The 60,948-nt window shown below is 37.9% G+C and overlaps 1 protein-coding gene and 3 long non-coding RNA genes across 4 annotated transcripts; all 4 read left to right on the top strand.

The window, feature by feature from the left end:
• The first annotated feature begins 686 nt into the window (after positions 1–686).
• Positions 687–1,716, top strand: LOC124167785. The gene is made up of 3 exons (XR_006866762.1): positions 687–743; positions 1,163–1,225; positions 1,622–1,716. It is a non-coding gene; the product is annotated as an uncharacterized LOC124167785 (long non-coding RNA).
• Positions 1,717–22,867: 21,151 nt separating this feature from the next.
• LOC124168546 lies at positions 22,868–24,332 on the top strand. Its single transcript, XR_006866970.1, has 3 exons — positions 22,868–22,943; positions 23,367–23,429; positions 23,786–24,332. It is a non-coding gene; the product is annotated as an uncharacterized LOC124168546 (long non-coding RNA).
• Positions 24,333–27,175: 2,843 nt separating this feature from the next.
• On the top strand, positions 27,176–29,582 carry LOC124167625. The gene is made up of 6 exons (XM_046545605.1): positions 27,176–27,381; positions 27,712–27,768; positions 27,875–27,923; positions 28,410–28,510; positions 28,931–28,979; positions 29,393–29,582. The coding sequence occupies exons 1-6, from the start codon at positions 27,366–27,368 to the stop codon at positions 29,580–29,582; spliced, it is 462 nt and encodes a 153-aa protein (XP_046401561.1). The 5' UTR covers positions 27,176–27,365.
• Positions 29,583–37,717: 8,135 nt separating this feature from the next.
• LOC124167885 lies at positions 37,718–38,821 on the top strand. Its single transcript, XR_006866783.1, has 4 exons — positions 37,718–37,751; positions 37,858–37,906; positions 38,237–38,337; positions 38,761–38,821. It is a non-coding gene; the product is annotated as an uncharacterized LOC124167885 (long non-coding RNA).
• The last annotated feature ends 22,127 nt before the right edge of the window (positions 38,822–60,948 follow it).

Below are 60,948 nucleotides of genomic sequence, written 5' to 3'. Positions count from 1 at the left end.
GCGTAAGTAAAGCTTCTTGATAAAATTCATTAACAAAAGCCTCTTTAGAAAATCACCCACAACACCAAATCCTAAAATAGCTAATGAGCGAAACTATCTTTTTCACAGGCGAACGAAAGGAACAACCCATAGCAGTGCCTAGAAATGTTGATAAAAAGTAAGTGCATCGTTTACTTTACATCGTCGAGCAATTACCTATGTAATATTTTTTAAATAAACCCTCTTCGATGAAAGCTTCCGCGAAGTGGTGTAGAAGGCGTAGAAATGTTTCCGGGTTTTCCTCCGCATCGATTCATATTCATGACGGCTTTTAGGCCGGTGTTGCTTTTGGCAACCACAGGTTGGAAGTGAATTAAACTTCAAACCTGAAGCGGCACGTGGATGAATCGAAGCTTAGGGCGACCTTGAAACCTTGCTTAGTGTACTGAATAAAGGCTTATAGCAAGAGTTCGTAAAAATAGAACTGAATAATTCGACAAAAAACAATATTACCAAAAGAATATCTTCTTTACCTCAGTAGTAATATTAAAGCATTAAATCAATACGGAAGTTCTATGCTTGAGCATGAAATGCCAAAGTATATTATGTAATTCTTTTTGACGATTCCTAATTCCCGTCTTTTACTATTTTTCACCTGAATAGGGCACATCAAAGTTCAAGTTGGAGACTGATGGCCTGGATGCGATCGGCATTCTGTTTTCTCCACAGAAGAGAGCCTGAAGTGATAGAAGTGAAGCCAGCAGGTAAAGCCTTATTCAACGTTCAAAACTTTGAAAATACGTCCTGTAGGATACCCCTTTCATAATGTTTCTTTTAAATATAACGTTTATTCTTTCTTGGTTCTGAGATTTTCCATTTAGTTGTCAAACGTATTTGATATTTTCAATTTTCTCTACGCAACGCATTATGGTCCGCTCACTTGATTATACCTGTTCTCGTATATTAGATGTTTTTGCATTATTATTAGTGACTCTTCTTACAGAAATATGTTTTGCTATTTAGACGTAATACGTGCATTAAAAAAATATGATTATGATGAAAATTCGTATTTCAAAAATTAATTGGTTATCGAGTAGTGTGAGTTTTATTGTACACTTGTACCATCTGATTCATCAGAGAGATAACATTGAAGCTTATCCACGATATCTTTCTTTATTCACAGTGCCTCTCCGCTCCATTCTGAAGCACAGTGCAAGTAGTTTTGGGACATGGCCGGAAATTTCACGTAATTATTCTTTCTCATTATACGTAAGATAATTACTGATTTTATTCATGCTAATCAATAATTGTTAAGTTTAAATATTAGAAATTTTTTTCATAAATCCGTCCGTCATCACTACTCATCCATTGAATGAATCTAGAATTCCAATTCCCAACTTGCTGACAGTTACAGTTAGAAGTTTTATGCAATTTATCAGAGAATTATCTCCCTCTCATACCTAAAAAAATGTATTCTTGCAATTTCAGGAGATTTTCTCATACATATTTTCACGTTCATGCAACATAAATCTAAAATTCAAATATTTCCAACTTATTTTCATTAACATTGTGAAGTTGAATGCAAATTATTCCAGAGATATCTCCCACTCAATACTTAAAATTTATATTTTTGCATTTTCAGGGGACGTCATACCGATTGGCAAGGAAACATCTGTATAGAGTTCAGCCGAGCCCTTCGTGTGACGAAGCTGAATGACAACTATATTACAGAGCAGACGTCTTGGGATCGTCTACAGAGCTGAATGACAACTGTACCTCTGATATGACACCATCGGAATTCATCTATGAAGGAGATACCTCAACATGTTAAATTGAATCTTTGCAGAGGATCGTGATACGAATTTAACATTTGCATACGTTTGAATGAGTGGAGATGTGTAATTTTGTAAATTATATGTTCACATTTTAAATTTTTCATAGCTTGACAGCGAAGAGACTGCTGTGCTTAAATTGATAGTTGGAGATGTATATAATGGTCTTAAACATTAGTTCAAGCTCTTTAGAGAGTTCAAATTCATTGTGATTCATTTAATTTTTTTGTCAAAAATGTTACTGTTGTCTAACATCAGAACACGCATTTAAAATGCGGAGATACGTGTATGAGTGGACATGTGCAAATTTGTAACTTTTATGTACATGTTTTAATTCTTCGTAACTTGACAGCGGAGAGACAGCTGTGCTCAAATTCATTAAATACTGAACATTTAGTCTCTTTGGAGAGTTAAAATTCAATTCATTGTGTTTTATTTAATTTCTTTTTGTAATAGAAGTTACGGTTTTCGAGGGCATTTTAAACACACAGGTATTTTAAAAGTCAAGAAAAATATTTAAGAGCCCTAAATTTGTTCTAAAACTATTCGCGTTAGAATGGCGTATTCATTCCGATTAATACAGCTGTACCAGTGAGAAAATATTATTTTTTCCATATCGCCTATCACGCTTGGGATACGCGATATGCTGAAATAGACACATTTTAACATTATGGCGGGAAAAAACCTGGAAAAATTGCGATGAGGGACTGAATTGTGGGCGAGGGTAAGGTTAAAGATGGCTGTTAAGTGGGTACAGATATTACTGCAAAACCAAAAAAGAAAAGAGTTAGTAAATACGAAAGACCTTTCAACTCGCACTTCTCCCGTAAATACTGTACTTACTAAACCATATATGGATAATGCATGGATGGCTGTGTGACGATTCAATTTGGCGCTAACATTCCCATGCGAGCTAAACAAAAGTGAGAGGTCACATCCATGATTTTTTCGCCGGCATTGTAATTCATTTTCCCCCAGCACATTAAAATGATTTTGTTCATAACGTCAACATGTGCCACTGCATTGTCTCAGTCATCGAGGTGAACCCGCGTCCAGTTTTCACTGTTCACAATCCTTGCCCTCGTTTCGGAGGTGATGCAGCGCACCATCTTCCGGTATCACTTGTCGCAAATGTATAATCAGTTGATCGCTTTGTGTGCCCTTAGGGTGGAGCGCTGCACCGCCTCCGAAACGTCGGCCAGGTATGGCAGTTGTGACATCTCGACGTAGCTTCACTCTGAAGCCGAGATAGAGCAGTGATTAGTTTTTACCGCGGCAGCTTACTTTTAAAGTGAACATGTGTATTTTATTCTTACCGTCTGACAGTTATACTGACCGCAGTGAGTTTTTTCATCCGACAAACCTCTTTAATTAACTGTAAATTCTGGGTATATCATATCAGCGTTTGCCACGGTCGTTGCAGACTGCACCACCACAGAAAACTAGGAGCGGGGAAAGTCGAAATCACTACTAGGATTATTCTTACTTCTAGCCAAGACGGGCCTGCCGAAAACGCTTTCTTCGGCCAGAATGGATATCAATTGACTCAAAGTATCCCTAATTAACGAAGAGAAGCTTCTAGGAGAAATTAAACTTCAATTCTTCTCATTTAAATATGTAGAAATTTTCTACGAATCGTAATAGAGTTGGAAATAAACATTTTTTTTTTTTCTTAGAAACAACATTGGGTTGTAATGGGTTTAAATGGCTTGCTGCCTTTTAATACAATGAAGCCTTAGAATCTAAAATTCTGAGGATACATATTACAACGCCACCGTATTTACACTACACCAATATTTGACTCAGTAAATAACCACTGTTTTGAAATAAAGATACCTGGTAAATAAAAAAATGTAGCATCTATAGCAAATATGTCGATCTGAATAATTACAAAAATTTGTTCCAAGAAATGAGAGATCCGAGTTTTAGGTTACCCAAGTTGGCACTTCGCTCGAAAATACAGCCCCATAAACACTAGTACTGTGTTTGAGAATATCATTAATTTTATACGAGAGACCTTTATAGAAAGGCTGAATATTAAGGGCCAACATATTATTCTAATGAACTAAAGTTGCAGAAATCTAGGCAACGTCACATCCTGTTTTCTCTAATGACACTTACAGAAAAGTATGCGTCGAGGTTGATTTATCGTTTCTATTACCGTGAGTGAGTTTAATTCTACCGCATACAAATATAAACTATTTGCTTAATTTATGTTTCTGCATGCTTCAAAAAGGTATTTTTGACAATCGGTAGCAACATGAAGTGCGGGTTTACTTCAAGAGCCTCTTATTATTAGAATTGCAGGATGTTACCTTACAGCTACGGTGGGCGAAAATGGGTGGAATGCGTTTCTAAATCAATCATATCATCAAAAATAATACTTAATTAAACAAGGACAATTATTCGGTGATTAGTTTCCTAAGTCACTTTGCGATATTATGATAATCTAGTCCAAACTCGTGGGTATATCATTTCAGCACTGATTTTAGATATTCATTTGCGCGGCTCGCTCAGACTCATTGTTGTCGTTGTCATGGGTGCACTTACATCGAAAGAGTTAGCTCTTGATCGAGAGAATTGACGCGTTTGAGAATTACTGCGAGGATTTTTTAGTGAAATCTTGTGATTTTGAGGTGCAATCAGATATACTGCTTAGTCTGCTTGAAGACTAACCCCTGTTTCACTGAATTCTCAAGAAAGAAACAAGGATACGCCGCTGAAAACGCTGCGAACTGAGACTTGGATGTCTTCCTGAGTTTTAACGGGATATCTTCCCGGGAAGCACTGGGACTTCTTACATCTGAGGCAGGGATATCTTCCTATCTGAGAACGCCGAGAATATTATCCTCTTTGGTGTAACTGATTGTGAGACAGCAGATATCTGCTTGCGTTTTCCCATCAACATTCTCCAGGAAACTACTGGGATATCTTCATTTGGAGACGATTTGCGAATATCCCAGGGTATATTTGAGTGAAATTAAGCGATTTTAAGGTGCAATCAGATATAATTCCAAGTCTACTTGAAGACTCACGCCTTCTTCACTGAAGTTTCAAGGCCGAGACCGGGATTTGCCGCTGAAAACGCTGTGACTTGAGACTTGGCTGCATTCCTGAGTTTTACAGGGATATCTCCCCGGGTAGGATTTGAATAGCCTCCAAATAAAGGCTGGAATATCTTCCTGGCTGTGATAGGGATATCTTCCTGAGTACGTCTACCATATCATCACCAGTGTGACAGATTGTGTGACAGCAGATATCTGCTTGAGTGTGGCCTAAAAATTCTCCAGGAAACTACCGTGATATATTCATCCGAGGACGATGGGAAAGATTTTATGTAAGTAGAATAAATTTTCATACGAAGAAAATACTTTGAACATAAACGATACTAGCGGACATCATATTGATGCGTTAAGAGTGAAAAATAAAATAAATGCTTGTGATTTAAACTCAAAACGTGGGTCAAGCGAATGTATTAAGTAAGTCGAAATAAAATAAAGGCACTACAAATTGAGCATAAAACTTGCTTCCACATCCTTAATAGAAATTATCAGAGACAAATCATTAGAGAGTTCATTAGATTTTTAGTTTTTGGTAACGTCAAAGTGAAAAGAAATGGATTTAATATTCGCGCATTCTAATCATAAACTTCTTTTTCTGTTTTCAGTTTCCATAGACGACTTGGAGGAAGTGGGTCCTTACCGGTACCACGTAAACATTTGGCGTAAGTTAAGCTTCTTGATACCATTCAATAACAAAAGCCTCTTTAGAAACTCACCCACAACACCAACTCCTAAACTAGCTAATGAGCGAAACTCTCTTTTTCACAGGCGAACGAAAGGAACAACCCGAAGCGGTGCCTAGAAATCTTGATAAAAAGTAAGTGCATCATTTACTTCACATCGTCGAAGCAATTATCCATGTAATATTTTTTAAATAAACCCTTGTCGATGAAAGCTTACGCGAAGTGGTGTTCTAGTCGGAGAAAGGTTTCCGGGTTTTCCTCCGCATCGATTCATCTTCATGACGACTGCTAGGCCGGTGTTGCTTTTTGCGACCACAGGTTGGAAGTGAATTAAACTTCAAACCTGAAGCGGCACGTGGATGAATCGAAACTTAGGGCTACCTTGAAACCTTGCTGAGTGTACTGAATAAAGGCTTATAGTAAGACTTCGTAAAAATCGAACTAAATATTTCGACAAAAACAATATTACCAAAAGAATGTCTTCTTTACCTTTGTAGTAATATTAAAGCATTAAATCAATACGGAAGGCCTACACTTGAGCATGAAATGCCTAAGTATATAATGTAATTCTTTTCGACGATTCCTAATTCCCGTCTTTTACTATTTTTCGCCTGAATAGGGCACATCTAAGTGAGAGTTGGAGACTGATGGCCTGGATGCGATCGGCATTCTGTTTTCTCCACAGAAGAGAACCTGAAGTGATAGAAGTGAAGCCAGCAGGTAAAGCCTTATTCAATGTTCAAAACTTTGAAAATACGTCCTGTAGGATACCCCTTTCATAATGTTTCTTTTAAATATGACGTTTATTCTTTCTTGGTTCTGAGATTTTCCATTTAGTTGCCAAACGTATTTGATCATTTTCAATTTTCTCTACGCAATGCATTTTGGTCCGCTCACTTGATTATACCTGTTCTCGTATATTAGATGTTTTTCCATTATTATTAGTGACTCTCCTTACAGAAATATGCTTTGCTATTTAGTCGTAATACGTGCATTAAAAAAATATGTTTATGATGAAAATTCGCATTTCAAATTTTAATTGGTTATCGAGTAGTGTGAGTTTTATTGTATACTTGTACCTTCTGATTCATCAGAGAGATAACATTGAAGCTTATCCACGATACCTTTCTTTATTCACAGTGCCTCTCCGCTCCATTCTGAAGCACAGTGCAAGTAGTTTTGCGACATGGCCGAAAATTTCACGTAATTATTCTTTCTCATTATACGTAAGATAAATACTGATATTATTCATGCATATCTATAATTACTAAGTATAAATATTAGAAAATTTTCTCATAAATACCTACATATCATCCATTGAATGAATCTAGCATTCGAATTCCCAAATTACTGCCAGTTATAGTCAGAATTTTTATGCAATTTAACGGAGAATCACCTCCCTCTCATCACTAAAAAATATATTTTTGCAACTTCAGGGGATTTTCTCGTACATAGTTTCACGTTCTTACAACATAAGTCTAGAATTTAAATTCCCAACTTATTGTCATTAACATTGTAAAGTTTTATGCAAGTTATCCCATAGATATCTCTCAGTCAATACTTAAAATTTATATTTTTGCAATTTCAGGGGACGTCATAGCGATTGGCAAGGAAACACCTATATAGAGTTCAGCTGAGGCCTTCGTGTAACGCAGCTGAATGACAACTATACTACGGATGAGACGCCCTGGGAATCGTCTACAATGCTGAATGGCAACTGTACCTATGATATGACACCCTCGGAATTCATCTATGAAGGAGATACCTCAACATGTTAAATTGAATCCTTGCAGAGGATCGTGATACGAATTTAACATTTGCATACGTTTGAATGAGTGGAGATGTGTAATTTTGTAAATTATATGTTACATTTTAAATGTTTCATAGCTTGACAGCGAAGAGACTGCTGTGCTTAAATTGATAGCTGGAGATTTATATCTCAAACATTAGTTCTAACTCTTAAAAGAGTTCAAATTCATTGTGATTCATTTAATTTTTTGTAAAAAATATTATTGTTGTGTGACATTAGAACACGCATTTAAAATGCGGAGACGCGTTTATGAGTGTACATGTATAAATTTGTAACTTTTATGTACAATTTTTAATTCTTGGTAACTTGATAGCGGAGAGATATCTGTGTTGAAATTGATTAAATAGTGAACATTTAGTCTCTTTGGAGAGTTAAAATTCAATTCATTCTGTTTTATTTAATTTCTTTTTGTTAAAGAAGTTACGGTTTTCGAGGGTATTTTAAACACACAGGTATTTTAAAAGTCGAGAAAAATATTTAAGAGCCCTAAATTTATTCTAAAACTATTCTCGTTAGAATGCCGTATTCATTCCGATTAATACAACTGTACCAGTGAGAAAATATTATTTTTTCCATATCGCCTATCACGTTTCGGATACGCCATAAGCTGATATAGAAACATTTTAACATTATGGCGGGGAAAACCTGGAAAAATTGCGATGAGGGACTGAACAGTGGGCGAGGGTAAGGTTAAAGATGGCTGTTACGTGGGTACAGATATTACTGCAAAACCAAAAAAGAAAAGAGTCAGTAAATACGAAAGACCTTTCAACTCGCACTTCTCCCGTAAATACTGTACTTACTAAACCATATATGGATAATGCATGGATGGCTGTGTGACGATTCAATTTGGCGCTAACATGCCCATGCGAGCTAAACAAAAGTGAGAAGTCACACCCATGATTTTTTCGCCGGCATTGTAATTCATTTTCCCCCAGCAATACTGAAATGATTTTGTTCATAACGTCAACATGTGCCGCTGCATTATCTCAGTCATCGAGGTGAACCCGCGTCCAGTTTTCACTGTTCACAATCCTTGCCCTCGTTTCGGAGGCGATGCAGCGCACCATCTTCCGGTATCACTTGTCGCAAATGTATAATCAGTTGATCGCTATGTGTGCCCTTAGGGTGGAGCGCTGCACCGCCTCCGAAACGTCGGCCAGGTATGGCAGTCGTGACATCTCGACGCAGCTTCACTCTGACGCCGAGATAGTGCAGTGATTAGCTTTTACCGCAGCAGCCTAACTTTTAAAGTGAACATGTGTATTTTATTCTTACCGTTTGACAGTTATACTGACCGTAGTGAGTTTTTTCATTCGACAAATCTCTTTAATTAACTGTAAATTCTTGGTATATCATATCAGCGTTTGCCACGGTCGTTGCAGACTGCACCACCACAGAAAACTAGGAGCGGGGAAAGTCGAAATCACTACTAGGATTATTCTTACTTCTAGCCAAGACGGGCCTGCCGAAAACGCTTTCTTCGGCCAGAATGGATATCAATTGACTCAAAGTATCCCTTATTAACGAAGAGAAGCTTCTAGGAGAAATTAAACTTCAATTCTTCTCATTTAAATATGTAGAAATTTTCTACGAATCATAATAGAGTTGGAAATAAACATTTTTTTTTTCTTAGAAACAACATTGGGTTGTAATGGGTTTAAATGGCTTGCTACCTTCTAATACAATGAAGCCTTAGAATCTAAAATTCTGAGGATACATATTACAACGCCACCGTATTTACACTACACCAATATTTGACTCAGTAAATAACCACTGTTTTGAAATAAAGATACCTGGTAAATAAAAAAATGTAGCATCTATAGCAAATATGTCGATCTGAATAATTACAAAAATTTGTTCCAAGAAATGAGAGATCCGAGTTTTAGGTTACCCAAGTTGGCACTTCGCTCGAAAATACACCCCCATAAACACTAGTACTGTGTTTGAGAATATCATTAATTTTATACGACAGACTTTTACAGAAAGGCTGAATGTTAAAGGCCAACATATTATTCTAATGAACTAAAGTTGCAGAAATCTAGGCAACGTCACATCCTGATTTCTCTAATGACACTTACACAAAAGTATGCGTCCAGGTTGATTTATCGTTTCTATTTCCGTGAGTGCGTTTAATTCTACCGCATACAAATATAAACTTTTTCCAAAATTTAAGTTTCTGCATGCTTCAAAACGTATTTTTGACTATCGACAGCAACATGAAGTGCGGGTTTACTTCAAGAACCTCTTATTCTCAGGATTGCAGGACGTAACCTTAGAGCTACGGTGGGCGAAAATGGGTGGAATGCGTTTCTAAATCAATCATATCATTAAAAATAATACTTAATTAAACAAGGACAATTATTCGGTGATTATTTTCCTAAGTCACTTTACGATAATATGATAATCTAGTCCAAACTCGTGGGTATATCATTTCAGCACTGATTTTAGATATTCATTTGCGCGGCTCGCTCAGACTCATTGTTGTCGTTGTCATGGGTGCACTTACATCGAAAGAGTTAGCTCTTGATCGAGAGAATTGACGCGTTTGAGAATTACTGCGAGGATTTTTTAGTGAAATCTTGTGATATTGAGGTGCAATCAGATATACTGCTAAGTCTGTTTGAAGACTTACCCCTGTTTCACTGAATTCTCAAGAAAGAAACAAGGATACGCCGTTGAAAACGCTGCGAACTGAGACTTGGATGTCTTCCTGAGTTTTAACGGGATATCTTCCCGGGAAGCACTGGGACTTCTTACATCTGAGGCAGGGATATCTTCCTATCTGAGAACGCCGAGAATATTATCCTCTTTGGTGTAACTGATTGTGAGACAGCAGATATCTGCTTGCGTTTACCCATCAACATTCTCCAGGAAACTACTGGGATATCTTCATTTGGAGACGACTTGCGAATATCCCAGGGTATATTTGAGTGAAATTAAGCGATTTTAAGGTGCAATCAGATATAATTCCAAGTCTACTTGAAGACTCACGCCTTCTTCCTTGAAGTTTCAAGGCCGAGACCGGGATTTGCCGCTGAAAACACTGTGACTTGAGACTTGGCTGCATTCCTGAGTTTTACAGGGATATCTCCCCGGGTAGGATTTGAATAGCCTCCAAATAAAGGCTTTAATATCTTCCTGGCTGTGATAGGGATATCTTCCTGAGTACGTCTACCATATCATCACCAGTGTGACAGATTGTGTGACAGCAGATATCTGCTTGAGTGTGGCCTAAAAATTCTCCAGGAAACTACAGTGATATATTCATCCGAGGACGATGGGAAAGATTTTATGTAAGTAGAATATACTTTCATACGAAGAAAATACTTTGAACATAAACGAGACTAGTGGACATCATATTGATGCGTTAAGAGTGAAAAATAAAATAAATGCTTGTGATTTAAACTCAAAACGTGGGTCAAGCGAATGTATTAAGTAAGTCGAAATAAAATAAAGGCACTACAAATTAAGCATAAAACTTGCTTCCACATCCTTAATAGAAATTATCAGAGACAAATCATTAGAGAGTTCATTAGATTATTAGTTTTTGGTAACGTCAAAGTGAAAAGAAATGGATTTAATATTCGCGCATTCTAATCATAAACTTCTTTTTCTGTTTTCAGTTTCCATAGACGACTTGGAGGAAGTGGGTCCTTACCGGTACCACGTAAACATTTGGCGTAAGTAAAGCCATTTGAAATAATTCTAAAATTAAAGCCCCTTCAGAAAATCACCCACAACACCAAATCCTAAACTAGCTAATGAGAAAAACTCTCTTTTTCACAGGCGAACGAAAGGAACAACCCGAAGCACTGCCTAGAAATCTGGATAAAAAGTAAGTGCATCATTTACTTCACATCGCCGTGCAACAACCTACGTAATAATATTAAATAAACCCTTGTCGATGAAAGCTTCCGCGAAGTGGTGTAGTAGGCGTAGAAAGGTTTCCGGGTTTTCCTCCGCATCGATTCATATTCATGACGACTGTTAGGCCGGAGTTGCTTTTGGCGACCACAGGTTGGAAGTGAATTAAACTTCAAACCTGAAGCGGCACGTGGATGAATCGAAACTTAGGGCTACCTTGAAACCTTGCTGAGTGTACTGAATAAAGGCTTATATTAAGACTTCGTAAAAATCGAACTAAATATTTCGACAAAAAACAATATTACCAAAAGAATGTCTTCTTTACCTTTGTAGTAATATTAAAGCATTAAATCAATACGGAAGTTCTATACTTGAGCATGAAATGCCAAAGTATATTATGTAATTCTTTTTGACGATTCCTAATTCCCGTCTTTTACTATTTTTCACCTGCATAGGGCACATCAAAGTTCAAATTGGAGACTGATGGCCTGGATGCGATCGGCATTCTGTTTTCTCCACAGAAGAGAATCTGAAGTGATAGAAGTGAAGCCAGCAGGTAAAGCCTTATTCAATGTTCAAAACTTTGAAAATACGTCCTGTAGGATACCCCTTTCTAAATGTTTCTTTTAAATATGACGTTTATTCTTTCTTGGTCCTGAGATTTTCCATTTAGTTGCCGAACGTATTTGATCATTTTCAATTTTCTCTACGCAATGCATTATGGTCCGTTCACGTGATTGTACCTGTTCTCGTATATTACATGTTTTTGCATTATTATTATTAGTGACCCTCCTTACAGAAATATGCTTTGCTATTTAGACGTAATACGTGCATTAATAAGTATGTTTATGATGTAAATTCGCATTTCAAATTTTAATTGGTTATCGAGTAGAGTGAGTTTTATTGTATACTTGTACCATCTCATTCATCAGAGAGATAACATTGAAGCTTATTCACGATATCTTTCTTTATTCACAGTTCCTCTCCGCTCCATTCTGAAGCACAGTGCAGTGGTTTTGGAACATGGGCGGAAATTTCACGTATTTATTCTTTCTCATTATACGTAAGATAAATGCTGACAAATATTTCATAAATATCTATCGGTCATCACTACTCATACATGGAATGAATCTAGAATTCGAAATCCCAACTTGCTGACAGTTACAGTAGGAAGTTTTATGCAATTTATCAGAGAATTATCTTCCTCTCATATCTAAAAAAATTAATTCTTGCAATTTCAGTAGATTTTCTCATACATATTTTCACGTTCTTACAACATAAATCGAGAATTCAAATAATTCCAACTTATTTTCATTAACATTGTGAAGTTTAATGCAAAATTATTCCAGAGATATCTCCCACTCAATACTTAAAATTTATATTTTTGCACTTTCAGGGGACGTCATACCGATTGGCAAGGAAACATCTGTATAGAGTTCAGCCGAGGCCTTCGTGTGACGAAGCTGAATGACAACTATATTACAGATCAGACGTCTTGGGAATCGTCTACAGAGCTGAATGACAACTGTACCTCTGATATGACACCATCGGAATTCATCTATGAAGGAGATACCTCAACATGTTAAATTGAATCCTTGCAGAGGATCATGATACGAATTTAAGATTTGCATACGTTTGAATGAGTGGAGATGTGTAAATTTGTAAATTATATGTTCACATTTTAAATGTTTCATAGCTTGACAGCGGAGAAACTGCTGTGCTTAAATTGATAGTTGGAGATATATATAATGGTCTTAAATATTAGTTCAAGCTCTTTAGAGAGTTCAAAATTCATTGTGATTCATTTATTTTTTTGTCAAAAATGTTATTGTTGTCTAACATCAGAACACGCATTTAAAATGCGGAGATACGTGTATGAGTGGACATGTGCAAATTTGTAACTTTTATGTACAAGTTTTAATTCTTCGTAACTTGACAGCGGAGAGACAGCTGTGCTCAAATTCATTAAATACTGAACATTTAGTCTCTTTGGAGAGTTAAAATTCAATTCATTGTGTTTAATTTAATTTCTTTTTGTTAAAGAAGTTACGGTTTTCGAGGGCATTTTAAACACACAGGTATTTCAAAAGTCAAGAAAAATATTTAAGACCCCTAAATTTGTTCTAAAACTATTCGCGATAGAATGGCGTATTCATTCCGATTAATTAAACAACTGTACCAGTGAGAAAATATTGTTTTATTCCATATCGCCTATCACGCTTGGGATACGCGATAAGCTGATATAGAAACATTTAACATTATGGCGGGAAAAAAACCTGGAAAAATTGCGATGAGGGACTGAATTGTGGGCGAGGATAAGGTTAAAGATGGCTGTTACGTGGGTACAGATATTACTGCAAAACCAAAAAAGAAAAGAGTTAGTAAATACGAAAGACCTTTCAACTCGCACTTCTCCGGTAAATACTGTACTTACTAAACCATATATGGATAATGCATGGATGGCTGTGTGACGATTCAATTTGGCGCTAACATTCCCATGCGAGCTAAACAAAAGTGAGAAGTCACATCCATTATTTTTTCGCCGGCATTGTAATTCATTTTCCCCCAGCACACTAAAATGATTTTGTTCATAACGTCAACATGTGCCACTGCATTATCTCAGTCATCGAGGTGAACCCGCGTCTAGTTTTCACTGTTCACAATCCTTGGCCTCGTTTCGGAGTCGATGCAGCGCACCATCTTCCGGTATTACTTGTCGAAATGTATAATCAGTTGATCGCTTTGTGTGCCCTTAGGGTGGAGCGCTGCACCGACTCCGAAACGTCGGCCAGGTATGGCAGTCGTGACATCTCGACGCAGCTTCACTCTGAAGCCGAGATAGTGCAGTGATTAGTTTTTACCGCGGCAGCCTAACTTTTAAAGTGAACATGTGTATTTTATTCTTACCGCCTGACAGTTATACTGACCGAAGTGAGTTTTTTCATCCGACAAACCTCTTTAATTAATTGTAAATTCTGGGTATATCATATCAGCGTTTGCCACGGTCGTTGCAGACTGAAATACAACAGAAAACTAGGAGCGGGGAAAGTCGAAATCACTACTAGGATTATTCTTACTTCTTGCCCAGACGGGCCTGCCGAAAACGCTTTCTTCGGCCAGAATGGATATCAATTGACTCAAATTAACCCTAATTACCGAAGAGAAGCTTCTAGGAGAAATTAAATTTCAATTCTTCTACTTTAAAAATGTAGAAATTTTCTACGATTCATAATTATGGTAGCAGCTAATATTTCGCCACTAAACTTAACAGCACAAAAAATGATTCGTAGTTTAATCTCTCCTGATAAATAGAGTTGGAAATTAACATTTTTTTAATTTTTCTTAGAAACAATATTGGGTTATAATGGGTTTAAATGGCTTGCTGCCTTCTAATACAATGAAGCCTTAGAATCTAAAATTCTGAGGATACATATTACAACGCCACCGTATTTACACTACAACAATATTTGACTCAGTAAATAACCACTGTTTTGAAATAAAGATACCTGGTAAATAAAAAAATGGAGCATCTATAGCAAATATGTCGATCTGAATAATTACAAAAATTTGTTCCAAGAAATGAGAGATCCGAGTTTTAGGTTACCCAAGTTGGCACATCGCTCGAAAATACAGCCCCATAAACACTAGTACTGTGTTTGAGAATATCATTAATTTTATACGAGAGACCTTTATAGAAAGGCTGAATATTAAGGGCCAACATATTATTCTAATGAACTAAAGTTGCAGAAATCTAGGCAACGTCACATCCTGTTTTCTCTAATGACACTTACAGAAAAGTATGCGTCGAGGTTGATTTATCGTTTCTATTTCTGTGAGTGCGTTTAATTCTACCGCATACAAATATAAACTATTTGCTTAATTTATGTTTCTGCATGCTTCAAAAAGGTATTTTTGACAATCGGTAGCAACATGAAGTGCGGGTTTACTTCAAGAGCCTCTTATTATTAGAATTGCAGGATGTTACCTTACAGCTACGGTGGGCGAAAATGGGTGGAATGCGTTTCTAAATCAATCATATCATTAAAAATAATGCTTAATTAAACAAGGACAATTATTCGGTGATTAGTTTCCTAAGTCACTTTGCGATATTATGATAATCTAGTCCAAACTCGTGGGTATATCATTTCAGCACTGATTTTAGATATTCATTTGCGCGGCTCGCTCAGACCCATTGTTGTCGTTGTCATGGGTGCACTTACATCGAAAGAGTTAGCTCTTGATCGAGAGAATTGACGCGTTTGCGAATTACTGCGAGGATCTTTAGTGAAATCTTGTGATTTTGAGGTGCAATCAGATATACTGCTAAGTCTACTTGAAGACTAACCACTGCTTCACTGAATTCTCAAGAAAGAAACAAGGATACACCGCTGAAAACGCTGCGAACTGAGACTTGGATGTCTTCCTGAGTTTTAACGGGATATCTTCCCGGGAAGCACTGGGACATCTTACAGCTGAGGCAGGGATATCTTCCTATCTGAGAACGCCGAGATTATTATATTCTTTGGTGTAACTGATTGTGAGACGGCAGATATCTGCTTGCGTTTTCCCATCAACATTCTCCAGGAAACTACTGGGATATCTTCATTTGAAGACGATTTGCGAATATCCCAGGGTATATTTGAGTGAAATTAAGCGATTTTAAGGTGCAATCAGATATAATTCCAAGTCTACTTGAAGACTCACGCCTTCTTCCTTGAAGTTTCAAGGCCGAGACCGGGATTTGCCGCTGAAAACACTGTGACTTGAGACTTGGCTGCATTCCTGAGTTTTACAGGGATATCTCCCCGGGTAGGATTTGAATAGCCTCCAAATAAAGGCTTTAATATCTTCCTGGCTGTGATAGGGATATCTTCCTGAGTACGTCTACCATATCATCACCAGTGTGACAGATTGTGTGACAGCAGATATCTGCTTGAGTGTGGCCTAAAAATTCTCCAGGAAACTACAGTGATATATTCATCCGAGGACGATGGGAAAGATTTTATGTAAGTAGAATATACTTTCATACGAAGAAAATACTTTGAACATAAACGAGACTAGTGGACATCATATTGATGCGTTAAGAGTGAAAAATAAAATAAATGCTTGTGATTTAAACTCAAAACGTGGGTCAAGCGAATGTATTAAGTAAGTCGAAATAAAATAAAGGCACTACAAATTAAGCATAAAACTTGCTTCCACATCCTTAATAGAAATTATCAGAGACAAATCATTAGAGAGTTCATTAGATTATTAGTTTTTGGTAACGTCAAAGTGAAAAGAAATGGATTTAATATTCGCGCATTCTAATCATAAACTTCTTTTTCTGTTTTCAGTTTCCATAGACGACTTGGAGGAAGTGGGTCCTTACCGGTACCACGTAAACATTTGGCGTAAGTAAAGCCATTTGAAATAATTCTAAAATTAAAGCCCCTTCAGAAAATCACCCACAACACCAAATCCTAAACTAGCTAATGAGAAAAACTCTCTTTTTCACAGGCGAACGAAAGGAACAACCCGAAGCACTGCCTAGAAATCTGGATAAAAAGTAAGTGCATCATTTACTTCACATCGCCGTGCAACAACCTACGTAATAATATTAAATAAACCCTTGTCGATGAAAGCTTCCGCGAAGTGGTGTAGTAGGCGTAGAAAGGTTTCCGGGTTTTCCTCCGCATCGATTCATATTCATGACGACTGTTAGGCCGGAGTTGCTTTTGGCGACCACAGGTTGGAAGTGAATTAAACTTCAAACCTGAAGCGGCACGTGGATGAATCGAAACTTAGGGCTACCTTGAAACCTTGCTGAGTGTACTGAATAAAGGCTTATATTAAGACTTCGTAAAAATCGAACTAAATATTTCGACAAAAAACAATATTACCAAAAGAATGTCTTCTTTACCTTTGTAGTAATATTAAAGCATTAAATCAATACGGAAGTTCTATACTTGAGCATGAAATGCCAAAGTATATTATGTAATTCTTTTTGACGATTCCTAATTCCCGTCTTTTACTATTTTTCACCTGCATAGGGCACATCAAAGTTCAAATTGGAGACTGATGGCCTGGATGCGATCGGCATTCTGTTTTCTCCACAGAAGAGAATCTGAAGTGATAGAAGTGAAGCCAGCAGGTAAAGCCTTATTCAATGTTCAAAACTTTGAAAATACGTCCTGTAGGATACCCCTTTCTAAATGTTTCTTTTAAATATGACGTTAATCCCTCTTGGTCCTGAGATTTTCCATTTAGTTGCCGAACGTATTTGATCATTTTCAATTTTCTCTACGCAATGCATTATGGTCCGTTCACGTGATTGTACCTGTTCTCGTATATTACATGTTTTTGCATTATTATTATTAGTGACCCTCCTTACAGAAATATGCTTTGCTATTTAGACGTAATACGTGCATTAATAAGTATGTTTATGATGTAAATTCGCATTTCAAATTTTAATTGGTTATCGAGTAGAGTGAGTTTTATTGTATACTTGTACCATCTCATTCATCAGAGAGATAACATTGAAGCTTATTCACGATATCTTTCTTTATTCACAGTTCCTCTCCGCTCCATTCTGAAGCACAGTGCAGTGGTTTTGGAACATGGGCGGAAATTTCACGTATTTATTCTTTCTCATTATACGTAAGATAAATGCTGACAAATATTTCATAAATATCTATCGGTCATCACTACTCATACATGGAATGAATCTAGAATTCGAAATCCCAACTTGCTGACAGTTACAGTAGGAAGTTTTATGCAATTTATCAGAGAATTATCTTCCTCTCATATCTAAAAAAATTAATTCTTGCAATTTCAGTAGATTTTCTCATACATATTTTCACGTTCTTACAACATAAATCGAGAATTCAAATAATTCCAACTTATTTTCATTAACATTGTGAAGTTTAATGCAAAATTATTCCAGAGATATCTCCCACTCAATACTTAAAATTTATATTTTTGCACTTTCAGGGGACGTCATACCGATTGGCAAGGAAACATCTGTATAGAGTTCAGCCGAGGCCTTCGTGTGACGAAGCTGAATGACAACTATATTACAGATCAGACGTCTTGGGAATCGTCTACAGAGCTGAATGACAACTGTACCTCTGATATGACACCATCGGAATTCATCTATGAAGGAGATACCTCAACATGTTAAATTGAATCCTTGCAGAGGATCATGATACGAATTTAAGATTTGCATACGTTTGAATGAGTGGAGATGTGTAAATTTGTAAATTATATGTTCACATTTTAAATGTTTCATAGCTTGACAGCGGAGAAACTGCTGTGCTTAAATTGATAGTTGGAGATATATATAATGGTCTTAAATATTAGTTCAAGCTCTTTAGAGAGTTCAAAATTCATTGTGATTCATTTATTTTTTTGTCAAAAATGTTATTGTTGTCTAACATCAGAACACGCATTTAAAATGCGGAGATACGTGTATGAGTGGACATGTGCAAATTTGTAACTTTTATGTACAAGTTTTAATTCTTCGTAACTTGACAGCGGAGAGACAGCTGTGCTCAAATTCATTAAATACTGAACATTTAGTCTCTTTGGAGAGTTAAAATTCAATTCATTGTGTTTAATTTAATTTCTTTTTGTTAAAGAAGTTACGGTTTTCGAGGGCATTTTAAACACACAGGTATTTCAAAAGTCAAGAAAAATATTTAAGACCCCTAAATTTGTTCTAAAACTATTCGCGATAGAATGGCGTATTCATTCCGATTAATTAAACAACTGTACCAGTGAGAAAATATTGTTTTATTCCATATCGCCTATCACGCTTGGGATACGCGATAAGCTGATATAGAAACATTTAACATTATGGCGGGAAAAAAACCTGGAAAAATTGCGATGAGGGACTGAATTGTGGGCGAGGATAAGGTTAAAGATGGCTGTTACGTGGGTACAGATATTACTGCAAAACCAAAAAAGAAAAGAGTTAGTAAATACGAAAGACCTTTCAACTCGCACTTCTCCGGTAAATACTGTACTTACTAAACCATATATGGATAATGCATGGATGGCTGTGTGACGATTCAATTTGGCGCTAACATTCCCATGCGAGCTAAACAAAAGTGAGAAGTCACATCCATTATTTTTTCGCCGGCATTGTAATTCATTTTCCCCCAGCACACTAAAATGATTTTGTTCATAACGTCAACATGTGCCACTGCATTATCTCAGTCATCGAGGTGAACCCGCGTCTAGTTTTCACTGTTCACAATCCTTGGCCTCGTTTCGGAGTCGATGCAGCGCACCATCTTCCGGTATTACTTGTCGAAATGTATAATCAGTTGATCGCTTTGTGTGCCCTTAGGGTGGAGCGCTGCACCGACTCCGAAACGTCGGCCAGGTATGGCAGTCGTGACATCTCGACGTAGCTTCAATCTGAAGCCGAGATAGTGCATTGATTAGTTTTTACCGCGGCAGCCTAACTTTTAAAGTGAACATGTGTATTTTATTCTTACCGCCTGACAGTTATACTGACCGAAGTGAGTTTTTTCATCCGACAAACCTCTTTAATTAATTGTAAATTCTGGGTATATCATATCAGCGTTTGCCACGGTCGTTGCAGACTGAAATACAACAGAAAACTAGGAGCGGGGAAAGTCGAAATCACTACTAGGATTATTCTTACTTCTTGCCCAGACGGGCCTGCCGAAAACGCTTTCTTCGGCCAGAATGGATATCAATTGACTCAAATTAACCCTAATTACCGAAGAGAAGCTTCTAGGAGAAATTAAATTTCAATTCTTCTACTTTAAAAATGTAGAAATTTTCTACGATTCATAATTATGGTAGCAGCTAATATTTCGCCACTAAACTTAACAGCACAAAAAATGATTCGTAGTTTAATCTCTCCTGATAAATAGAGTTGGAAATTAACATTTTTTTAATTTTTCTTAGAAACAATATTGGGTTATAATGGGTTTAAATGGCTTGCTGCCTTCTAATACAATGAAGCCTTAGAATCTAAAATTCTGAGGATACATATTACAACGCCACCGTATTTACACTACAACAATATTTGACTCAGTAAATAACCACTGTTTTGAAATAAAGATACCTGGTAAATAAAAAAATGGAGCATCTATAGCAAATATGTCGATCTGAATAATTACAAAAATTTGTTCCAAGAAATGAGAGATCCGAGTTTTAGGTTACCCAAGTTGGCACATCGCTCGAAAATACAGCCCCATAAACACTAGTACTGTGTTTGAGAATATCATTAATTTTATACGAGAGACCTTTATAGAAAGGCTGAATATTAAGGGCCAACATATTATTCTAATGAACTAAAGTTGCAGAAATCTAGGCAACGTCACATCCTGTTTTCTCTAATGACACTTACAGAAAAGTATGCGTCGAGGTTGATTTATCGTTTCTATTTCTGTGAGTGCGTTTAATTCTACCGCATACAAATATAAACTATTTGCTTAATTTATGTTTCTGCATGCTTCAAAAAGGTATTTTTGACAATCGGTAGCAACATGAAGTGCGGGTTTACTTCAAGAGCCTCTTATTATTAGAATTGCAGGATGTTACCTTACAGCTACGGTGGGCGAAAATGGGTGGAATGCGTTTCTAAATCAATCATATCATTAAAAATAATGCTTAATTAAACAAGGACAATTATTCGGTGATTAGTTTCCTAAGTCACTTTGCGATATTATGATAATCTAGTCCAAACTCGTGGGTATATCATTTCAGCACTGATTTTAGATATTCATTTGCGCGGCTCGCTCAGACCCATTGTTGTCGTTGTCATGGGTGCACTTACATCGAAAGAGTTAGCTCTTGATCGAGAGAATTGACGCGTTTGCGAATTACTGCGAGGATCTTTAGTGAAATCTTGTGATTTTGAGGTGCAATCAGATATACTGCTAAGTCTACTTGAAGACTAACCACTGCTTCACTGAATTCTCAAGAAAGAAACAAGGATACACCGCTGAAAACGCTGCGAACTGAGACTTGGATGTCTTCCTGAGTTTTAACGGGATATCTTCCCGGGAAGCACTGGGACATCTTACAGCTGAGGCAGGGATATCTTCCTATCTGAGAACGCCGAGATTATTATATTCTTTGGTGTAACTGATTGTGAGACGGCAGATATCTGCTTGCGTTTTCCCATCAACATTCTCCAGGAAACTACTGGGATATCTTCATTTGAAGACGATTTGCGAATATCCCAGGGTATATTTGAGTGAAATTAAGCGATTTTAAGGTGCAATCAGATATAATTCCAAGTCTACTTGAAGACTCATGCCTTCTTCACTGAAGTTTCAAGGCCGAGACCGGGATTTGCCGCTGAAAACGCTGTGACTTGAGACTTGGCTGCATTCCTGAGTTTTACAGGGATATCTCCCCGGGTAGGATTTGGATAGCCTCCAAATAAAGGCTGGAATATCTTCCTGGTTGTGATAGGGATATCTTCCTGAGTACGTCTACCATATCATCACCAGTGTGACAGATTGTGTGACAGCAGATATCAGCTTGAGTGTGGCCTAAAAATTCTCCAGGAAACTACCGTGATATATTCATCCGAGGACGATGGGAAAGATTTTATGTAAGTAGAATATACTTTCATACGAAGAAAATACTTTGAACATAAACGAGAATAGCGGACATCATATTGATGCGTTAGGAGTGAAAAATAAAATAAATGCTTGTGATTTAAACTCAAAACGTGGGTCAAGCGAATGTATTAAGTAAGTCGAAATAAAATAAAGGCACTACAAATTGAGCATAAAACTTGCTTCCACATCCTTAATAGAAATTATCAGAGACAAATCATTAGAGAGTTCATTAGATTATTAGTTTTTGGTAACGTCAAAGTGAAAAGAAATGGATTTAATATTCGCGCATTCTAATCATAAACTTCCTTTTCTGTTTTCAGTTTCCATTGACGACTTGGAGGAGGTGGGTCCTTACCGGTACCACGTAAACATTTGGCGTAAGTAAAGCTTCTTGATACCATTCAATAACAAAAGCCTCTTTAGAAAATCACCCACAACACCAACTCCTAAACTAGCTAATGAGCGAAACTCTCTTTTTCACAGGCGAACGAAAGGAACAACCCGAAGCGGTGCCTAGAAATCTTGATAAAAAGTAAGTGCATCATTTACTTCACATCGTCAAGCAGTTATCCATGTAATATTTTTTAAATAAACCCTTGTCGATGAAAGCTTTCGCGAAGTGGTGTAGTAGGCGGAGAAAGGTTTCCGGGTTTTCCTCCGCATCGATTCATCTTCATGACGACTGTTAGGCCGGTGTTGCTTTTGCCGACCACAGGTTGGAAGTGAATTAAACTTTAAACCTGAAGCGGCACGTGGATGAATCGTAACTTATGGCGACCTTGAAACCTTGCTGAGTGTACTGAATAAAGGCTTATAGTAAGACTTCGTAAAAATAGAACTAAATATTTCGACAAAAAACAATATTACCAAAAGAATATCTTCTTTACCTTAGTAGTACTATTAAAGCATTAAATCAAAAAGGAAGGTCTACACTTGATCATGAAATGCCTAAGTATATTATGTAATTCTTTTTGACGATTCCTAATTACCATCTTTTACTATTTTTCACCTGAATAGGGCGCATCAAAGTTCAAGTTGCAGACTGATGGCCTGGATGCGATCGGCATTCTGTTTTCTCAACAGAAGAGAATCTGAAGTGATAGAAGTGAAGCCAGCAGGTAAAGCCTTATTCAATGTTCAAAACTTTGAAAATACGTCCTGTAGGATACCCCTTTCATAATGTTTCTTTTAAATTTGATGTTTATTCTTTCTTGGTTCTGAGATTTTCCATTTAGTTGCCAAACGTATTTGATCATTTTCAATTTTCTCTACGCAATGCATTATGGTCCGTTCACGTGATTGTACCTGTTCTCGTGTATTACATGTTTTTGCATTATTATTAGTGACCCTCCTTACAGAAATATGCTTTGCTATTTAGAAGTAATACGTGCATTAAAAAAATATGTTTATGATGAAAATTCGCTTTTCAAATTTTAATTGGTTATCGAGTAGTGTGAGTTTTTTTGTAACAGCTTTATACCTTCTGATTCATCCGAGAGATAACATTGAAGCTTATCCACGATATCTTTCTTTATTCACAGTGCCTCTCCGCTCCATTCTGAAGCACAGTGCAAGTAGTTTTGGGACATGGCCGGAAATTTCACGTAATTATTCTTTCTCAATATACGTAAGATAAATACTGACAATTTTTTCATAAATATCTATCCGTCATCACCACTCATCCATTGAATGAATCTGGAATTCCAATTCCCAACTTGCTGACGGTTACAGTAGGAAGTTTTATGCATTTTATCAGAGAATTATCTCCCTCTCATATCTAAAAAAAATTAATTCTTGCAATTTCAGCAGATTTTCTCATACATATTTTCACGTTCTTAAAACATAAATCTAGAATTCAAATATTCCCAACTTATTTTCATTAACAATGTGAAGTTAAATGCAAATTATTCCAGAGATATCTCCCACTCAATACTTAAAATTTATATTTTTGCACTTTCAGGGGACGTCATACCGATTGGCAAGGAAACATCTGTATAGAGTTCAGCCGAGGCCTTCGTGTGACGAAGCTGAATGACAACTATATTACAGATCAGACGTTTTGGGAATCGTCTACAGAGCTGAATGACAACTGTACCTCTGATATGGCACCATCGGAATTCATCTATGAAGGAGATACCTCAACATGTTAAATTGAATCCTTGCAGAGGATCGTGATACGAATTTAACATTTGCATACGTTAGAATGAGTGGAGATGTGTAAATTTGTAAATTATATGTTCACATTTTAAATGTTTCATAGCTTGACAGCGGAGAGACTGCTGTGCTTAAATTGATAGTTGGAGATATATATAATGGTCTTAAACATTAGTTCAAGCTCTTTAGAGAGTTCAAATTCATTGTGATTCATTTAATTTTTTTGTCAAAAATGTTATTGTTGTCTAACATCAGAACACGCATTTAAAATGCGGAGATACGTGTATGAGTGGACATGTGCAAATTTGTAACTTTTATGTACAAGTTTTAATTCTTCGTAACTTGACAGCGGAGAGACAGCTGTGCTCAAATTCATTAAATACTGAAAATTAAGTCTCTTTGGAGATTTAAAATTCAATTCATTGTGTTTTATTTAATTCCTTTTTGCTAAAGAAGTTAAGGCTTTCGAGGGTATTTTAATCACACAGGTATTTTAAAAGTCAAGAAAAATATTTAAGAGCCCTAAATTTATTCTAAAACTATTCTCGTTAAAATGGCGTATTCATTCCGATTAATACAACAACTGTACCAGTGAGAAAATATTATTTTTTCCATATCGCCTATCACGCTGGGGATACGCGATATGCTGAAATAGACACATTTTAACATTATGGTGGGAAAAAAAACCTGGAAAAATTGTGATGAGGGACTGAATTGTGGGCGAGGGTAAGGTTAAAGATGGCTGTTAAGTGGGTACAGATATTACTGCAAAACCAAAAAAGAAAAGAGTTAGTAAATACGAAAGACCTTTCAACTCGCACTTCTCCCGTAAATACTGTACTTACTAAACCATATATGGATAATGCATGGATGGCTGTGTGACGATTCAATTTGGCGCTAATATTCCCATGCGAGCTAAACAAAAGTGAGAAGTCACATCCATGATTTTTCGCCGGCATTGTAATTCATTTTCCCCCAGCACACTAAAATGATTTTGTTCATAACGTCAACATGTGCCACTGCATTATCTCAACATCGAGGTGAACCCGCGTCCAGTTTTCACTGTTCACAATCCTTGCCCTCGTTTCGGAGGCGATGCAGCGCACCATCTTCCGGTTTCACTTGTCGCAAATGTATAATCAGTTGATCGCTTTGTGTGCCCTTAGGGTGGAGCGCTGCACCGCCTCCGAAACGTCGGCCAGGTATGGCAGTCGTGACATCTCGACGTAGCTTCACTCTGAAGCCGAGATAGTGCAGTGATTAGTTTTTACCGCGGCAGCCTAACTTTTAAAGTGAACATGTGTATTTTATACTTACCGTCTGACCGCAGTGAGTTTTTTCATCCGACAAACAACTTTATTTAACTGTAAATTCTGGGTATATCATATCAGCGTTTGCCACGGTCGTTACAGACTGCACCACCACAGAAAACTAGGAGCGGGGAAAGTCGAAATCACTACTAGGATTATTCTTACTTCTAGCCAAGACGGGCCTGCCGAAAACGCTTTCTTCGGCCAGAATGGATATCAATTGGCTCAAATTAACCCTAATTAACGATGAGAAGCTTCTAGGAGAAATTAAATTTCAATTCTTCTCATTTAAAAATGTAGAAATTTTCTACGATTCATAATTAAGGTAGCAGCTAATATTTCGCCACTAAACTTTACAGCACAAAAATTGACTCGTAGTTTAATCTCTCCTGATAAATAGAGTTGGAAATAAACATTTTTTTATTTTTCTTAGAAACAACATTGGGTTATAATGGGTTTAAATGGCTTGCTGCCTTCCAATACAATGAAGCCTTAGAATCTAAAATTCTGAGGATACATATTACAACGCCACCGTATTTACACTACACCAATATTTGACTCAGTAAATAACCACTGTTTTGAAATAAAGATACCTGGTAAATAAAAAAATGTAGCATCTATAGCAAATATGTCGATCTGAATAATTACAAAAATTTGTTCCAAGAAATGAGAGATCCGAGTTTTAGGTTACCCAAGTTGGCACTTCGCTCGAAAATACAGCCCCATAAACACTAGTACTGTGTTTGAGAATATCATTAATTTTATACGAGAGACCTTTATAGAAAGGCTGAATATTAAGGGCCAACATATTATTCTAATGAACTAAAGTTGCAGATATCTAGGCAACGTCACATCCTGTTTTCTCTAATGACACTTACAGAAAAGTATGCGTCGAGGTTGATTTATCGTTTCTATTTCTGTGAGTGCGTTTAATTCTACCGCATACAAATATAAACTATTTACTTGATTTATGTTTCTGCATGCTTCAAAAAGGTATTTTTGACAATCGGTAGCAACATGAAGTGCGGGTTTACTTCAAGAGCCTCTTATTATTAGAATTGCAGGATGTTACCTTACAGCTACGGTGGGCGAAAATGGGTGGAATGCTTTTCTTAATCAATCATATCATTAAAAATAATACTTAATTAAACAAGGACAATTATTCGGTGATTATTTTCCTAAGTCACTTTACGATAATATGATAATCTAGTCCAAACTCGTGGGTATATCATTTCAGCACTGATTTAAGATATTCATTTGCGCGGCTCGCTCAGACCCATTGTTGTCGTTGTCATGGGTGCACTTACATCGAAAGAGTTAGCTCTTGATCGAGAGAATTGACGCGTTTGCGAATTACTGCGAGGATCTTTAGTGAAATCTTGTGATTTTGAGGTGCAATCAGATATACTGCTAAGTCTACTTGAAGACTAACCACTGCTTCACTGAATTCTCAAGAAAGAAACAAGGATACACCGCTGAAAACGCTGCGAACTGAGACTTGGATGTCTTCCTGAGTTTTAACGGGATATCTTCCCGGGAAGCACTTGGACTTCTTACAGCTGAGGCAGGGATATCTTCCTAGCAGAGAACGCCGAAAATATTATCCTCTGTAGTGTGACTGATTGTGAGACAGCAGATATCTGCTTGCGTTTTCCCATCAACATTCTCCAGGAAACTACTGGGATACTTCATTTGAAGACGATTTGCGAATATCCCAGGGTATATTTGAGTGAAATTAAGCGATTTTAAGGTGCAATCAGATATAATTCCAAGTCTACTTGAAGACTCACGCCTTCTTCACTGAAGTTTCAAGGCCTAGACCGGGATTTGCCGCTGAAAACGCTGTGACTTGAGACTTGGCTGCATTCCTGAGTTTGACAGGGATATCTCCCCGGGTAGGATTTGGATAGCCTCCAAATAAAGGCTGGAATATCTTCCTGGCTGTGATAGGGATATCTTCCTGAGTACGTCTACCATATCATCACCAGTGTGACAGATTGTGTGACAGCAGATATCTGCTTGAGTGTGGCCTAAAAATTCTCCAGGAAACTACCGTGATATATTCATCCGAGGACGATGGGAAAGATTTTATGTAAGTAGAATATACTTTCATACGAAGAAAATACTTTGAACATAAACGAGACTAGCGGACATCATATTGATGCGTTAAGAGTGAAAAATAAAATAAATGCTTGTGATTTAAACTCAAAACGTGGGTCAAGCGAATGTATTAAGTAAGTCGAAATAAAACAAAGGCACTACAAATTGAGCATAAAACTTGCTTCCACATCCTTAATAGAAATTATCAGAGACAAATCATTAGAGAGTTCATTAGATTATTAGTTTTTGGTAACGTCAAAGTGAAAAGAAATGGATTTAATATTCGCGCATTCTAATCATAAACTTCCTTTTCTGTTTTCAGTTTCCATTGACGACTTGGAGGAAGTGGGTCCTTACCGGTACCACGTAAACATTTGGCGTAAGTAAAGCATCTTGATGAAATTCAATAACAAAAGCCTTTTTAGAAAATCACCCACAAAATCAAATCCTAAAATAGCTAACGAGCGAAACCCTCTTTTTCACAGGCGAACGAAAGGAACAACCCGAAGCGGTGCCTAGAAATCTTGATAAAAAGTAAGTGCATCATTTACTTCACATCGTCGAAGCAATTGTCCATGTAATATTTTTTAAATAAACCCTTGTCGATGAAAGCTTACGCGAAGTGGTGTTGTAGGCGGAGAAAGGTTTCCGGGTTTTCCTCCGCATCGATTCATCTTCATGACGACTGTTAGGCCGGTGTATCTTTTGGCGACCACAGGTTGGAAGTGAATTAAACTTCAAACCTGAAGCGGCACGTGGATGAATCGAAACTTATGGCGACCTTGAAACCTTGCTGAGTGTACTGAATAAAGGCTTATAGTAAGACTTCGTAAAAATAGAACTGAATAATTCGACAAAAAACAATTTTACCAAAAGAATATCTTCTTTACCTTAGTTGTAATATTAAAGCATTAAATCAATACGGAAGGTCTATACTTGAGCATGAAATGCCTAAGTATATTATGTAATTCTTTTTGACGATTCCTAATTCCCGTCTTTTACTTTTTTTCACCCGAATAGGGCACATCAAAGTTCAAGTTGGAGACTGATGGCCTGGATGCGATCGGCATTCTGTTTTCTCCACAGAAGAGAACCTGAAGTGATAGAAGTGAAGCCAGCAGGTAAAGCCTTATTCAATGTTCAAAACTTTGAAAATACGCCCTGTAGGATACCCCTTTCGTAATGTTTCTTTTAAATAAGACGTTTATTCTTTCTTGGTTCTGAGATTTTCCATTTAGTTGCCAAACGTATTTGATCATTTTCAATTTTCTCTACGCAATGCATTATGGTCCGTTCACGTGATTGTACCTGTTCTCGTATATTACATATTTTTGCATTATTATTAGTGACACTCCTTACAGAAATATGCTTTGCTATTTAGTCGTAATACGTGCATTAAAAAAATATGTTTATGATGAAAATTCGCATTTCAAATTTTAATTGGTTATCGAGTAGTGTGAGTTTTATTGTACACTTGTACCATCTGATTCATCAGAGAGATAACATTGAAGCTTATCCACGATATCTTTCTTTATTCACAGTGCCTCTCCGCTCCATTCTGAAGCACAGTGCAAGTAGTTTTGCGACATGGCCGGAATTTTCACGTAATTATTCTTTCTCATTATACGCAAGAAAATTATTGATTTTATTCATGCTAATCAATAATTATTGAGTATAAATATTAGACATTTTTTTCATAAAAATCTATCCGTCATCACTACTCATACATTGAATGAATCTAGAATTCCAAATCCCAACTTGCTGACAGTTACAGTAGGAAGTTTTATGCAATTTATCAGAGAATTATCTTCCTCTCATATCTAAAAAAAATTAATTCTTCCAATTTCAGCAGATTTTGTCATACATATTTTCACGTTCTTAAAACATAAATCTAGAATTCAAATATTCCCAACTTATTTTCATTAAAATTGTGAAGTTTAATGCAAATTATTCCAGAGATATCTCCCACTCAATACTTAAAATTTATATTTTTGCACTTTCAGGGGACGTCATATCGATTGGCAAGGAATCATCTGTATAGAGTTCAGCCGAGGCCTTCATGTGACGAAGCTGAATGACAACTATATTACAGATCAGACGTCTTGGGAATCGTCTACAGAGCTGAATGACAACTGTACCTCTGATATGACACCATCGGAATTCATCTATGAAGGAGATACCTCAACATGTTAAATTGAATCCTTGCAGAGGATCGTGATACGAATTTAACATTTGCATATGTTTGAATGAGTGGAGATGTGTAAATTTGTAAATTATATGTTCACATTTTAAATGTTTCATAGCTTGACAGCGGAGAGACTGCTGTGCTTAAATTGATAGTTGGAGATTTATATCTCAAACATTAGTTCAAGCTCTTTAGAGAGTTCAAATTCATTCTGATTCATTTAATTTTTTTGTCACAAATGTTATTGTTGTCTAACATCAGAACACGCATTTAAAATGCGGAGATACGTGTATGAGTGGACATGTGCAAATTTGTAACTTTTATGTACAAGTTTTAATTCTTCGTAACTTGACAGCGGAGAGACAGCTGTGCTCAAATTCATTAAATACTGAACATTTAGTCTCTTTGGAGAGTTAAAATTCAATTCATTGTGTTTTATTTAATTTCTTTTTGTTAAAGAAGTTACGGTTTTCGAGGGTATTTTAAAAGTCAAGAAAAATATTTAAGAGCCCTAAATTTGTTCTAAAACTATTCGCGTTAGAATGCCGTATTCATTCCGATTAATTCAACAACTGTACCAGTGAGAAAATATTATTTTTTCCATATCGCCTATCACGCTTGGGATACGCGATAAGCTGATATAGAAACATTTTAACATTATGGCGGAAAATAACCTGGAAAAATTGCGATGAGGGACTGAATTGTGGGCGAGGATAAGGTTAAAGATGGCTGTTACGTGGGTACAGATATTACTGCAAAACCAAAAAAGAAAAGAGTTAGTAAATACGAAAGACCTTTCAACTCGCATTTCTCCCGTAAATACTACACTTATTAAACCATATATGGATAATGCATGGATGGCTGTGTGACGATTCAATTTGGCGCTAACATTCCCATGCGAGCTAAACAAAAGTGAGAAGTCACATCCATTATTTTTTCGCCGGAATTGTAATTCATTTCCCCCCAGCACACTAAAATGATTTTGTTCATAACGTCAACATGTGCCACTGCATTATCTCAGTCATCGAGGTGAACCCGCGTCTAGTTTTCACTGTTCACAATCCTTGCCCTCGTTTCGGAGGCGATGCAGCGCACCATCTTCCGGTATCATTTGTCGCAAATGTATAATCAGTTGATCGCTTTGAATCGCACCGCCTCCGAAACGTCGGCCAGGTATGGCAGTCGTGACATCTCGACGCAGCTTCACTCTGAAGCCGAGATAGTGCAGTGATTAGCTTTTACCGCAGCAGCCTAACTTTTAAAGTGAACATGTGTATTTTATTCTTACCGTTTGACAGTTATACTGATCGTAGTGAGTTTTCTCATACGACAAACCTCTCTAATTAACTGTAAATTCTGGGTATATCATATCAGCGTTTGCCACGGTCGTTGCAGACTGCACCACCACAGAAAACTAGGAGCGGGGAAAGTCGAAATCACTACTAGGATTATTCTTACTTCTAGCCAAGACGGGCCTGCCGAAAACGCTTTCTTCGGCCAGAATGGATATCAATTGACTCAAATTAACCCTTATTAACGAAGAGAAGCTTCTAGGAGAAATTAAATTTCAATTCTTCTCATTTAAATATGTAGGAATTTTCTACGATTCATAATTAAGGTGGCAGCTAATATTTCGACACTAAACTTTACAGCACAAAATATGACTCGTAGTTTAATCTCTCCTGATAAATATAGTTGGAAATATACAATTTTATTTTTATTTTTGTTAGAAACAACATTGGGTTATAATTGGTTTAAATGGCTTGCTGCCTTCTTATACAATGAAGCTTTAGAATCTAAAATTCTGAGGATATATATTACAACGTCACCGTATTTACACTACACCAATATTTGACTCAGTAAATAACCACTGTTTTGAAATAAAGATACCTGGTAAATAAAAAAATGTAGCATCTATAGCAAATATGTCGATCTGAATAATTATAAAAATTTGTTACAAGAAATGAGAGATCCAAGTTTTAAGTTACCCAAGTTGGCACTTCGCTCGAAAATACAGCCCCATGAACACTGGTACTGTGTTTGAGAATATCATTAATTTTATACGAGAGACCTTTACAGAAAGGCTGAATATTAAGGGCCAACATATTTATCTAATGAAGTAAAGTTGCAGAAATCTAGGTATCGTCACATCCTGTTTTATCTAATGATATAGAAATTATGCGTCGATGTTGATTTTTCGTTTCTATTTCCGTGAGTGCGTTTAATTCTACCGCATACAAATATAAACTATGAACGTATAGTATAAATATAAACGTAGTATAGTATAAATATAAACGTTTGCAAATTGCTGCGAGGATTTCTGAGTGAAATTAAGCGATTTTGAGGTGCAAACAGATATACTGCTAGGTGTACTTGAAGACTAACAACTACTTCACTGAAGTAACTAGAAAGAGACAGGATACGCCGCTGAAAACGCTGTGAAAAGCAACTTGATCGCATTCCAGAGTTTGACTGGGATATTTTCCCGGGAAGTACTGGGACATCTTCCAGCTGAGGCTGGGATATCTTCCTATCTGAGAACGCCGAGAATATTATCCTCTTTAGTGTGACTGATTGTGAGACAGCATATATCTGCTTGAGTTTTCCAATCAGCAGTCTCCAGGAAACTACTGGGATATCTTCATTTGAAGACGATTTGCGAATTTCCTAGTGTATATTTGAGGGAAATCAAGCGATTTTGAGGTGTAATCAGACATACTGCCAAGTCTACTTGAAGACTAACGCCTACTTCACTGAAGTTTCAAGGCCGAGACCGGGATTTGCCGCTGAAAACGCTGTGACTTGAGACTTGGCTGCATTACTGAGTTTGACAGGGATATCTTCCCGGGTAGGATTGGGATATCTTCCAAATTAAAGCCTGAATATCTTCCTGACTGAGATAGGGATATCTTCTTGAGTACGTCTACCATATTATCACCAGTGTGACAGATTGTGTGACAGCAGATATCTGCTTGAGTGTGCTCTAAATATTCTCCAGGAAACTACAGTGATATATTCATCCGAGGACGATGGGAAAGATTTTATGTAAGTAGAATATACTTTCAAACGAAGTAAATAAGGTTAACGAAAACGAGACTAGAGGAATTCAATATTACGCATTAAGAGTGAAAAATAAAATCAATTATAGTGATTTAAACTCAAATGTGGGTCGAGTGAATGTATCAAGTAAGTAGAATTAAATAAAGACACTATAAATTGAGCATAAAACTTGCCTCTTCATCCTCAATCGGATAGATCAGGGACAAATCATGAGAGAGTACATTAGATTATTAGTTTTTGGTAACGTCCAAGTGAAAAGAATTAGGATTTAATATCCGCGTATTCTAATCATGAACTTCCTTTTCTGTTTTCAGTTTCCATTGACGACTTGGAGGAAGTGGGTCCTTACCGGTACCACGTAAACATTTGGCGTAAGTAAAGCTTCTTGATATAATTCAATAACAAAAGCCTCTTTAGAAAATCACCCACAACACCAAATCCTAAACTAGCTAATGAGCGAAACTCTCTTTTTCACAGGCGAACGAAAGGAACAACCCGAAGCAGTGCCTAGAAATCTTGATAAAAAGTAAGTGCATCATTCCCCTCTCATGGCCGAGAAATTTCCTATGAAATAATTTTAAATAAACACTTGTTAATGTATGCTTTCGCGAAGTGGTGTAGTAGGCGTAGATATGTTGCCGGGTTTTCCTCCGCATCGATTCATATTCATGACGACTGTTAGGCCGGAGTTGCTTTTTGCGACCACAGGTTGGAAGTGAGCTAAACTTCAAACCTGAAGTGGATGAATCGAAACTTAGGGTGACCTTGAAATCTTGATGAGCGTACTGAATAAAGGCTTATACTAAGACTTCGTAAAAATCGAACTAAATATTTCGACAAAAAACAATATTACCAAAGAATATCTTCTTTAACTTAGTAGTAATATTGAAGCATTATATCAATACAGAAGGTCTATACTTGAGCATTAAATGCCTAAGTATATTATGTAATTCTTTTCGACGATTCCTAATTCCCGTCTTTTACTATTTTTCACCTGAATAGGGCACATCAAAGTGAGAGTTGGAGACTGATGGCCTGGATGCGATCGGCATTCTGTTTTCTCCACAGAAGAGAACCTGAAGTGATAGAAGTGAAACCAGCAGGTAAAGCCTTATTCAATGTCCAAACTTTGAAAATGCGTCCCGTAGCATACCCCTTTCATAATGTTTCCTTTAAATATGACGTTTATTCTTTCTTGGTTCTGAGATTTTCCATTTAGTTGCCAAACGCATTTGATCATTTTCAATCTTATCTACGTAACGCATTATGGTCCGCTCACGTGAATGTACCTGTTCTCGTATATTACAAGTTTTTTTGCATTATTATTAGTAACAATCGTTACGGAATTATTTTTTGCCTTTTAAGCGTAATATGTTTATTAAAAATATAAGTTTATAATAAAAAGGCGTATTTCAAAAATTAATTTGTTATCGAGTGGTGTGAGTTTTATTTCATACCTCCTGATTCATCCCATAGATAACATTGATCCTAACCAAGAATTGCTTTCTTTATTCACAGTGCCTCTCCGCTCCATTCTGAAGCACAGTGCAAGTAGATGTGCGTCATGGCCGGAATTTTCACGTAATTATTCTTCCTCATTATACGTAAGATAAATACTGATATTATTCATGCATATCTATAATTACTAAGTATAAATATTAGAACATTTTCTCATAAATACCTACATATCATCCATTGAATGAATCTAGCATTCGAATTCCCAAATTACTGTCAGTTAGAGTCAGAATTTTTATGCAATTTAACGGAGAATCACCTCCCTCTCATCACTAAAAAATATATTTTTGCAACTTCAGGGGATTTTCTCGTACATAGTTTCACGTTCTTACAACATAAGTCTAGAATTCAAATTCCCAACTTATTGTCATTAACATTGTAAAGAATATAGTCTGAGGTTTTAGGCGAGATGGAGTGGAAACGTGACATAATTAAAATGAAAAAGCAGGAGCAATTTCCACAATTTTACATTTATTGATACGACCGGTTTCGCTTTTCAGCATCATCAGACCTGATGATGCTGAAAAGCGAAACCGGTCGTATCAATAAATGTAAAATTGTGGAAATTGCTCCTGCTTTTTCATTTTCAACATTGTAAAGTTTTATGCAAGTTATCCCATAGATATCTCTCAGTCAATACTTAAAATTTATATTTTTGCACTTTCAGGGGACGTCATAGCGATTGGCAAGGAAACATCTATATAGAGTTCAGCTGAGGCCTTCTTGTAACGCAGCTGAATGACAACTATACTACGGATGAGACGCCCTGGGAATCATCTACAAAGCTGAATGGCAACTGTACCTATGATATGACACCCTCGGAATTCATCTATGAAGGAGATACTTCAACATGTGAAATTGAATCCTTGCAGAGGATCGTGATACGAATGTAACATTTGCATGAGTGTGAATGAACATAGATGTGTAAATTTGTAAATTTTATGTTCACATTTAAATATTTCATAGCATGACAGCGGAGAGATTGCTGTGCTTAAATTGATAGCTGGAGATTTATATCTCAAACATTAGTTCAAACTCTTAAAAGAGTTCAAATTCATTGTGATTCATTTAATTTTTTGTAAAAAATATTATTGTTGTCTGACATTAGAACACGCATTTAAAATGCGGAGACGCGTTTATGAGTGGACAAGTATAAATTTGTAACTTTTATGCACAATTTTTAATTCTTCGTAACTTGACAGCAAAGAGATATCTGTGTTGAAATTGATTAAATAGTGAACATTTAGTCTCTTTGGAGAGTTAAAATTCATTGTGTTTTATTTAATTTATTTCTGTTAAAGAAGTTACGGTTTTCGAGGGTATTTTAAACACACAGGTATTTTAAAAGTCGAGAAAAATATTTAAGAGCCCTAAATTTATACTAAAACTATTCGCGTTAGAATGGCGTATTCATTCCGATTGATACAACTGTACCAGTGAGAAAATATTATTTTTTCCATATCACCTACCACGCTTAGGATACGCGATATGCTGAAATAGAAACATTTTAACATTATGGCGGGAAAAAAACCTGGAAAAATTGCGATGAGGGACTGAATAGTGAGCGAGGGTAAGGTTAAAGATGGCTGTTACGTGGGTACAGATATTACTACGAAACCAAAAAATAAAAGAGTTAGTAAATACGAAAGACCCTTCAACTCGCACTTCTCCCGTAAATACTGTACTAACTAAACCATACATGGATAATGCATGGATAGCTGTGTGACGATTCAATTTGGCGCTAACATGCCCATGCGAGCTAAACAAAAGTGAGAAGTCACATCCATGATTTTTTCGCCGGCATTGTAATTCATTTTCCCCCATCAATACTAAAATGATTTTGTTCATAACGTCAACATGTGCCACTGCATTATCTCAGTCATCGACGTGAACCCGCGTCGAGTTTTCACTGTTCACAATCCTTGACCTCGCTTTGGAGGCGATACAGCGCACCATCTTCCGGTATCACGTGTCGCAAATGTATAATCAGTTGATTACTTTGTGTACCCTTAGGGTGGAGCGCTGCACCGCCTCCGAAACGTCGGCCAGGTATGGCAGTTGTGACATCTCGACGCAGCTTCACTCTGAAGCCGAGATAGTGCAGTGATTAGTTTTTACCGCGGCAGCCTAACTTTTAAAGTGAACATGTGTATTTTATTCTTACCGTCTGACAGTTATACTGACCGCAGTGAGTTTTTTCATCCGACAAACCTCTTTAATTAACTGTAAATTCTGGGTATCCCATATCAGCGTTTGCCACGGTCGTTGCAGACTGCACCACCACAGAAAACTAGGAGCGGGTAAAGTCGAAATCACTACTAGAATTATTCTTACTTCTAGCCAAGACGGGCCTGCCGAAAACGCTTTCTTCGGCCAGAATGGATATCAATTGACTCAAATTAACCCTTATTAACGAAGAGAAGCTTCTAAGAGAAATTAAATTTCAATTCTCCTCATTTAAAAATGTAGAAATTTTCTACAATTCATAATTAAGGTAGCAGCTAATATTTCGACACTAAACTTTACAGCACAAAAAAATGAAAACTTGCTTCTGCCCCTGCTTCACTGAATTCTCAAGAAAGAAACAAGGATACGCCGCTGAAAACGCTGCGAACTGAGACTTGGATGTCTTCCTGAGTTTTAACGGGATATCTTCCCGGGAAGCACTGGGACTTTAACAGCTGAGGCAGGGATATCTTCCTATCTGAGAACGCCGAGAATATTATCCTCTTTGGTGTAACTGATTGTGAGACAGCAGATATCTGCTCGCGTTTTCCCATCAACATTCTCCAGGAAACTACTGGTATATCTTCATTTGAAGACGATTTGCGAATATCCCAGGGTATATTTGAGTGAAATTAAGCAATTTTAAGGTGCAATCAGATATAATTCCAAGTCTACTTGAAGACTCACGCCTTCTTCACTGAAGTTTAAAGGCCGAGACCGGGATTTGCCGCTGAAAACGCTGTGACTTGAGACTTGGCTGCATTCCTGAGTTTTACAGGGATATCTCCCCGGGTAGGATTTGGATAGCCTCCAAATAAAGGCTTTAATATCTTCCTGGCTGTGATAGGGATATCTTCCTGAGTATCTCTACCATATCATCACCAGTGTGACAGATTGTGTGACAGCAGATATCTGCTTGAGTGTAGCCTAAAAATTCTCCAGGAAACTACCGTGATATAATCATCCGAGGACGATGGGAAAGATTTTATGTAAGTAGAATATACTTTCATACGAAGAAAATACTTTGAACATAAACGAGACTAGCGGACATCATATTGATGCGTTAAGAGTGAAAAATAAAATAAATGCTCGTGATTTAAACTCAAAACGTGGGTCAAGCGAATGTATTAAGTAAGTCGAAATAAAATAAAGGCACTACAAATTGAGCATATAACTTGCTTCCACATCCTTAATAGAAATTATCAGAGACAAATCATTAGAGAGTTCATTAAATTATTTGTTTTTGGTAACGTCAAAGTGAAAAGAAATGGATTTAATATTCGCGCATTCTAATCATAAACTTCTTTTTCTGTTTTCAGTTTCCATAGACGACTTGGAGGAAGTGGGTCCTTACCGGTACCACGTAAACATTTGGCGTAAGTTAAGCTTCTTGATACCATTCAATAACAAAAGCCTCTTTAGAAAATCACCCACAACACCAACTCCTAAACTAGCTAATGAGCGAAACTCTCTTTTTCACAGGCGAACGAAAGGAACAACCCGAAGCGGTGCCTAGAAATCTTGATAAAAAGTAAGTGCATCATTTACTTCACATCGTCGAAGCAATTATCCATGTAATATTTTTTAAATAAACCCTTGTCGATGAAAGCTTCCGCGAAGTGGTGTAGTAGGCGGAGAAAGGTTTCCGGGTTTTCCTCCGCATCGATTCATCTTCATGACGAACTAAATATTTCGACAAAAATAATATTACCAAAAGAATGTCTTCTTTACCTTAGTAGTAATATTAAAGCATTAAATCAATACGGAAGTTCTATACTTGAGCATGAAATGCGAAAGTACATTATGTAATTCTTTTTGACGATTCCTAATTCCCGTCTTTTACTATTTTTCACCTGCATAGGGCACATCAAAGTTCAAGTTGGAGACTGATGGCCTGGATGCGATCGGCATTCTGTTTTCTCCACAGAAGAGAATCTGAAGTGATAGAAGTGAAGCCAGCAGGTAAAGCCTTATTCAATGTTCAAAACTTTGAAAATACGTCCTGTAGGATACCCCTTTCATAATGTTTCTTTTAAATATGACGTTTATTCTTTCTTGGTTCTGAGATTTTCCATTTAGTTACCAAACGTATTTGATCATTTTCAATTTTCTCTACGCAACGCATTATGGTCCGGTCACTTGATTATACCTGTTCTCGTATATTAGGTGTTTTTGCATTATTATTAGTGACTCTCCTTACAGAAATATGTTTTGCTATTTAGACGTAATACGTGCATTAAAAAAATATGTTTATGATGAAAATTCGTATTTCAAAAATTAATTGGTTATCGAGTAGTGTGAGTTTTATTGTAACAGCTTCGTACCTTCTGATTCATCCGAGAGATAACATTGAAGCTTATCCACGATACCTTTCTTTATTCACAGTGCCTCTCCGCTCCATTCTGAAGCACAGTGCAAGTAGTTTTGGGACATGGCCGGAAATTTCACGTAAATATTCTTTCTCATTATACGTAAGATAAATACTGATTTTATTCATGCTAACCAATAATTGTTAAGTATAAATATTAGAAATTTTTTTCATAAATCCGTCCGTCATCACTACTAATCCATTGAATGAATCTAGAATTCCAATTCCCAACTTGCTGACAGTTACAGTTAGAAGTTTTATGCAATTTATCAGAGAATTATCTCCCTCTCATACCTAAAAAAATGTATTCTTGCAATTTCAGGAGATTTTCTCATACATGTTTTCACGTTCATGCAACATAAATCTAAAATTCAAATATTTCCAACTTATTTCCATTAACATTGTGAAGTTGAATGCAAATTATTCCAGAGATATCTCCCACTCAATACTTAAAATTTATATTTTTGCACTTTCAGGGGACGTCATACCGATTGGCAAGGAAACATCTGTGTAGAGTTCAGCCGAGGCCTTCGTGTGACGAAGCTGAATGACAACTATATTACAGATGAGACGCCTTGGGAATCGTCTACAAAGTAGAATGACAACTGTACCTCTGATATGACACCATCGGAATTCATCTATGAAGGAGATACCTCAACATGTTAAATTGAATCCTTGCAGAGGATCTAGATACGAATTTTACATTCGCATACGTTTGAATGAGTGGAGATGTGTAAATTTGTAAATTTTATGTTCACATTTAAAGTTTTCCATAGCTTGACAGCGGAGAGACTGCTGTGATTAAACTGATAGTTGGAGATATATATAATGGTCTTAAACATTAGTTTAAGCTCTTAATAGAGTTCAAATTCATTGTGATTCATTTAATTTTTTTGTCAAAAATATTATTGTTGTCTAACATCAGAACACGCATTTAAAATGCGGAGATATGTGTATGAGTGGACATGTGCAAATTTGTAACTTTTATGTACAAGTTTTAATTCTTCGTAACTTGACAGCGGAGAGACAGCTGTGCTCAAATTCATTAAATACTGAACATTTAGTCTCTTTGGAGAGTTAAAATTCAATTCATTGTGTTTTATTTAATTCCTTTTTGCTAAAGAAGTTAAGGCTTTCGAGGGTATTTTAATCACACAGGTATTTTAAAAGTCAAGATAAATATTTAAGAGCCCTAAATTTATACTAAAACTATTCGCGTTAGAATGGCGTATTCATTCCGATTAATACAACAACTGTACCAGTGAGAAAATTTTATTTTTTCCTTATCGCCTATCACGGTTGGGATACGCGATATGCTGAAATAGAAACATTTTAACAATATGGCGGGAAGAAAACCTGGAAAAATTGCGATGGGGGACTGAATTGTGGGCGAGGGTAAGGTTAAAGATGGCTGTTACGTGGGTACAGATATTACTACGAAACCAAAAAATAAAAGAGTTAGTAAATACGAAAGACCCTTCAACTCGCACTTCTCCCGTAAATACTGTACTTACTAAATCATATATGGATAATGCATGGATGGCTGTGTGACGATTCAATTTGGCGCTAACATTCCCATGCGAGCTAAACAAAAGTGAGAAGTCACATCCATGATTTTTTCGCCGGCATTGTAATTCATTTCCCCCAGCAATGCTAAAATGATTTTGTTCATAACGTCAGCATGTGCCACTGCATTATCTCAGTCATCGAGGTGAACCCGCGTCCAGTTTTCACCGTTCACAATCCTTGCCCTCGTTTCGGAGGCGATGCAGCGCACCATCTTCCGGTTTCACTTGTCGCAAATGTATAATCAGTTGATCGCTTTGTGTGCCCTTAGGGTGGAGCGCTGCACCGCCTCCGAAACGTCGGCCAGGTATGGCAGTTGTGACATCTCGACGCAGCTTCACTCTGAAGCCGAGATAGTGCAGTGATTAGTTTTTACCGCGGCAGCCTAACTTTTAAAGTGAACATGTGTATTTTATTCTTACCGTTTGACAGTTATACTGACCGCAGTGAGGAAGGATTTGGTTCTTTCCCGGCGAATGCTGTTGATGAAATCTTCTCGGGAAATCAGCCGGGTGATGATGGCCATTGCTGCCAACGTTTCGATGGCCTTCTCTGCCATCGTCTTCAGGGCGAATGATGGACCTGGTTATTGCCGGGCTTATATACGCCGTTGGGGAGGTCAGGTCGTCCGTGATTGGTCAGTTTTTTAGAGTCCTCTCCTCCTCTCAGCTTACCCATTCTTTTTATGATTGGGTTCCACGATTTGCTAAGGTTGAAACCCGCGTCCCTATTCATTTTATTGTTTGTGATTCGTATTTCGATTCGTATTTCATCCGACAAACTTCTTTAATTAACTGTAAATTCTGGGTATATCATATCAGCGTTTGCCACGGTCGTTGCAGACTGCACCACCACAGAAAACTAGGAGCGGGGAAAGTCGAAATCACTACTAGGATTATTTTTACTTCTTGCCAAGTCGGACCTTTGGAGGATTCGAGGATTTGGAGGAGGTGGGTCCTTACCGGTACCATGTAGACATTTGGCGTAAGTAAAGCATCTTGACATAATTCAATAAGAGAAGCGCCTTCAGAAAATCACCCACAACACCAAATCCTAAACTAGCTAATGAACGAAAAACTCTTTTTCACAGGCGAGCGAAAGGAACAGCCTGAAGCATCGCAGAGAAATCATGATAAAAAGTAAGTGTGTGATTATTTTCACATCGCCAGGCAACAACCAATGTATAAGTTTAAAAAATCCTTGTTAATGGAGGCTACCGCGGAGCGGTGAAGTAGACCCTGCTAGGATTCCGGGTTGTCCGGGTTTTCCTTCTGTGCATTTAGACGTATCTGCCACCGTTCAGCCACAAAATGCCAATTGAGTGCGCGCCCGCAAAGAAAATATTCCAACGCCCGCGGCGGAGAGAAGAGCGGTAGGCCACTCGCGTCCCCTCCCCGATCGCATCTCCCCATCCCAAGCCTCGAACGAACCAAAATTCATCCTGCTATACTGCTAGGAGGGCGTTCATCTTTCATTATACAAATCGGCAGATGGTAGAAGGCAAAAAAGAATGCGTAGTGAGGCGTCCCTTTTTTGGCGCCTAGTCGTTGACAGTTCGATGTAATCAACTTTTAGAAAAGTGATGAAATATTTTTGTATTGTTCGCGATATTTTTACATCCGAGAACGTAAGCGAGGAGCCTATGGTCTAAGAAGTGGCCCACGAATGGTTAGAAAGGTGTGCGAACTTTGGAGACGCGCTTGGAAGGAACTTCCTTCCTTCAAGGAAGGCCCTCTCGTCCTTTCTCCGCTCGCTTCTACCGCCCCAAATGCACCAAAACTCACAGCGGGTGCGTCTTACGTTTTTCGTAATCAAACCAAAAATTTCGTAACCAAAATCTGATATTTCAGCATCGTTAGTGGAGGAACAATCACGAAAGAATTACTATTTTGAGATGAATGTTAAATAACGTAATCAAAACAACATAAAATTATAATATTAGCCTTATAGCTCGTAGGTCATGCTTTCAACACTGGTGTTCTAAATGTAAAATTGCATAACTTCGAGTTAAAGTTGTTTTTTTTTCAATTTCGTGAACAAGTTTTTCTCAGCAACGAGAGATGAAACGTGTGCCTCCATTTCGTTTATTATTCTCATCTAATTATTGATGAATACATCACACAATTTTGAGAGTATAAACCAGAAGTAGCGATAAGGTACGCCACACGTATTTGTCAACAAGTTTTTCCTCAGCAGTCATCCCACTAAGAACAAAATATCTGAGATGGCTAAGCTCGCAAATAAACATCAGGGACAATCAAGGTAGATAACTGTAGACACATTGACCCGAACCTTAGTCTGCATTTACAACCATCTCCTCATCATAAGTGGCCTTAACAATGGAATGCTTGAAGTCTAGGGATGTTGGAAAATGGCTCATAAATACCTTAATTATTATCATTTAAAATGCTACGGTCGTACGCGTTGGCTACCGGACATCAAGATGACAGATCTTTGGAATATAAACACGACCGGATAATTTCCTTTCAGTGTTTTGGAGTAAAATGACAATTAACGAAAGTTATTTTTACCGTTGATATTTTCCCCCAAAACAAGGCAATACCTTGTCAAATTAATTAATTGTGAAACAAGGAGCGATATAAATTTTGGGTTTGCATAGAAACGCCCTCGATCATTAGCAAGAATTTATTAGCATGAATTTCATGCTTGATAAACATATTTAGAAAGGCTCTTCTAGCTACACGCATGGAAAATTTGTCCATGCAAGTATATTCTGTATTTTAAAAGGTATTTAAAATACTATTTTGTAGTTTATTTTTCAAATACCTAAGTAAAAGATATTTTGTAATTTGCATTACAAATACATTTGGAGCGGTGTTTTGAATTTACCTGCCTTGGTGGCGGCGGGATAAAGTCCTCGCCTGTCAAATAGGAGGTCGCGGGTTCGAGTTCCGCCTGGGTAAGTTACCCCTATCCAGGATTGTTTGTGTGCTTTAAAATGTTAACATGTTAATACCCCGATATGAAAGGTCTTATTGAGCTGTTTAAGTGGTATGGAAATAAATAAATTGTAAGATTTACGACCGCTACTGGTCCGTCAGAGGAAGTACAGGGAACAGAATTGAAAGATTTTGAGAGATTACGACCATTCTTTTATTGATCCCCAAGTAGATGTTGCTCTCTCTACATCCCGCTATCGACTCCCCGCTGCCAAGCTGCTTACTCTCCCAAGTCCACGTTAGGCGTCCCCACGTGATCGGCATTCACCTCTCCGATTCGTTGCCACCACCGTGGCGTGTGAGGCTCGTAGGTCGCTGATGTTGCAGTGCCTATAGGTGGGAAAGGAGCGACCGGAAACCAGAGGGATGTGCAGGTAAGATGCAAGCAGAGGAAAAGAACGGAGAGAGCGTGGGATGCTTAGGTATGTGCTTTCGAACATGACGAGCCAGCATCCGCCCTCTTACAAAATTTAAATACTCCTCGGCATGAATTTTGCCCATCCCTGTTTATAGTCAGCGCCAAGGTGTCTAAAAACAATGCAAATAAGAGAATGGTTGCAATATACCAACCCCAAGCCAGCAAAAAGACAAAGGGAACAGGAATTTAATGCCATGCTCAGCTAAATCGTCATTATTTTCGCCAAACTCAAGTTCTCGTGTAGTCGACCGCTTTTTTCCGAAACGGGCCTTCAGAGTTCACAGGAAAACTAGATGAGGACGTCACATCGCATGCCTCTTTCAATTTTCGAGATGCGATGTCCGATGGAAAAAAACGTGGAGAGAGCTGTCAGGCGTTTGGGAGTCATCCTTTCGGAATATTAAAGAAAGGAGAGGAAGAAGGAAAAAAAACTGAAAAATAAACCGAGAGTAAACACCGTATCCCTTTCCTCTCCGCCCTTGTCCGCCATTTTCTCGAAATTCCCGCCCATTTTTCCTGCCGGGCTCTCGCATTTTGAAAATGTGTTTGCCGCGAATGCAATCCTTTTTGCGGACTTTGGATGGATGGAATGCATTGGATGAGGCATGTGCATTTCGAGAGCCTCCCATTTTTTTCAGCGTCGAGAGAGAAAAGCTGGAGAGGGATTATATAAAGGGTAGAGCAGAGAGAGAGAGCTCGGTCGCTTGACGTGCATGAAAGGACACTCGACATCCTCAAGAGGGAGGAGGAGAGAGTCTGTAGAGAAAGAGCAAAGTAATGAACACACTTCTCTACATATCGCCCATGGAGGAGGAGGTAGTGAATATAAAAGGAACGCTCGAAAAGTTTAGACTTTAAAGTTTAAAAAAATAAAATTAAAAAAAGATGAAGAGAAGGGCCGGTTTGGTCAGCACTTTAAAACCACTTTGTGGAATCAAAGAAGGGACATCGGACAGTTTTCTCCCTTACTTTTTCACTCCCACTCTAAAACTCTTCAAAAAAGCCTCGACCATGATTTCGTGGGTCCAACTTCTCCATCTACCCATCTTCCTTTTGTTTCCAATAATTTTTATGCATTTTTTTTCAAAGCTATCCCCGTCAACGTACATGCGCTGTACACGCTCAAACTCACCGTCCCTCCACTGTAATAATATCTCCCGCCCATTACTACATTCCCGTGAGTGAAGTGCTCGCTTTTATTCATTCTTTTTTTTTTGACGCGCCGGCAGAAAGATACCTTCTCTTTTACCCACCCATCCCCGCTCTCTTCCATAGAAAACGAAACCCGTTCACACTCTCTCTCTCTCTCCCTGTAACGGGGGTATATATCTCTCCAGTTGGAAGGAACGTCCGCGGTGATGATATTCACCGAAATAAAAAAAATATTCAGCGATAACAAAACAGGGACACGGCCGGAAGGATAAACGAGTGCATCAAAAGGACGCGGGGAGTATACTGAAGCATCCTTCTACATTACAACACACACTCGAGCATACAAACACACGCTCTTAAGGGAGGAAAAAGAGAGCTGCGCGCACTTTTCAGCTCGCTTGTGAGAGAGTATGTGTGTCTGTTTATATGTAAATAAATAAACGGACGGACCCGACCACCCTAACAGGTAACAAAGGAGTAAAAAAAAGAGAAATAATCACGGAGTATGCAGGTACCAACACGTTACGGGGGGAGTGGTAGTAGGGGGTGGAATATCCATCCATTTGCTCGAAAGGAGATTATGACGACGTTGATGAGGACATACGTTTCCATTCCTCTCGGAAAGCTGGAAACGGGGCTGGATCCGCGTGGGTGGAGTCCACCTACCTTACCCCCCTTTCCCGGAGCTTCCCTCGGAAGTTCCAAATCAAACCACTCGACTTGAAATGAGCCTTCGCTTCGCTGACTGGAAAGGGGGGAAGAAGGGTATCTACCCTCCGCTTCCTTCCCCTTATTTCCCTGTTTATTTTTTTCTATTTAATTTTACCCCAACTTTAATTACAATTAGCGAGGGGGGGTGAGTAATGCGACAGTAATTGGTGCTGCGGCAGTTCGCCGCGTCGCGGAGGCGAGCGTCCTCGTATCGCCTCCATGGCGACGAGACGTCAAAAATGGCAGTCGTCATGCACGGCTCAGGGATCACCTGGCTGATTTTTTTTAGCGATGGCGCCGTAGAAAGCTCACGGCATATATCACCGTCTAAACGTCTAAAATTGGTCCCGAGGATCTACCCTAGCTCATTAAGGTAAAGGTAAGGTTTAACATCTACATCTACATACTACCCCGCAAGCCGCCTCATTATGTGTAGGTATGGGTGGGGGATGTTAGGACACCAGCCGTTAACACATAAAAAAGGAAATGCTCTAACGAAATTTCGCTTATAATTTATTAAAGAGTTTTAGTGGCTGAAGGCTGTGGGCCGTATGCATGCCAACGTTATTGTAGGATGACTGTGAACTAGACCGATTCCTTCTATCACGGCGCTAACCAAGCATCAATTGCGTAATAGGTAACGGTAGTACTTTCGTAAGTCTCTATTCCCTCAGAAGTAAAACATTTCTTCCTTACTGCTGGTGAGGTTCAAGATAAATTTGAACCTTTCCCAATTAATGACAATTCTAATTCGAATTACACCACTTTAAGTTTTGTTGAACCAACAAATGCTTCTTCCTGAAGTTTCAACTCCATAGCCGTGCCAAGTCAAGTCAAGTTGTGTGCACGGATTTCTTCATCGAAATTGGCATAGAATATATACCTAGATACTTATGTATGATTGGTAGTAACCGTTGGCAAAAATCCCCTCCAAAATAAATTGGAATAAGTGAAAATATTCTTTTCTACCTCCAGAGTACCATTGCCTGGGGCTATAAAATCACAACCGAGAAATCATGGTGAGACAACACCTATGACAAAAAGACTGCTTCTCTGCTGCAACAATATTAGAATGGAGACAAGGAAAAAGCATATGAAAATAGTCACGCAGTTATTTTTACTCATCAGAAACATAGGACCTAGACCATTAAAAAAGCTCATCAGCGTAGAACTTGAGTTTTTACCGCTGTATTGTGTGAAGGGATAATTTTCGGGTTTCCCACCTGGTGTTTTTTGGTACCTGGCCGCAACTTTTCAAAGGCTGAGTCTGCAATCGTCTTAAGGGGAAGAATTAAAGGGTAGAATAAAGGGGCAGACCACTCCACCCTTGAAGACGATGGCAGACTCAGCCTTCGAAACGTTGGGAACAGTTACCCAAAACAACAACAGATGGGAAACTCGATAATTATTCCTTCAGGATGGAATTTAATCCTTCCAGACCAAATTCTGGACGGATATCGTGAGCAACGTTGTGTATCAAAGAATACGATAAGAAAGGAAGCTTTTGAGCAACATATGCCAGGGAAAGACTCCGCGAACAGTTCACGTCATAACTCATAAGGCATCGTATACGTTAGAAATGTACGTAATAGAAATGAAAACTGAAGTGCAGGAAAACCAAAAGTTAAATAGTTACCTATCTACTTGGGGCAGATGAAGCATACGAGTGAGAAGAACATGATGAAACTGAAAAAGCTGAATTGGGAAAGGAAGAAATGGAACATTAGTAAAATTGGACATTGCAATATTTCCATTTTTTCCACAAGTTTTATTTTGACACAGCGCGTTCCGTTGTTACAAACAAGATTATCAAGTGTTGTTTCGTTGTTTGTAGCAACGAAACTCGTACTGTCAAAATAAAAGTCAATGGAAATATTGCAATTTCTAATACCACATCGTGCCTAACATCATACAAAATAATATAAATTGAATATTTCTACATACCAATCGGAAGATTGGGGAAGTGTGAAAGAATGATTTGGAATGGCTACTGTTTTCAGGTGATCCAGTAAGTAAGACTGAGGAAGAGAATGGGATAAATTCCTTTAAGGGAATGCATTATCAGCTGTATTCCATCACCTTAATTGTACATAAAAGTTATGAAATAAATTATGAGCAATAATTCAAACAAGGTTTGGCGCTCGTGTTGTGGATATCTCATGAAGCAGGCTAATTCTCTACAATTGGGTAGAACGCCCTGCACTGGCTCATTATTTCAAAGGTAAGATTCCAGATATCGAACAACACGTTGGAATAAGAAGTCAAGTTTGATATACAACTCAACTAATTGCGTATTTTGGGGAACCTTATCCGAAATCTTGATGAGTTTGAAGTACAAAGGTCTTATTTTTGTTTTCTGAAATTGGGAAATAAAAACATGCGTCGGGAACCTAAGTTCACGATTCAAACCCAAACATGCCCGTTTTTCTATTTTCTCTGATATTCACCATTGAATGAGGTCCGCGTAGATGGAAGATTCAAAACGAACTCTGAAGTGAGACAAGAATGAACCATCTCATGTAGACATTCATCTTGGACATTCAGGGAGCTATGAAAGAAATAATGGTAGAGGTTACGATTTACCATAATTCCAAGTAAAAGTTGTAAAGCACGGAAGTACAGATGATATAGCCCTGAAAGAACGATTTTTGCGGCATCATTAGAAGCAAAATGTCGATCCCAATGTCATTCCATGCTTGTAACGACCATAATCCTCCAAAAGACGGTAACAAGGGTTTTTAATTTCTAGACCTCGTTCAACCCTTTGGTCTATACAGCATGGGTAGCTCTACCGAGAGTATATTTCATACTCTAAATCTACATCTACATTCTACCCGGCAAGCCGCCTAACAGACGTGTGGCAGATGGTGACACGAGCCTTTTACACATAAAAAGTATATGCGAAATTACGATTAGCATTTATTTTAAGTCCTTCATGGTTCGTGGGAAAAACGAATTCCCATATATATCCGTTCAAGTAAATACCTATCTTAATTTATCACTTCTGTCGGACCTGGAAATATAGCGGGGCTCTAATATTATGTTCTCCTTGTCGCTCTTAAAGATATCTATTTTCAATTGTTCATATTGCTTCCATCAGTCCTGGATTATGGGTTATTCGTTAGAGCAGGCTCTCATGATGCAAAAATATAACCACGTAGTAATCCAAAGGAAAATAGATTACACTGCACACTTCGTCAGATAGATTATACAACCATCAGCAGTGCAGGCGTAATAGCCTTTCCGCATAAATGTGCAGATAACAGCAAAGGATTCAACACTGCTTATGGTTTCGGATATTGAAGCTTTTTGATGGGATAAAAATATCGATAAAAAATCGAAGTACTCCAACTTACAGCTAACTGAATACGCAGTCACTCGTACCGGTGCAATATAATTTGCACAAAGGTGAAATTCGTCTCGACAAAATTATGATTACCATACCAGTTACCTGATTATTGCCTGGTAGATTCAGGATCGAGTTCAAAATGAAGTTTTCATGGATAATTTCATCCTTGACGTAGAAATAATTGAATGCATTGTTGATTTTCGATAATAATGAGTAGGCACTCTATATCGCCTTCGGAATTTGATCATAGAAAGGAGCAATCCAGGATCGTACCTTTTCATAACATTTTTAAATTGAAAATAGTAGCTACAATACCGTCAATATAAATATCTGCAACTCATGAACCTGCCATCGGTCCTAAGTTATTGAATGGTTGCAAGAATGATGTGTGCGTCTCAATTAAATTAAACACATTGATATTGGGAACCATTAAACAAGCCCTGAAAGAACACTCCCCCACCACAATTTCTGGAGACTATCCAAAGCCTATTGACCACGGTTGGAGAGTAGAATAAATTGTGAATGATTAATGAACTGCTTGGAGGATTCCACTCGCTATTTGGCGAGTAAAAAGGAAAAGGAAACTCTTCATCCAATGAATTGATCCCATAATAGCCGAATAGAGCAATTTTAACCTTGTGAAGTTGACCGTGCCGCTTCTCATCATGTTACTAAAGATATGTAAACGTTTTATCTATCTTGAAACTCTATTTTGATCTTTGAAGGAAAGCTACAAAATTCAATGCGTTCCATGTACCTACTTTGTCGTGTCCAAATATATAATGTATTCTTCACCATTAAAACTGCAGTGCTGGCATATTAGGGATAACGAGGTCGACAAAGCTTATAATCATCGAACATCGGTGATCAACAACAACCGGTGGGATCTTACTCGATGTTGATGGCAAATAGATTTTTACAGTCCCACTCTTTATAAAATGCCTCCCAGGGGCGCTAAAACGCGTTAACTCGACCGTTATACCGAATTTCGTTCGGAGGGGTCAAAAATAGGGGGAAAATATTTGAAAAACAGGATACTAAGTAGAGGGTATTAAAAATTTTAACACTTTTCATAATCGTAAAAACTTCATTTTTTAAAGAAATATTTTATAAATTCATGATTTTTCAATATTTTTTTTCTTTTATGAAGGAATGTAATTGTGTTCTTATATTTCTGGGGGATCTGGACCCCCCGGATCTGCCCCCTGGCTACGCCGCTGCCCCAATGAAAAAATTGTATAAACCTGTTTCAAAATTTTATACAATTTATACAATTACCATGGCAATTGTATAAATTGTATAAAATTTTGAAACAGGTTTATACAATTTTTTCATTGGGGTGAGGACGGTGCAGGCGATGGTTTCAGTGACGGAAAATGGGACGAGCCAAGTAATGGATATCCGACGAAATGATCGATCGAAGAGGATAATTCTATAATGAGATTCTTCTCATTATAGAATTGTCCTCTAATTTAGTTGACAAGTTAAGTAATGGTTTCGCTACTAGTGGGCCCCGTTGTCCCCATGGCAACGCGGTTTCTTCCCTATCCACTTCCTTCCATCCCTATCCTCTCCCTAGAGGCGTGGACGGGCTCTTATCGCGGCGGCGCCTTCTTCCTTTTTCCTTCCCATTCCATTTCCCTCCCACGGTGATCGGGCGTATGAGTTTTCGGTACTGGGCCCCGGCCCCGCCACGTTGTATCATTCTAAGGGACCCTTTGACCCTCGTCCGTTGATGGAAAAAGTGTTGGAAAGTCCATCCCTCGAGCAATCGCGGAAAATGATCGCGAGAAACCGTCATTTTTCCGCCATCGCTGGAGCTGTCTCTCCAAAGGGATGGAAAATAATTATAGTGTGATTAAAGATCTTAGGTTTTCCCGGCGTATCAGGTGCAGAAAGGCTTCTCGGGTTTTCCACCGGTTGATGTTTTCCATGTCTCCCGACGTTTCGAGCAGCGACTTGCTGTTCATCCTCCGGGGATCTTCCGAATGCTCTTGCTCTCTGGATCGATTGGTCCTCTCTTTTATACAATGAATCCGATGTACCTTAGTAGTGTCGTCATGTCCTGATTGTGGGGAATCAATGCTAACTTCATAAATATCTTTACAGGCCATTTCTTATAATTTTATGAAATGCATTAGATACAAATGGCTAATATTATCAAGTCGCCAGGGTTTCGAATGACCGGATTCGGAAGATGCCCTGAGGATGAACAGCAAGTTGCTCCTCGAAACGTCGGGAGACATGGAAAACATCAACTGGTGGACAACCCGAGAAACGATTCTGCACAGTGTGATTTAGGTTTACTGGTGGAAAGAGTTACGAGAAGATTAGAAGGAATGAAATGTTATGTTCGAACGAGCGATAAGAACCGCTTCGACGCTGCGGCGGCGGCATAAGGGGAGGAGGCTCTCAAGCAAGCGGCTTAGGTAGTGAAGGAGGGAAATGGCTAAACTACCAGAGGGGGGCGAGAAAGAGTAGGGCATTAATAATGACGCCCTTTGGTGTGTGCAAGGGTGGAATGAGGGCGCCTGCCATTGACCAAAAGGGTGGAGACGAGTGGAAAAGAGGGAGCTAGTGGCAGCGCGCTTGTAGATTTGATTTGAAGAGGGAAAATCAAGAGCAGTGCAAGGGTTAAAAGAAGAAAAAAATTCTAAAAAAAATAAAAAAAGGAGAACGCCAGCCACCGTAATACATACATGGTAGGTATACACAGAAAAAAAACTTGGCGATGGTACTCATTCGACTGGGCGGTGCGCAGGAGGAAGTTTTTATTTTTTCAAAAATATATAAAACGGAGAGGCCTTTAAAATTACGCGATTTTTCGTCCTTTTGAAAACACAGCGACGGAGACTAATGGTGTTCGAGTGGTTTGAGGTTTAGGACGAGGGGTAGGGTTGGCGTTTGAGGTCTTGCGCGCCGCGGGAGATACACTACCTTGGATGGGGAGGAAAGCTTGGGTCTCGGTGGATGTTAGTATCCTCCGAGATATGCCAGCATTTTCAGGTTTTTTTTTCATTCCATAGGCAAAGGGAGTAATTCACCTGCTTGTCCGTAAGTTTACGTGGAATGGCGCAGATGACATTGCAGCAGAGGGAGGCAACTGCTAATTGGTTTCACACTTGAGCATCAATACCGCAGTAAGAATGACGCGATTGGGTCCAAAGTAATGGAAAAAAGAAACACAAATTGGCTCACATCAATTGCAAAGCAATCGAAAAAGAACACTCGGGAAGCTGAGATGAAATGGAAAACACCCTCGGCAAGTGGAAATAGATGAACAAAATAAAACGGTGAGGCGATAATATTAGCCATTCGTATCTAATGCATTTCCTAAAACTATAAGAAAAAAGGCCTGTACAGATATTTATGAAGTTAGCAATGCTTCCCCCACAATCAGGACATGACAATACCACTAAGATACATCGGATTCATTGTAAAAAGAGAAGACCAATCAGTCCAGAGAGCAAGAGAATAACGCAATGGTGGAAATAAACGTTTCTAGCTGTCTTTAGCCTCCTAAATAAATAATTAAAAGAGCGAACGTCCTATACGTGCTATTGTGAATTGCGGAGACCGACAAATATGAGCGGACATCAGCGTAATTGGAGGAGAGATAAGTGAGTAATCAAATTTTGCTACAACGAGGATCATCTGTCTGGATTATTGTAATGATACTCGCGGAATTCATTCACCTATCTTAAAAATATGAATTTTAAATAACATTCAGCTGACTATCATACACCGGAAAAAAGTTTGGTTATAAATATCAAATTCTGATGAAATTTATCAAACTTTTCGATTCATATGGAACATTGCACATTTCTGTTACTATTAACAAACCATTTGATAGATGCAGTTTAATAGGAAAAGCATTTTTCTGATTGAAAATCATAAAATTAGGACTTTTACTTAAGTTTCCTCAAAATAAATACAAAAAAAGGTGGAGAAAATATGTATTCAGGAAACATTGAACGTGGGCCCCCGCGTGGTAGCAACGGCCTAATCCCGTTGACACAATAGAGGCTAACAAAAACGCCTTAATATACTACTATTCTAATTATTCAGCCTTTGTTTTGAAATATAATAGAAGTGTGACTACAATTGCCCTTCGTAGGCTGAAGAGAAATACTTGATGCGCACAATATCATTACGTAGGTACTCAATATCAATATCTAGTGCACATGCGAAAGAGAGTTTTTTTGCAGGCTTTTTCTATTTATGCATATTGACTATTAAGTGCTAGGTGAGATCTTCGGTATTAATTGGGTCTAGTATGACGAATTTATCACATGATTATTAATCATTATCACCAATGATTACACTTCAGGGATACCTCTAATTAAAGTTTAATTATGTCCGAATGAACAAATTCTCCTTACAGCTTTAATATCCATTATAATACGCTATTAAGTCTTCGTGTGAGTAGCAGATGACAACCTTTGACAAGATGTTACTAAGGTTATGATTCTGACGATGTTAAAAGCTAAATAACTTAGTAACTCAATATAACGTGGTCTTCGTAGTGCAAAAAATTGAAAATGAAATGCCCTTGCACTTATCCTATGTACGGGACTCTTTTCATCTTAATCGCCCTGATAATAGTATTTATCAACGGAAAGATAGTCAAAATTCTAAAAGAAAAGCAACACATAATTTACAACATCATACCAGTTAACCTAACGAAAAACAAAACAGAATAGTAACGTTTAGAAAATTGAAAGGGGCAATAGTTTGGACCTCACAGCGAATTTAAAAGGCGATTGGACAATATGGAGGTTTGGGGGCATTTTTTTTACCACAGTGTCAATTAGGAAAGAGGAAACATTGGAAAGGGAATGAAAACGTCGGACGAACGGAATATATGAAAGAAAAGACCCTCGCGGGGACCAAAGGACCAGGGGAATAGAAAGAAATCCCATATCCATCGTTCACGACGACACGACGTGTCGTTTATTTTCCTGAAAAGCTCATGGACCGACTTCGACAAAAAAAATGACAAAGGAGAACACAACTGTTGGCCGAAAGTCGGATACGTTATTTTTCTTTGAAGTCCATTAATTTGACTAATTATTCGGAACGCTTGGAACGGTTGCGGTCGTCTCTTGATGAAAAGGGTAAAAAAAAGTCTTTCTGATACCACGCATACCCGTTGTCATGGTGGTTTATTTACTTTTGAATTTAACTTTGTTGGATTGCTCGAATTTGAAGGTTTCTCTTTTCTACCCCTTTTTGACTGCTACACTTCCGTCTATTTCCTTTCCAGTAGGATGAAAGAACCTTTTCATTCCGTAGTCCCCACCATACAGTCGGAGACGTCAGCAGTCGTAATAGCTGCGAAAGCAATTTCATTCCCTCAGTGCATTCGACAACGGCGATTCGGGCATATAATTCGGAGCACTGCTCCATCGGGCATGCTGCCGGTCTAAATGGTTTGTTTTCAAGAATCCGCTTCCAATTATTTCCATTCTGTCCCATGTATGGTGATAATATGCTTATAGGCAATAGTGAAAAAGGAATTAACACACAATTTAAGATTTAATTTTATTCGCCATTAGCGTTTTTACTACACTCACTAGCATCTCTTCTAATAAGAATTTTCGTGAAGTATTTTAGATCTGTGTGACGTAAAACCCTGCCTAAATATAGCCATCGCTGAAATTTTAGGGCCATTAGTACACTTGTAGCCATCATCATTGGTACACAAATAAAGATTCGAGGAAAAAAAGTTGCGATACTTTCTTCCTTCGCTCTGAGAAAAAAATTGGCTTTGATGAATAAATTTGAAGAAACCGTAACGTAACCGTAACAATTACCTATTTCCCTGAGCAGGCACTCTTCAAGGTATTCACCACTTTTACGAGAGCTTCGGAAAGCAAATGAGCATAATAAATCAAGATTTAATCATAGCTAATGCGTCATAGCAGTTTTTCTTACGACGCTACTTGAATGAGGTTCCGAAACAGATGGTCCGATTAAATCTAATGCAAGAAACAAATTTCCAATATCTATTTTCTTGCAAATTAAACTCCAGATGAGTTTTTCACTATTATATGCCCATTCATATAGCTAAACTTCAGGCATTAATTCGCTTTCATTATAATTTACCTTATCCGACAGTAATTAGGTTATGCTCGATTATAAGTATGGACAGTAACGTTATCTGCGAGGTATTGTACTGAAATAGAGAATGATTAGAAGAATCCTCGAATCCCTGAGCATTGAAATGAAGATTGAATAATACAGGATTGAAGAATAGGTATACCTATTATGGAACGTATCATAGTCTCCAATAAAGATAGGAGAGTGAGCAGGCAGTAAGTGCATAGTATAGTTTTATGAGAAATAAATAAACGAGTATCTAATTATATCAACTACTCAAAGTGGTCAGGGAGTAGTCACGAAGATAATTACTTCAAAGTAACTATCACTAGCTGGAAAAATATCAAGAAGTAGTTATCAACGATAATCCATTAACGATTATCGATATGTTATAACTTGATGCGTGGAATGAGTAGATGATTCATGAATTTTCCAAATAGCAATGTAAAGTACAAGAGAATTTTTAAGTTTTTGTAGGTTATAAGTGATTATAAAAATTCTGAATAAAAAATAATTATTAATTCATTTTACACACTATGTAATGACCTGAATTTATATGACCATCCAAGAAAATTTTGCTCGAGGGTGAGAAAAATTTTGCACAAAATGAACTTGTGCATCAAAATAATGATATGAACATGACCAGCCTGAGTGTATAATATGGAATTGGTATTTATTTTTGCTGTAACCGTTCATCGTTTAACTGTATTTATACGTTGGATGTACATCATAAACAATAAATTAATAATAAATAAATATGCTTGTAAAGCTTTGATAATTATCTGACATATATTTGTTAGGACTCATTATTAGAGTTTTTACTTGCCAGAGGAAAAGGCAACGTTACACGGGTGAAGAAATTTCGCCCCCTCTCACAGTCTTGGAGTGGGCGACTTTATTATTCGGTGCCGTGATTCTTAGAGTATCCACACCCTTTGCCCAGCCCGCGTGAAAAACGAGCTTCGTTCATCGCCGTGCCGGACGGCAAGTGGCAATGAGAAAGAGGGAGAACGAAGAGGTATGAGTGCATGTTAAAATATACACGGTTATACGCCGCATCGCCACCCGATTAGTCAGATATGCCGCACTCCCCTATCATTTTAAGTCACGCATTTGCAGAAGGCGTGCAAATAATACTCCGACGAATAGTAGTAAAAAATCTCGGTGCAAAGGATTTTGTTTTGACAAATGAAGCATACGTCATCCAGGAGCGCAGCTAAGAATTAAGGCCAGGGGGGGTTTTAGGCGCAACTAATACTTTGGGGTGTGGGGGTATTGCATACCCGCAAGGGTAAGTAAGGGAGTTGCGGGCGCCTTCCTCCAGAAAAATTTTAAGATTAACGGTTCAAAATAGCGAGTTTTACGGCTCTCTGTAGGATATTTAATTAATCCTAACACTATTCTATAGGTAATAATAATCCATTAAGTAAAATGGATTAAACTTAAAAAATTATCTGAGCTCAGGGGGGGGGGTTTATCCCCCAAAACCCCCCCCTCGCTGCGCCACTGACGTCATCTACATGGAATTTCAAAGTATGCTCTTCTAACTGTACCTACTTCATTGATCGATGGCCAAAATAAGGACTTTCCGAGTTTCTTTTTCAGGAATTTCCAAGTGAAAATTTGAATTATAATTATACCAGCTCTTATGGCACTTCAGGGATGCCGAGTTATAAAAAATACTGGGGGGCGGCATACCGACGGTCTTTCCCCTTAACATTTTATAAAATGGGTGGGTTTTAAAGTAGTTAAAGCTTTTTAGAAGAGTCATTTGATCAACATTAGATCGCTGAAACCCGACTCTCGATATAACTGGACACTCCGGGGAAAATCAAAAAGCCTGACACATTTTTTTCTCCCCCCCATAACGAACTTTTGAGGGGGCTCGGACCCCCTCAGGCCCCATGGAGTCGGCGCCGCTGTGACACTTGTTGTTTATGCATACAAAAATGCTAATAACTAAATAAATACGTTCACTGAGTTGATAAAAACTAGAATACATATTTCGCTTCGAGAGAAAACTGATATAATGCTCGGTACATCATAAGAATTGTGATAAACTCAATTAAATTTAAGCTCATCACCATGTTGCTTACTGACTTATAAGTAAATGGATGCCGTAAATGAAGAACCTCATTACTTACATAAAAATATCGATACGGTTGGATAAAGTAACTGGAAAATACCTCCAAAATACGAGGAATGAAATAATTGCATTCTCTGCACCTCAAGTTTGTTTCTCTATCATGATAAACAAAGTTGGCGAATGTATTTAGGTTCTTTGATAGCAATATATGCGAAAATTATTTGCTTTTGAATTGACAAGTTGCATCCTACATCTTTCGAACAATTGGGAAGCGCTGATTCACACATCTCATCACGTGAGGAAACCTCTATAACTGCTGCGATGGGTAACTCCAAAGTGATTATTACTTTTCAGAAGATCTTCTATTCAGGTGAAGCCATAGCATGTCTTAAGCATTTCATTCCAACTGCGTAACCAATAAAAAAAACATATCTCATCAGCATCGCATTCACAACAAATGATGCACGACACATGGAAGAAGTTGATGGAATGAACGCAAACCGGAAAATAAATAATTAATATGAAAAACAATATCTTGCTGATTTCCCAATCACAAGGTAATACTTAAATAATAATTGAAATTAATAATACCAAGCAAACGTCAACCTTTGAATAAATTAACAGTCGGTGATACCATCAAATATATTTACCCCCTTTACGTTTTTTTATTCTATAATGGCGTAATGAGCACGCACACCCGAAGAGAACAAATACAAAGCGGAATGTAAAGAAAACATTTAGGTGACGATTTTAATTTTAATATTGATTTTCAACTTTATAAATAAATTTTTATGGTTTACACCGAGGTTGATGGGCTTATTTTTTACACGAAGTATGAAATATACACGCAATAGCTGTATTGGCTTTCCATGCTTCCAAATCAGACAGGCCAATAATATTCACGATGACCTTCAATCGACCATTTGACTTCAGTTCACAAACGCTTTCGACCCCTACTAACTGACGTTAATACATGAATGTGCGGGTTTGCGGTGGGAAATTGATCCAATGATTATATAGAGGGGAGACTTCTTAGCAAAGCCAAGTGAGAAATGTTGAAGGATAGACAGGGACGCGAGGCAAAGAAGGCCGCTCAGGTCGAGGGTCCGCTGATGTGATCATTCCAGCGATATATCATTCTCTTATTCCGCTCGTTAGGCAAACAATGGATACCCCGTCGCGGCGGCGTGATTTTTAAAGAGTCTCTAAAGGATATAAGAAGGGTCGGCTGGAAAAGAAAAGACCAAAGAAAGCAGTCTCAGCCTTCGAGAGGGTTGTTGCGACCCGCGGCGTTTGTTGGGGAAAGAGAAGCGCCTGCCTCCCTTGAACCCATTTCGTAAACATTTGATCTTCTTTTGTTTCCCCTCGTCACGCTAATGGCTGCGCCGCGTTTACCGTTGCGGGCTCGGGTCGCTTCTTTTGTTTGTTTGAGTTTCTTTGGTTTGCCACACCACTCCAGTTTCATAAGCAGTTGCTTATACACGTGCGTGCCGTGCGAAGTTAAACTGAGGAAAAGGCAACTCACGTCACTTGACGGGAGAGCATCGCGTGCGGATGGTTAGAAATTAGCTTACAAGCTTGTTAGTCCCTTAGAGAGCGTATCGCATATTCTTATGCGCGTGGTCAATGGCCGCGGTGTGATTCGTTTTAAATGTTAAATCGCAAGATGTATTGGAGGAAAATGTGAAAATATTTTTTTATCACTCTTACAGAATCAAGTTATCACTCCGATCCAAAAATTATACCAAATTAATGAATTCGGTACAGGGAAGAAAAAAATTGAGCATATTGAGCATACCCTTGAGTTATGAAAAATCCCATTTCCACCACCGTGTAAATTTTTGATAAAAGATACAGTTTCCGGCGTATTTCGGCGGAAATCTATGATATTTAACATAATGGAAAAGTTCTTGTCTACTTCCACACTTATTTGTCTCAAACGACCCAGGTTTTGGCTCATGATATTGGAGCCCCACTATATTTCCAGGCCAGACAGAAGCGATAAATTAAGAGAAATATTTTGCCGAACGAATAGATATGCGAATTCCTTTTTTCCCCGAACCATAAAGGACTTTAATAAATGCAAGTCGTAATTTCGTTAGAGCATTTTTTAAATGTGTAATGGCTGCTGTCCAAACACCCCCTGCAGCACGCCTTTTAAGCGGCTTGCGGGGTAGCTTGTAGATTAATGCAGATAATGCCTTTGAACGTTCGGTCATTTTGAAAGGAGTTCTTACATACAGAGTTATAGAAACTAATGTGTTAATTTTGACCTTAATGCTGAATACCATTATATATCGTGGAAATTTACCTTGTAAAATTTATTCTAAAATACCTTTAAAACGGCATTATGTGCTGAAACCTGGGTCGGTTCAAATAAATAATTTTAGAAATAGGCAAGTAATTTTCATTATGTCAAAGTGCCAAGTTTAATTGACGTGGCACCACCCGGAGTTATAAAAAATGAAGACCAAGGATGACACATTAGTTTATATAACCCAACCTCGTAAAAACTCCTTTCTAGACACTAAAATGGCGGACGTTCAAAGTTGTCAGAAGATCTCTACCTTTGGTCTTGAGAGAACGTCTACCCGAAAAACAACTTGGGAGTATAAAAGTCAATTAGGATATATTTGTCACTGAATCCCAGTAAATAGCGATGGTGAGAACCGGGGGCGCAGCCAGAATTAATGCTAGGGGAGTTTTAGGCGCAACTAATCCTGGGGGGTGTGGGGGGTAAGGGGGAGGTGCGGGGGCCCTCTCCCAGAAAAGATAAATGGTTCGAGATGGTGAGGTTTACGGCCTTCTAAGGGATATTTTATTAATCTTTACACTATTCTATAATCATTATTAATCCAATCAAGTAAAATGGATTAAACTTAAAAATTTCTCTCAGCTCTGGGGGCTGTTTTATCCCTCATTCCCCCCCCCCTCGCTGCGCCACTAATGAATGCAATAGAGGATTAGTAGGATGGATATAAGGCGAAGAAGCATTCGATGAAGATAAAGATACATTTGCAGCTGAGAATGATTGCGTGAAAGCAATGAAATTGAAATTCAGAAATAACATCTGGAAATTGTTTTATTTCGGTAGAGGGAGATGGACTATGACAGCAGCCAAAAAGTCAAGTTTGAGAGAATTGGAAACGTGGTGCTACAGAAGAATTTCCAAATGGGTGGACTTTGTGAGTTAGTTAGTAATGAGTTAGCCCCAAAAAAGGGGAAAAAATGCCTAACAATGACCATGCACGCTGAAAACCCGAAGATATGGCGTTATGGTCGGTCAGCATCAAGAGACATGATGGCCTAATGAGGACAATCATCTAAGGACAAGGGGACGAGAAAAGCGGAAGAAGAAAGCTTGGTATGAGTTAGGCAGAAATGGTAACAGTTTGAGATGTAAATGATACGTAAATATGTAAAACACGATAATGGAGAGTGGAAAAAAGATTTGTCATTTAATCTCCGGATATTTGACCGATAATGCTGATAAATTTTACGCAGTTCTTTACATACTTATTAGAGAGTAATTTAAAAGAAAAAGGTTTAGATATATGGATTACGATGCTACCACCCAGTGGCGTAACTATGGAGGGATGAGGGAATGGAAGCCTTTGAAAAATAAAAATAAATATTTAAAACTATCGTATATTTTTGACATATGATAACTACATCTGCGTAATTTTCAATTTTTAGTGCCAAAAAAATGTAAAAATGTAAAAAAAGTCATTTTTCAAAAATGTTACCTGATTTTTCCTTCCCCTAAGGTATATTCCTAGCTACGGCACTGCTACCAAGAATTGAATTCTAAGACGCAGTAGTTCTTATGTACTGACTTCGTTCCTCCAGCGAAATCCGCAG

This window comes from Ischnura elegans, chromosome 11, assembly GCF_921293095.1.
Source record: "Ischnura elegans chromosome 11, ioIscEleg1.1, whole genome shotgun sequence".
NCBI classification, from domain to species: domain Eukaryota; kingdom Metazoa; phylum Arthropoda; class Insecta; order Odonata; family Coenagrionidae; genus Ischnura; species Ischnura elegans.
The sequence above is the reverse complement of the archived record's forward strand: the minus strand, read 5'-3'. Positions and strand labels throughout refer to the sequence as shown.

What these genes read in the sequence shown, in the direction of transcription:
- LOC124167625 (XM_046545605.1), top strand. An exon ending in GATAGAAGTGAAGCCAGCAG is followed by an intron (nt 28,511 to 28,930) that starts GTAAAGCCTTAT and finishes CTTTATTCACAG; the next exon opens with TGCCTCTCCGCTCCATTCTG. An exon ending in GCAAGTAGTTTTGCGACATG is followed by an intron (nt 28,980 to 29,392) that starts GCCGGAATTTTC and finishes TTGCACTTTCAG; the next exon opens with GGGACGTCATATCGATTGGC.